This window comes from Papio anubis, chromosome Y (genome assembly GCF_008728515.1).
Source record: "Papio anubis isolate 15944 chromosome Y, Panubis1.0, whole genome shotgun sequence".
Lineage (NCBI taxonomy): Eukaryota > Metazoa > Chordata > Mammalia > Primates > Cercopithecidae > Papio > Papio anubis.
In genome coordinates this window covers 1,005,602-1,077,690 of record NC_044997.1, presented here as the reverse complement: position 1 = coordinate 1,077,690, position 72,089 = coordinate 1,005,602, and the positions used below count along the sequence as shown (strand labels likewise).

The 72,089-nt window shown below is 43.2% G+C and overlaps 1 protein-coding gene, 1 long non-coding RNA gene and 1 pseudogene across 3 annotated transcripts; 1 reads left to right on the top strand and 2 right to left on the bottom strand.

Moving 5' to 3' along the window:
- Positions 1-20,931: 20,931 nt before the first annotated feature.
- On the bottom strand, positions 20,932-25,533 carry LOC116272338 (annotated as a pseudogene).
- A 187-nt stretch (positions 25,534-25,720) lies between these two features.
- SRY (sex determining region Y) lies at positions 25,721-28,011 on the top strand. The gene has a single exon (XM_031661033.1). The coding sequence runs from the start codon at positions 26,345-26,347 to the stop codon at positions 26,954-26,956; it is 612 nt and encodes a 203-aa protein (XP_031516893.1). The 5' UTR covers positions 25,721-26,344; the 3' UTR covers positions 26,957-28,011.
- Positions 28,012-40,211: 12,200 nt separating this feature from the next.
- Positions 40,212-69,981, bottom strand: LOC116272336. Of its 2 annotated transcripts, XR_004181034.1 has the most exons (4): positions 69,389-69,981; positions 64,644-65,331; positions 44,211-44,252; positions 40,212-40,534 (listed from the first exon to the last, which is right to left on the bottom strand). It is a non-coding gene; the product is annotated as an uncharacterized LOC116272336 (long non-coding RNA). The 2 variants fall into 2 exon arrangements; XR_004181033.1 differs by lacking the exon at positions 69,389-69,981 and having other exon boundaries at positions 64,644-65,907.
- Between the last annotated feature and the right edge of the window lie 2,108 nt (positions 69,982-72,089).

Here is a 72,089-nt window from a genome sequence, read left to right as displayed (position 1 = left end):
TTAGGAGGCAGTCTGACCCTTAGCAGAGCTCAAACACTGCGCTGGGAGATCCACTGCTCTCTTAAGAGTGGATAGGCAGGGACGTTTAAGTCTGCTGAAACTGCCCCTTCCCCCAGGTGTTCTGTCCCAGGATGATGGGGGTTTTGTCTATAAGCCCATGACTGGGGCTGCTGCCTTTTTTTTCAGAGACGCCCTGCCTAGAGAGGAGGAATCTAGAGAGGCCGTCTGGCCACAGCAGCCTTGCTGCGAAAGCTTTTTTACGGTTTGGATCTTCTGAGAACATCAAAGAAAAACTGACCTTGCCATCCATACTACAGCAAAACTTAAGGACCTTGAACTTTAAGTTATCATCTCATGGCTGAGAAGGGTCCCTCCACACTCTTGGAACTGTACATCCATTGGAATCCTTAAGGTAAAACTAACCAGGGAGATTTCTCCCAGAAGAGCATGGTGTCCTTGATGTAAGCAACTTTTCTGAAGTTCACAGATTAAGACTTCTACTATCATGAAACTTACCTTTGAATATCTTCTCTTGCTTATGCCTCTGTGAACAATATAAATGGAAAGGAGGTCTCTTATGTGCACTTATGGGGTATACTTTTATTTGAGAATGTGCTTACAGCCAGCCTTATACATGGATAACTTTATATTTTGGTAGATATGCCCAATGTCAGTAAGAAACTTTAATGGTACATCAGTCAGAAACAAAATATCAGATCAATCCTCTTAACGCACATCATGGGTTAAAGAGAACATTACCAGGAGGTCTTCACTCTTCTAGAAGGGCATCATTTGTTAGATTTTCCTTCCATGGTTTAAAATAAAAGAAGCAATGATTAGAAATGTATGCTCATGGGGCTGGGCGCGGTGGCTCAAGCCTGTAATACCAGCACTTTGGGAGGCCGAAATGGGTGGATCACAAGGTCAGAAGATCGAGACCATCCTGGCGAACACGGTGAAACCCCGTCTCTACTAAAAAATACAAAAAACAAGCCGGGTGAGGTGGCGGCGCCTGTAGTCTCAGCTACTCTGGAGGCTGAGGCAGGAGAACGGTGTGAACCCGGGAGGTGGAGCTTGCAGTGAGCTGAGATCCGGCCACTGCACTCCAGCCTGGGCCACAGAGCAACACTTCATCTCAAAAAAAAAAGAAAAAAGAAATGTATGCTCATGATAGCCTCTATAGCAAATTCTACTGTAAAGGATACAACAAACTTTAAATTATCTTATGGAGTTCCCACAGAATTGGCTGAAGAGAGAAGTATCTCTCCAGCTGCTGGTACACTTGGCCTATTGGAGAAATTCACTGGTAGGGGAATTAATGAAGAGACTGCTTAGTTAAGTAAGTAGACTCTTTATCTAGCTTATCCTTCGATCTATTTAATCTTAAGAAGTCTGGTTTGTGGGGACCTTAGGTAAAGACCATACTCCAAATTATTGGTATTATCCCCCAAGTAGTCATGATAGTACTCTCCCTGATGTGCTGTGTTCTCTCAAAGGTTTTAAATGCTTGCCTGCAGCCATCTCTAGAATGTCACATGGTCTCTCTTCAACTGAAATGACAAGAGCTGAAAGAAATCTGCATCCAGGCCAGGCTCGGTGGCTCACATCTATAATCCTAGCACTTTGGGAGACCAAAGCGGGTGGATCATGAGGTCAGGAGTTCAAGACCAGCCTGACCAACATTGTGAAACCCTGTCTCTACTAAAAATACAAAAAATAATAATAAAAAAAAAGTGGCCGGGCATGGGGCACACACCTGTAATCCCAGGTACTCAGGAGGCTAAGGCAGGAGAATCCCTTGAACCTGGAAGGTGGATGTTGCAATGAGCCGAAATCAGGCCACTGCACTCTTGCCTGGGCAACAAGAGCAAGACTTCATCTCAAAAAAAAAAAAAAAAAGAAAAAGAAATCTGCGAATGATGTGCTGAGCTGGGAAACCCAAAATGATGGTATGTCAGAGTGGCACTAAAGCCCTTGTCTCACATGGCAACCCAAAAACAGCAGTCACAATCTAGGTCTTTCCAGAAAGTAAATGTAGAGCCCCTGACAGAACAAATTCGTCTTTACAATGCTGTAAAGCTGGAGAAGTATCTGCTGCTGCTGCCATTTTTGCTGTTGTTCCATTTGCAACTTCTGAGTCTCAAAGATGACAGCAAGAACCAGGATCATAAAGTAGGTGGTCCTAATTGACGAGGCTGCCATTGAAAACCTGTGCGTTGTCTTAGCCACAAAGAGTGAAAGATCAAAAGTGACTTCATCTGTGGAGACATTTTACGTTCTTTGATAACAGAAAATTAACATGAAATGAAAATGTGAAGAGATAGGTGGGCATGGTGGCTTATACCTATAATCCCAGTGCTTTGAAAGACTAAGGCAAGAGGATTGCTTGAGCCCAGGAGTTTCAAGTTGCAGTGAGCTATGGACCTGCTGTTGCACTCCAGCCTAGGTGACAGAGGAACATCCAGTTTTTTAAATAAAATAAATTTTAAAAACATAAATAAGATATAAAGAGATGACTTTTCAAGCAAAGGGTCTATTTGGGAAAATACAAGAATTTCAAGGCCAGGTGCAGTGGCTCATTCCTGTAATCCCAGCACTTTGGGAGGCTATGGTGGATCACATGAGACTAGGAGTTCAAGACCAGCCAGGCCAACATGGTGAAACCCCATCTCTACTAGAAGTACAAAAACTATCCAGGCATGATGGCATGTGCCTGTAATCCCAGCTACTCAGGTGGCTGAGTCAGGAGAATCGCTTGAACCCAGGAGGTGGATGTTGCAGTAAGCAGAGATTGTGCCACTGCACTCCAGCCTGGGCAACAGAGCAAGACTCCATCTCAAAAAAATTACAAATACAAAATTACACAGGAAAGTAAACAGCTGGAAAAAGAAATAGCAGTAAAATACCTTTCAAAAAACAGACATATGTTAATCTCAGTTTTTACATGATTATGACTGCGTAAACTGTAGTCACTGCTAGACAGCATTATGTGTGTGTATGTGTGTGTTTCCCTCCCCTGTGTTTTTGTTGGGTTTAGCTCCATGTACACATACATTACCAAGTTCTGAGGCTCTGAGGTTCATGCACATATATTCTTTAGTATATTGAAACATATCAGAATATGAGCGATGCATTTTTAATATCTACATTTATTCATATTATCCTGAAAGCAGACTCCTGGAGAAGAGAATGTATTAACTATCACCAACTTGCTGCAGTAACTGTTCCAGATCCCATTTACTCCAATTCTCTCATTTTCTGAGGAAAAGTGATGAGAGCTAGCTTCATGTCACTCTACACAAGCCATGGTCTCTGCTGTAGATGAGGAACCCAGAAGTTTTGAACTTGACTTATGTATACATACACTCTGTCCATTTAATCTCTTTTGAGAAGGAAAGAAAGCTTTATACTCTCCAAACTAAATAGTTTCTTTTTGGGAACTGTCTCCATGGAGAAAAGGGGCATCTGATGCTTAAAAATCCTGGAATGCCTCCACAGTCTTAGGTTCCATCTACCTTCTGAAATGTAAAAACAAACCTTTAAAGAGGTGAATTAGTCACAACTACTTATTCAGGAATCTTTTCAGATTGCTAGATTGTACCACTGCACTCCAGCCTGGGCAATAGAGTAAGATTCCATCTTAAAAAAAAATTACAAATACAAAATTATACAAGAAAGTAAACAGCTAGAAAAAGAAATAACAGTAAAAACCTTAAAAAAAAGATTATACATAAATCTCAGTTTTTACATGATTATGACTGTAAACTGTATTCACTGCTAGATAGCATTACATACGTGTGTGTGTGTGTCTGCATATGTGTGCTTCCTTTCCCTGTGTCAAGGCTTGTTCTTTGGCCCAGTTCTCTGTGAAATTTGTTCAGATAGCCCTAACTATTCAGACATGTAACTGTCTTTTTTTGTATAGCCTCACATAGGGACTTCAATGTAATCTTTTGAAAGGAAATCCTATTAACACCCTCTGCACATCCATCCTATGCATGTTAAAACTACTTCAACTGTTTTCCAAATTGAATCCAGAATCCTGCATTGTAATAGCTCTGTTATGGCTTACAATCTCATTTTGTGGAGCATTTCTACCCACATTTCTTGTCAGAGAAACCATTCTCAATATATAAACTCGTATTTAATTCTGGGTATCTTTCATAACTATTTATTTGATGATTCCTTACTTCTAACCCTCCTGTCTGCCTTCCATTTTTCTTTTTTCTCATATCAAAGTTAGTCTGCTGGTCTGAAACTCTATTTACTTATCTCTTTTCTCATTTTAAAGTGAAATGGTGACATCCCTGACTTGAAAAGACATCAATCTGCAAATGTATTTACAGATTACATGTAGGGTAGTATAACTGTCTCTTCATTAATGTTTGTGTAAATTTTATGTAAATTATATGGATTTAGATATAATAAAATTAACATCTCTACTTATAGATATTTAGGTTTACTTCCCCTGTTTCTATTAAGAACAACTCTACTTTGGGAGGCTGAGACGGGCGGATCACGAGGTCACAAGATCAAGATCATCCTAGCTAACATGGTGAAATCCCGTCTCTACTAAAAAAATACAAAAAACTAGCTGGGCGAGGTGGCAGGCGCCTGTAGTCCCAGTTACTCCGGAGGCTGAGGCAGGAGAATGGCGTGAACCCGGGAGGCGGAGCTTGCAGTGAGCTGAGATCTGGCCACTGCACTCCAGCCTGGGTGACAGAGCAAGACTCCGTCTCAAAAAAAAAAAAAAAAACCTCTATAAGCATGTTACATCTTTGTACACATTTACTTGTTTCCCCAGGAAAGATTCCATTGTGCATAATTTGCAGTTATCAAAAAAATGCATATGTTATTTAAGTTAAAAATTAACTGGAAAATAAACTCATTTGAAAACATAACGTATTCATAAAAATCAAAAGTTAATGTCCAATACCTGTCCAATCATCAAGAAATCCATTCCCATCAAACCCAGTCTAGTAATGCTAGCATATAAAATATTCTAGAAAATATAAAAGTCTTTTATAATACCTTTTGAAATTATATGATAAGTGATGCTTATTATTTACCATTTCCTAATATTTAGGCTATTTTTCTCCTGCAAAACATAATGAATGTTTTGAGAGAATCACATAGCAGGGTAACTTTTAACTAAAAAGAAGAAAATCAAGCTTTCAAATAATTAAAGTTAATGTTATTCATAGTTTTACTGAGAATTACAACCCAGGAAAGTCTTTTGGAAAGTTTTTGTTAGACTACTCCAACACAGTAATTCAACCAAGAGCCACCACCATACCCAGGTGGTGGAGCATCTGCATGTGCTCAGAAATTTTATCTAATTTTTTAATAAAAGTTGCCACTAGAGCAAAATATCATCAAAAGTTTGGGTGCAAAGGCACATCTGGTTATAGATTATAGACATACAATCATGAATTCCTGTATCTTATATACAGGAAGAGGCAAGGGTCAGGGTCATTAGACTTATCTTTTCTAAATATACAGTGATTCATGCAACAGACATAGAAACCTGTCCTGCTTATCATTTTCAGGGCATTCTTCCAGAGGGCTGCACTCTGTCACTATGTGAGGGGCTTCGTAAACTTCTGCAGGCAAGCAGAATAAGCAAGCCTGGCTACTTACATTTGCTACTTTGTCACAATTTAAAATGACATCTTTTATCTTCTAACTTTTATGGTGTGCCTAACAAATCCATAAAAAAAAAAGAAACAGTAGAGTGATATGCATAACACTGACCTCTGATATTAACAACATGTGACAAAACCGTAAGTAAATGTTGTCTATTCACCTTGTTAACACAAAGTGGTAGAATACAAACTTGGTTACTCTTAAAGGTTTTTGAACTCAAAGAGATAAGATTAAATTTGTTACTTTCTAAAATGCAACTGTGTATTGTAGGACTTGTTATCATAAGTGTGGATGGGGTTTTTGTTTGTCTAAGAGCCAGTTAAAATAACACAGAAGAACTTACTTCTGATAATTTGTTTTCTTGCTTAAGTTCCATCAATAAATACAGTGTGAAATGTTAATTGATATTTTATTTACAAAATGTGAAGCTTGCAGAACTTATATTATGTGGGTCCTCCAAATTTACACTGGGAAATAGAGTGATTCTCAATCACAGGGAACCATAAGCATGTGATTGTTATCACTCCTGGAATATAATATGGCTTCCTCCTCTGCTCAAATATTAGTGACTATCTTTTAGTGGCATTTCCCAAACTCCCTAAGGTTGACTTAAAAGCAAAAACTTGACCAGGCATGGTGGCTCATGCCTGCAATCCCATCACTTTGGGAGGCCAAGGCAGGAGGATCATCTGAATTCAGGAGTTTGAGACCAGCCTGACCAAGATGGTGAAACTCATCTCTACTAAAAATACAAAAATTAGCCAGGCATGGTGGTGCATGCCTGTAATCCCAGCTACTTGGGAGGCTGAGGCTGGAGAATTGCTTGAACCTGGGAGGCAGATGTTGCAGTGAGCCAAGATCACACTATTGTACTGCAGCCTAGACGACAGAGCAAGACTCTGTCTCAAAAACAAAAACAGAAACAAAACAAAACAAAAACCAAAAACTCTCCTCTCATTCCTTAGTACTTGGATCACTGTGGTACTATTCCATATGTTTGGAAACTAGGTGTTGGGCTCTTCTATAAAGGAGCAGGGAAACATGCAGGACCTATTTATTTATGTATGGATCATCAATGCCTGGTACTTCTGCGAAATAAACAAGGAGTTACATACAGGAAAATACTTATGAGGATATATAGATTCTTGTGTTTGCTGTAATAAGTGACCACAAACTTGGTGGCAGACAACAACATAAAATGTATTTTTTCACAGTTCCACATGATAAAAAAATTCACACATCAGTATCTCAGGATGGAAATAAAGGTGTTGGCAGGACTATGCTCCTTACAGAGGCTCTAGGAGAGAATCCATTACATTTCTCTTTAGCATCTTGTGCTTGCTGCTATTCCTTGGCTGTGGCTGCATACACCAGCCTTGGATTTTATCTTCACATCAGGTTCTCTATGTCAAGAGAAAAAAAAAAAAGCCAGCATATCTGAAAATATGCTTTAAGTCACTAATCCTGATAATCAGGGAAACACAAATTAAAACTACACTGAGATATTACCAACATATTGGTGATGATGTTGAGGAAAGAAAACCCTTGTATACTCTTGGTGGGAATATAAATTAGTATAGCCACTTTGGAAAGCTGTATAGACATATCTCAATGAATTAAAAATAGAACCACAATATAATCCAGCAAGCTCCTTCCTAGATATATCTCCAAAGAATGAAATCAGTATGTTGAAGATCTGCAGTCTCATGTTCATTGCAGCATTATTCACAACAGCCAAGATATAGAATCATCCTAAGTGCTCATCAACACATGAAGAAATGAAGAACATGTGGTATAAATGAACAGTGTAATACTATTCAGCCTTGAAACAGAAGGAAATCTTTCCATTTGTGACAATGTGTATGAACCCAAAGGGAGTTTATGTTACGTGAAATAAGCAAGGCACAGAAATAGAAATACCACATGTTATCACTTATATGTAGAATCTGAAAAGTTTGAACTTATGGAAGTGGAGAGTAAAGGGATGGTTACCAGGGACTGGGAGAGATGGGTGGAAAGAAGAAGGGGAAGGAGTTGGCCAAAGTTTTGATAAGTCAGTGGAGATGAGTTTTACAGATCAATTGTATGATATGGTGACTACCGTGAGTAATGTATATTTCAAAATTGCTAAAAATAATATACTTTAAATGTGCTTACCTAATTAGCTTGATTTATACATTCAACATATATACATACAGCAAAAATGTCACATTATACCTCATGCTTGCATACAATTATTTTGTGCATTAATATTTTCAGTGTTTGTTTGTTTGTTTTTAGATGGAGTCTTGCTCTGTCTCTCAAGCTGGAGTGCAATGGCATGATCTGGCTCACTGTAACCTTTGCCTCCTGGGTTCAAGCAATCCTTCCACCTCAGCCTCCCGAGTAGCTGGGACTACAGGCATGTGCCACCACACCTGGTTAATTTTTGTGTTTTTAGTAAGAGATGGGGTTTTACCCTGTTGGCTAGGCTGGTCTTGAACTCCTGACCTCAAGTGATCCCCAAATTTGGCCTCCTAAAGTGCTGGGATTACAGGCATGAGCCACCACACTAGGTCCTATGTATTTTATTTTATTTGTGACTGTCATAAATGGAATTACTGTCAGGCCTCTCAGCCCAAGCTAAAATGGCCTGTTCCTGTCTTAACTAATGACATTACCTTGTGAAATTCCTTCGCCTGGCCCATCCTGGCTCATCCTGCCTCAAAAGCTCCCCTACTGAGCACCTTGTGTCCTCTGCCTCTGCCCGCCAGAGAACAACCCCCTTTGACTGTAATTTTCCACTACCTACCCAATCCTATAAAACGCGTCACCCCAACTCCCACCCTGTGTCTCCCGTCACTGACTCTCTTTTCGGACTCAGCCTACCTGCACCTAGGTGAAATAAACAGCCTTGTTGCTCACACAAAGCCTGTTTGGTGGTCTCTTCACATGGACACAAGTGAAATTTGGTGTGAAAATCACTTTCTTGGTTTTTGTTTTCTCCAATTTCTTGCTGTTGGAATGTAGAAATGCTACTGATTATTGCTTGTTGATTTTGTACCCTGTAACTTTACTAAATTTGCTTATCAGTTGTAATAGTCTTTTGATGCAGGTGTTAGTTTTTTCCAACTATAAGATTATATCATCTGCAAAAAAAAAATTTGACTCCTTTCTTTTCAATTTGGATGGCCTTCATTATTTCTCTTGTCTGGTTGTGCTAGCTAGGGCCTCCAGTATGATGTTGAATAACAGTGATGAAAGTGGGCATGTTTGTCTTGTCTTTCATCTCATCTTGTTTCAGATCTTAGAGAAAAGATTTTAAGTTTTTCTCTGTCCAGTATGATACTAGTTGTGGGTCTGTCATATATGGCTTTTATTGTGTTGAGCTATGTTCCTTCCATAGCAAGTTTTTTGATGATTTTTGTCATAAAGAGAAGGCATATTTTATCAAATACTTTTCAGCATCAATTGAAACACATTTAAAAGATCAATGATGTATCAAAGATTGTTCATCATGTCCAAGTGTAATTTATCTAAGGGATGCAAGGATGGTTCAATTGACATGATGAACAATCTTTTAAATGTGTTGTTGAGTTAGGTTTTCTCTTCACAATTTTCAAGCATGAAATTAGTTATTAACTATAGTCACCAGGTTGTACAATAGATCTCTTAAACTTATTCCTCCTGCCTAACTTAAAAATTATGTGCTCTTTGATCGGCATTTCCCCAGTCCTCCCCACCAATAAGCCTCTGGTAACCAGTATTTTACTTTAAAAATTTTAAGACTAAAAATGTTGGCGGGGCACAGTGGCTCACACCTGTAATCCCAGTACTTTGGGAGGCCGAGATAGGTGGATAACCTGAGGTTGGGAGCTCAAGACCAGCCTGGCCAACATGGTGAAACCCCATCTCTACTAAAAATACAAATATTAGGCCGGGCGCGGTGGCTCAAGCCTGTAATCCCAGCACTTTGGGAGGCCGAGACGGGTGGATCACGAGGTCAGGAGATCGAGACCATCCTGGCTAACACGGTGAAACCCCATCTCTACTAAAAAATACAAAAAAAAAAACTAGCCGGGCGAGGTGGCGGGCGCCTGTAGTCCCAGCTACTCGGGAGGCTGAGGCAGGAGAATGGCATAAACCCGGGAGGTGGAGCTTGCAGTGAGCTGAGATCCAGCCACTGCACCCCAGCCTGGGTGACAGAGCAAGACTCCGTCTCAAAAAAAAAAAAAAAAAAAAAAAAAACAAATATTAGCTAGGTGTAGTGGCAGGTGCCTATATTCCCAGCTACTCAGGAGGCTGAGTCAGGAGAACCACTTGAACCCAGGAGGTGGAGGTTGTACTGAGCTAAGATTGTACCACTGCACTCACTCTGTCAGGGTGACAGAGTGAGACTCTGTCTCAAAAAAATAAAAAATAAAATAAAATACCTAGGAATAATCTTACTCAGAGAAGTAAAACACCTGTACAATGAGAATTATAAAATACTGATGCAGGAAATTAAAGAACACACACAGACAGACACAGATACACACATACACACGGGCACACACACACACACAAATGGAAAGGCATTCCATGTTCATGGATTACAAGAATCCATCTTGTTAAATTGTTGAAATATCCATACTACCCGAAGGAATCCACAGATTCAATGAAATCCCTATCAAAATACTGACACTCTTAACAACAATAAAACAAAAATATTTCTTAAATTTGTATGAAACCACAAAAGACCCAGAACAGCCGATGCCATTCGGAGCAAAAAGAACAAAACTGGAGGAATCACATTACTTGACTTGCAGTTATTCAGCAGAGCTATAATAACCAAACAGCATGGTACTGGCATAAAAACAGACACATAGATCAATGGAACAGAAGAGAGTACCAGAAACAAATCCATATGTCTGCAGTGAACTCATTTTTGACAAAGGTGTTAACAACATACATTGGGGAAAGGAAAGTCTCTTTGATAAAAGTGCAGGGAAAACTGAATATTCATATGCATAAAAATGAAAATAGGCTCCTGTTTCTCACCATAAACAAAAATCAAATCAAAATGTATTCAAGACTTAAATCTAAGATCTCAAGCCATGAAACTACTAGAAGAAAACATTGGGGAGATTCTTCAGGGCATTGGTCTAGGGAAATATTTCTTTTTCTTTTTTTTTTTTTTGAGATAGAGTCTCGCTCAGTCGCCCAGGCTGGAGTGCAGTGGCCTGACCTCGGCTCACTGCAAACTCCACCTCCCAGGTTCGCGCCATTCTTCTGCCTCAGCCTCTCAAGTAGGTGGGACTACAGGCACCCGCCACCTTGCCCGGCTAATTTTTTTGTATTTTTTAGTAGAGACAGTGTTTCACTGTGTTAGCCAGGCTGGTCTCGATCTCCTGACCTTGTGATCCGCCTGTCTCGGCCTCCCAAAGTGCTGGGATTACAGGCTTGAGCCACCGCGCCGGGCCAGTGATCCTTTACTCAAATGTTTTGTCTTTTTAAAGAAATTTCTATCTTAACCTATCCATAATTTTTATCATTTGGTAAAGTATGCTTTCATTAACAAAGATAAAAATATTTTCTTTTCCCTTTTCTGTTTCGATTCTCCAGAATTTCAAAACTATTTATGAATATTCTTATGGAAATATGGTTATTTGCATAAGTCTAATAAAAATGTGCTCTCTCTTTGTAGCGGAATACAATTGAAAACATGGGTTGTACATTTGAGTACAATTCCATATAAAAGTATACATAAAATGTGTGACTTTGAGAGTCTTGCAACACGTAAATAAAAACTGTCACTTCTTGTCAGGTTTATGATCTCTAAAGCTGTAAGCAAAATCTGAAGTCTGCCTTGGTTTGGGTTTTTAGCCTCAATAAGTTTTTAATCTTATAGTCCGATATGAAAATGTAAAAAGAAGAAAAAAAGCACCTGTTACTAGATTGTAGCTGTGTACATTGTCTAGGGCCCTCCAATCCACATTCATTCCATAAAACACTGAAACAGAAATTGCAGTGTTCCTGAAGTCTTATAAGCTGATTATATATATATATACATATATTTCTTTTTTTTTTTTTTTGAGATGGAGTTTTGCTGTTGTTGCCCAGTGTGGTGTGCAATGGTGCAATATTGGCTCATCACAACTTTGGCCTCTCAGTTTCAAGAGATTCTCCTGCCTCAGCCTCCCAAGTAACTGGGATTACAGGCATGAGCCTCTGCGTCCAGCTAATTTTGTATTTTTCGTAGAGGTGGGGTTTCTCCATGTTGGTCAGACTGGTCTCAAACTCTGGATCTCCAGTGATCTGCTGGTCTTGGCCTCCCAAAGTGCTGGGATCACAGGCGTGAACCACTGTGCCTGGCCCAGACACATATTTTTAAAAAAACAAGTCTTGTGCATGATATATGAGGCAGCAAATCACAAAAGGAATAATTTGCACGAGCTGCACCAAGAGTTTACCAAACCACCCAATACCGTCAGCAGAGACATTCGAGACAAGATAAGAAGTTGACATTTTCCCACACCTTACAGAGCATTTCCTAAGACATCAGAATAAGACTGCAAATCAGAATGAGACTATCACCCCCCTAATGTTACCACCTTCTTCATTTGGCAGGATAGTGCTGTAATTAAAATTTTCCAGTCAGTAACTGCTATAGGTAATTTGATAAAACCTGGCATAAGGAATCCTTTTAGTCCACCTAGTGGCCAACTGAAAATATCAGTATCACAACTTCTTGTTCAAATTATACTAGTGGTCCCTTTTTATAAAGCTGGTGTTCTTTGCTTTAAGTCAATCTAGCCGTAAGATCTACTAAACAACTACCACAGACCTCATCCAGTTTACTCCACAGGCTTTTGATTTGTCTGGTTTTTTGCTCTTAGGCTTAGGCTCTTAGTTTAAAACCATTAAACAAACTACATTTATAATATTACTATTAATTCTTTTTATATTATATTTTTTAAACTTTGTTTTTATTGCCTGTCTAATCCTTGTAAACCCAACTCTCCTACAAAGATAAAGTTCTTGGGTGCAGTGGCTCACGCTTGTAATCCTAGCACTTTGGGAGGCTAAGGAGGGTAGATCAGCTGAGGTCAGGAGTTCGAGACCAGCTTGACCACATGGTGAAACTGTTTCTAGTAAACACAAAAAATAAGCTGGGTATGGTGGCTTATGCCTGTAATCCCAACTACTTGGGAGGCTGAAGCAGGAGAATCACTTGAACCTGGGAGGTGCAGGCTACAGTGAGCCGAGATTGTGCTATTGCACTCCAGTCTAGGCAACAAGAGTGAAACGCTATCTCAAAAAAAGGAAAAAAAAAAAAGATAAAGTTAATGCAACACTTTGAGACAGTTGCTGATGCTTATGTACTAATAAGACAGACTTGATGCTGGACTCCAGACAAATTTACTTGAGAAAATGTTCCCTTCTGGCCTCAAATATGATCTCCATAATGTTCCCCTCAACATGACAGAGAAGCAACCAGGACAGGTCCATCCAGATACTAATGGATAATTAAGCCTAACTTCAAAATGATTGATAAGCAATGCTTTCAGAGAAAGGTCTTAATCAAAATGTAAAAATGTAAAAATGTAAAAGTTGATTATACAAGTTGGGTCACTCTTGTGATAGCCAACTGAAACAGAGTTGAAAGGCTGGGGTTTGTGGGGTCACAATGGCTGAGGAAACAGTCAGGTTATATAACATTGCTCCAGACTGGCTTTGATGGCTCACGTCTATAATCCCAGCACTTTGGGAAGACAAGGCTGGCAGATCACTTGAAGCCAGGAGTTTGAGACCAGCCTGGCTAACATGGTGAAACCCTGTCTCTACCAAAATTACAAAAATTAGCCAGGTGTGGTGGTGTTTGCCTGTAATCCCAGCTATTTGGGAGACTGAGTCATGAGAATCGTTTATACCTGGGAGGTGGAGGTTGCAGTGAGCCGAGATCATGCCACTGCACTCCAGCCTGGCTACAGAGCTACAGTCTCTCTCAAAACAACAACAGCAACAAAACATTGTTCCAAGAATGTACCTTTCAACTAGCCTGGCTCTGAAACAACTTGCTAAAAATCTAAGACTAGTTTTATGCACCACCATCAGCTCACTTGCCACCTCCCCAAAACCTGAATAGTGCCAGTGAACTTTCTCAAGGAACAATACACACGCTCTCTTTTCTTTTATAAAACCTTAAAGCTTGTGTTTGTTCATCAGACATACTGACGACAACATTGTCTGAGTGTAGGCACCAGACTGCAAGTGTTACTTCCCAAATAAAACATTTTTATTTCAGAGATTCCTGTCCACATTTTACTTACTTCAACAGAGCAAAACAAAATCACACAATGAATTTATAAGCATTTCAAATAAGAAACGGTGAACCCAAAATATAGACAGAGACAGTTTTTTGGTTTTTGTTTGTTTGTTTGTTTTTTGAGATGAGTCTGGCTCTGTCACCCAGACTGGAGTGCAGTGGTGCAATTTTGGCTCACTGCAACCTCTGCCTCCCAGGTTCAAGCAATTCTCCTACCTCAGCCTCCCAAGTAGCTGGGATTACAGGTGTGTGCACCCATGCCTAGCTAATTTTTGTATTTTTAGTAGAGACAGGGTTTCACCATGTTGGCCAAGCTGGTCTCGAACTTCTGCCCTCATGATTGCCTGCCTTGGTCCCCCAAAGTGCTGGGATTATAGGCGTGAACCACCACACTCAGCCAGCGAGAAGGCTTTTATCAAACAGGAGTGTATGTGTGTGTGCATGTGTGTGTGTTTTAACAAGAAAAAAAGACAATCCAGATATCAAACTGCTAATCATGCAGCCTACTTCAAATGAATTCACATTTAAGCTATAGTCCTGCATCAATCACTTAATGATGGGGATACCTTCTGACAAATACATCATTAGGTAATTTCCTCATTGTAAGCTCATGATGAAGTGTATTTACAGAAACTTAGAGGGTGTAGCCTATTACACACCTAGGCTATATGGTAGACCCTGTCACTTCTAGACTACAAACCTGTAGAGCAAGTTACTGCAAGAAATCCTGTTGGCAATTGTAAACCAATGGTGAGTATTTGTGTGTAAACATGGAAAATATACAGTAAAAAATATAGTATAAAACATTTAAAAAAGTAGTATACCTATAAAGGTAGGCTACTTGCTGTGATTAGTGCTTGCTGGGCTGGATGTTGCTCTGGGTGAGCCAGTGAGTGAGTAGTGAGTGCAGGTGAAGGCTCAGGACCCTACTGTATAACACTGTATGCTTCACAAACCCTTAGGCTACACTAGTTTTATGTTTATTTATTTATTTTGAGACAAGTCTTGCTCTGTCACCCAGGCTGGATTGCAGTGATGCCATCTCATCTAACTGCAACCTCTGCCTCCCAGGTTCAAGTGATTCTCCTGCCTCAGTCTCCCAAGTAGCTGGGATTACAGGTGTAAGCCAGCATGCCCAGCTAATTTTTGTGCTTTTAGTAGAGACAGGGTTTCACCATGTTGGCCAGGCTGGTCTTCAACTCTTGACCTCAAGTGATCTGCCTGCCTCGGCCTCCCAAAGTGCTGGGATTGATTATAGGCATTAGTCACTGGGCCCGGCCACTAAATGTAATTGTTAATCAATAACAAATTAATCTTAACTCACTGTAACTCTTTTTACTTTAGAAAGTTGGGAGTGGTGGCTCATATCTGTGTTCCCAGCACTTTGGGAAGCCAGGAGGATCATGTAAGCTCAGGAATTTAAGATTAGTCTGGGCAACATAGTGAAACGCTGTCTCTATAGAAAATACAAAAACTAGCCAGGCATCATGGCCACAGCCTGTGATCCCAGCTGCTTGGGAAGCTGAGATGAGAGGATTGCTTGAGTCTGGAGGTCAAGGTGCGGTGAGCCTGCACTCCGGCCTTTGTGACAGAGTGAGACACTGTCTTACTAGGAAAAAAAAAAAGAGAGAGAAGAAAAGAAAAGAATGCCATTTTGAAGATACAACTGCAAACAGTTATGCAATCCGATACCTTGCATGGGTAGGTGATGGTTTTGCCTCAGGTCATGAGAAATCATTTATGTGTTTCCTTTTTTTTTTTTTTCTTTTTTTTGAGACGGAGTCTCGCTCTGTCTCCCAGGCTAGAGTATAATGGCATGATCTTGGCTCACTGCAACCACTGCCCAGGTTCAAGCAATTCTTCTGCCTCAGCCTCCTGAGTGGCTGGGATTACAGGTGCATGCCACCACACCCGGCTTATTTGTGTATTTTTAGAGAGGGGGTTTCACCCTGTTGGCCAGGCTGGTCTTGAACTCCTGACCAGGTGATCCGCTCACCTCGGCCTCCCAAAGTGCTGGGATTACAGGTGTGAGCCATGGTGCCCAACTGAGAAATCTTAATTTAGTCAAAACAAACACAGAGCTGGCATCATACCAGTGACTTGGGACCACCCCAGAAAAAAGTTCATCAACCATACTTGTGAAAAAGATCTGAGGAGACATATTTCTACCAGAGCTGGTAAAAGGTCAATGGCAAATGTTATTTAGGATTCCCCAAGATCTTGAGCCAAGAGGTGGGACAATTGAATAAGGATTGGACTGGCAACTTCCCCCAGGTTAGATAGTGTATTTCTTGTCAGAAAGTAAGGAATCCCCCGGGCAGCTAAAGTGCTCTCCATTGATCCAGTTGGAGTCTGGGCCAAAATGTTCCACATGCCAATACACCAGTATACAGCACCTTTGGTGAGCTGTTTAACATGGTCTTTTGATGTTGCTTACAGACAACACCAGATACCTTAACTCCTCAGGCAAAATGCTCAGTATGTGCTCCCAGCCCATAATTCTCAGGCTGCCCATATTCTAATAATACCTGAGATAAAGATTCTACTGTCATTTTGTTTGATGGGAAAGAACTGCTGTGCCAAGTACCACAAAACACTTCTATTTCTGCCCATAATCTTCTGTTCTTCTTACTCCTCTGACCTATGAAAGGAGAAATGAACGTCTCCCCACAGAGGGCTCAACATTATACTGACAGCTTACAGAAGAGGCCAGCTGGGTTTGCATTTTGTTACCTTTCTCAACACTTCTGGTCTGCCTTGATGGGCACTGTCTATGGAGGGAAATGATAGACAACCCTTAAAAATTCATTAAAGCTGCTGAACATTAGAACAGCACATTAGCTGGTATGACAAGGGATGATGTGATTAATTGACCTACTGATAAGATGCAGCTCAATAAATGCCACGTAAGAATGTATAATAGGCTGGGCACTGTGGGTCACACCTGTAATCCCAGCACTTTGAGAGGCTGAGGCAAGTGGATCCACAATGTGAACAGATCGAGATCATCCTGGCCAACAAGGTGAAACTGTGTCTCCACTAAAAATACAAAAATTAGCTGGACATGGTGGTGTGTGCCTATAATCCCAGCTACTGAGGTGACTGAGGCAGGAGACTCATTTGAACTTGTGAGGCGGAGGTTGCAGTGAGCTGAGATCACGCCACTGCACCCCAGCCTGGTAACAGAGCAAGACTCCACCTCAAAAAAAAAAAAAAAAGTATAATAGCTAGCCTATCCTACCCTATATTCTAAAATTCTAAAGTAATAGTTTTTATTATGAAATCTCATAGGTCTTCCCATAAATAGAGTTTTCTTCAAATTTGGGTGACACCAACTGCAGGGCAGTTAAGTCAGTTGGTGCCCCTATGTTAATAACAAGGGAACCATATCCATGACTCATAAGCCATCTTACTCCGGGAGCAGTGTCAATATATTGTAATCCTGAAGGCCATGCACTCACTTGCTACAGACTGGTCCTCATGATCCGGCTTAAACTGGTGTGCTCCAAATGGTACTGAATAGTTATGTGAATGAATCTAATCTCTGTCTTTGGGTACTACAAGGATGGCTAGAATGCTACACTTTAGGTTCTCCATAGGTCCAAGGATGATGAACAAATTTAGTTGGCAGACCTGCTAATCTCCTACATGTGATTAATAGCTAGACAAGAGCTACTTTTCATTGGAATGATAATTTAGCACCATCTTTAGACATTAAAGATATGACCTATTAATGATATGTAGAAGCTCCCACTAAGAATATTCAGCAGGCTCTCAATGACAGCTTCCAAAGTATTTCTTGAAAGAACTCTAAAATATCCCTCATGTATACACCGTTTGGCGAAATTGCACAGCATTAGATATCTTAACTGCAGCAGATTATTAGAACTGAATGCTGCGTATATATTCCAGATAATTCTGACAACATAATGGTAACCCTGCAAGACATGCAAAGCCAGATAACTGCAATGCTTGACCCTACTCTCCCTTTCTCCCACTGGCTTTCTCCTTGGTTTAGTTCTGGGGGCTAACAATGGCAAAAGCTGTTAATAATTCTTGTTATTGTTTACATTGCCATTGTGGCCTTTTCTTGCAACTGGAAAATAAATTTATTAATACTATGTATGGCTCTGGATGCCTCCTTCTAAAGTTTCAGGGACCATCTCAGAAGAGGTCAGCACATGACATTGAATTAGAGGGACAGAGTGTGGGGACAAGAATGACTTTTTTTTTTTTTTTTTTTGAGATGGAGTCTGGCTCTGTCGCCCAGGCTGGAGTACAGTGGCCGGATCTCAGCTCACTGCAAGCTCCGCCTCCCGGGTTTACGCCATTCTCCTGCCTCAGCCTCCCGAGTAGCTGGGACTACAGGCGCCCACCACCTCGCCCGGCTAGTTTTTTTGTATTTTTTAGTAGAGACGGGGTTTCACCGTGTTAGCCAGGATGGTCTCGATCTCCTGACCTCGTGATCCACCCGCCTCGGCCTCCCAAAGTGCTGGGATTACAGGCTTGAGCCACCGCGCCCGGCCAAGAATGACTTTAGTTTAAAATGTGAATCTGTTTGGCTAACACTGAGTCTAGAAATACCTCCAAAATGTCTAGTTGTATTACTCTTTATGTAGAAATATCTATTCATTTTTAAGTTTCCTCCCACACAACCCTTGTTATTGTAGAAATTATAGGCTGTCATGCCTGCAGCCAACTACACATTCCTTCCTGAGCATGTATTCTTTTTTCCCCAAGATACAAGCCATGGGTATGGGAGATTGCGATGCAAATAAACACCTGTCTAGTGGGTACCCAAGGCCACATTTTTTTCTGTAAGTTTCCCCAGTAAGTCATCCCACACTGACAAACTGGATTTGTCTGCCCCCTTCTTTGGTTTCTAGGTTCCTTCTGCATTTAGGAGTTGCTTTGCATATATATGATCTTTTTGAAGAAGAGCAGGTCCTAAGACCCGCATTCCAGAGGGGCCCTCCCTATACCCAAAAGAAAGGAGCTGATGGTACAGAGAGGCCCAGAATCTGAACACACAGGCCTTGCTAAGTTCCCCATTGATTACCATTAGATTGGGCTTCTTTTGTCCAGTTGTACTTCTGCACATCTGTCCACTTCATCAAACTTAAGTAAAAACACATAGCTTTCTGTTTTTTGGGGTCTTCATTTTTGAAGGTTCTCATGTGACGTAAAACATTTACTAAATAAATGTGAGTGCTATTCTCTTGTTTATCTGTCTTTCATCATAGTGTGTCACCTATGGGCTTTGTTGACAGGTGAGAAAAATATATTACTTTTTCTTTCTCCTAGGTTGGGGACAACTCCCTACTGATGTAAGATTTTGAAAGATGCAAAATATTCATCTCGCATCACAATTGTAACAATGTACGTGCAGCCAAAAATAACAAAGAGTTTCATGAATCAAATTTGCACTGGGACATGTATATTAATCCCATTGCTTTAGACTTCTCCTACATCATTACTTTAGGGTAAAAACATTTAAGTGGAGCATGAAAAGAAATTACTAACCGTAAACAAGCGTAGTTATAATTTTATTTTAACCAACAACTTTTCATGTTCTTCATCTGTAGCTTCATTGTGACCTGAACAAGATTTGAGTAGAAATAACTTTCCCCAAAAAGCAAAAAGGAATTTCAAAGAGAGGATTAGCAAAAGAACCAGCAGCCCTATTTCTTTTAAAAGCTTGCAATATTAAGTACCTTCTTGCTGGTTTAGATTAAATAAAAATATAATAAAGCAAATGTAAGTGACATTAGAAATGAGAAATTAGGGTTGGGTGCGGTGGCACACGCCTGTAATCCCAGCACTTTGGGAGGCCGAGGTGGGGAGATCACAAGGCCAGGTTATCGAGACCATCCTGGCTAACACAGTGAAACCCCGTCTCTACTAAAAATACAAAAAATCAACCGGGTGTGGGGGTGGGCGCCTGTAGTCCCAGCTACTGAGAACACTGAGGCAGGAGAATGGCATGAACCCGGGAGGTGGAGCTTGCAGTGAGCCGAGATTATGCCACTGTACTCCAGCCTGGGCAACAGAGCAAGACTCTAACTCAAAAAACAAAACAAAAAAAGAAAAAACGAATGAGAAATTAGATACAACCAAAGCTATGAGAGTGGCAGTAAAAACTAATTACAATATACTTATAATAATTTGTAACAATTAAAATTATTTGAAAATGGAAAGTTTTGTTTTTACCACAAAATACAAACTACTAACCATCATAGATCAAAGACTTACCACTTTTTAATCACCAGACTCAAACAATTGTTTTAGCCTCTTTCTAATCAAATTTCAAATAACACATAATTGCTAGGTAATACAAAAATTTGAGGCCGGGCGCGGTGGCTCACGCCTGTAATCCCAGCACTTTGGGAGGCCGAGGCGGGCGGATCACGAGGTCAGGAGATCGAGACCATCCTGGCTAACACGGTGAAACCCCGTCTGTACTAAAAATGCAAAAAATTAGCCGGGCGAGGCAGCGGGCGCCTGTAGTCCCAGCTACTCGGGAGGCTGAGGCAGGAGAATGGCGTGAACCGGGGAGGCGGAGCTTGCAGTGAGCCGAGATCGCGCCACTGCACTCCAGCCTGGGCGACTAAGCGAGACTCTGTCTCAAAAAAAAAAAAAAAAAAAAAAAAAAAAAAAATTTGAAAAGCCCAGAATTCCCCAGGTTTTTCCTGTTGTTGTTATTGGATTCTTGCTGCAGGTTTCTGCAAAAAGGCTATTTTACAAACTAGCAACATTTTTTAGCAGAAGATACTAAAGCCATCATCATTCAAATAAGGCAAAAATAGAAGCACAAATTATAACAATCATTGATATATTATTGTTTTGAAGATTAAAAAATAAAGAGGATAAATGCCATTTTAAGTCCAAAATTAGGAAAGTATTTGTGAAAGTATTTGTGACAGTTAAATAATAATATATCTTAAGTATAAATCACTAAAGGAACATTATTTTTCAGAAAAAAAAATAGAACTATTCATAATTTGACCAAGGCTTTGGTCACTAAACAAAATATTTCAAAGCATTAACAAAAAGAAAGCAATCTCTAATCTTAATACAACAGACTGAGAAAAAAATAATATATGGAAGGGTACAACAGAATGCTTTCATGAGGTATCTTTAAAAACTGTTTCCTAAAGTGGTTCTTGGTCAAACAGCTGCTGGCTCACTAGACAAAGAGGAGTGTAGTTAGCCTTGGACAAAAAGCAACTGAAGGAAGACCCTGGAAAAGATTAAAAGTGACCTTCATTTTATAGAGAGAAACAAGCTATAACATGTAGTATCTAAGCTGATTAGAAGAACTCAAAAGAGAAGCTCATACTTGTGCATCAGAAGGTAAATGAAAAGAGTGAAGTTACCTCTTTGTTTCAAGGAAGAAAGGAAAACTGTGGATGCCATCTGTTTCTGTTTACCTATTTCAGGCCTGGCTAGCCACAATGTGATTTTAAGACCATTAGGTACAACTGATTTGAAAAAAAAAAATGCTTCAGTCTATGAGAAATTTCTTCCCAAGATTGAAACCTTGTTTTTAGAGGCAATTTCCTATATTTTGAAAAAATCAAAATAATAAATTAAAAGAAAAATCATTCAGGTGAGGTTAGAGAAAAAAACAGCAGCATTATTTTAAAGTTGTAAACTATTTTGTTTACTTATAGTTTAATTTGCGTGTAGTAGATATGCATTTGTAAGGTTCTTTGGCTCAGGTAGGAGATCCTTCTGTTTCCCACTGCACCTTACTTAATCTTCCCACCTGCAAATAATTAGATTATCCCTGGGAAAAAAAGATGTCAATAAAATTGATCATGTTTAAATGCATCAGTTTCTAGATGATTTATCTAAGTCTTAAAAGAGTAGAACCCAGCAATTAAAGTGAGCATTAATTTCCATCTACCAAATCAGAAGACTATTCTAACTCTTTGAGAATTAGATGTTGAAAATATGGCCCATGAATTTAGCATGATTAAAATAAAAAAACAAGCAAACAAAACAAACCCAACATCTTGAAAGGACATTTGACTCTAAAGTCCCAAAACTAATTACCAGTTTACAAATTCTAAGTTTAGCATTATTCTATTACACCTTTTTATTTGTAAGTGTCATCTCACAAAAGTTTTAAATTTTGCTGTTGTGCATTTAATTTACCTTTTCTTTTATTGTTGGTGTCTTTGGTGACCTGCCAACCATTAGGCATCAAAAAACAGTCTATAGCCAAGCTGCAGGATAAATGAACACATAATTGGACTTAAAAATAGTCAACTATGTCTAGCATACAATTTGTGGGGGATGGTTTATGACCACATATATTTGTACTTTGATGGGAATATCTTGAGATAAAATTAGAGAGAAGGAGTGGAGTAATATTCACATTTTTGTTGCAGTCATCCCTGAATTTGAAGAAATACCGAAGCACATCTTATGAGGAGAAAAATAAATTCATAGAAAATTTTGTATATTTATTCTGTATGCAGTGTTAATCTGTGTTTGCATACACCATAGAAATTAAATTAGGGCTACAAAGGGTATTTAATGAGTATAAGATACCTTAATGTACCTCAAATGCAATTAATTGCATTGGACCAATCTAAGTTACTATTCTTCAGTTTTCATCTATTTTTATTCTGATGTAAAAATGAACCAGGATCTGTGTGAAATTATTTGAATCTAATGTCTTTTGAACATTTTTCTTACCATGCCTTAAGATTTAAAAAAAAAAAAAAAAATCCCTTAGTTTGGCAACTTTTGCTCTTGGTTAAGCCAGTTTGGATTTAACATTGACAGGACCAGCTAACTTCCTACCACTTAAGATAATAGCTTGTGGGCCTGACTGATGTAAAAATATTTAACAACTGTTGAAAAATAGTCATCAATGAATCTTAAAGATTATACTCATATAAAACAATATAGCGCTTTACCTTTTTATTTACTGAATTTGGGAGAAAGGAATAGTGTTCCAGAAACTGGGATCACTCAGGCACTCAGGAAGCATATGATTATCCGCTGATATAAAGGCCCAATATTGGAAGAACTGTTAATGCAGTTCCCTAGAGACAGTGAGTGAATTATTAGCCTGGTTGAGAGATTAAAATGTGTTGATATTATATTATACATGTAAATTAAATGCTCTCAATCTCCCTCTGCACCCTTATTTTTGCATGGAAGGATTGTTACTTTACGGGAGAACCAATGTTTTTTTTTTTTTTTTTTTTTTCCATTTTTTTAAGTGATTGAGTTTCTTTTTCTGAACCCTGAGGTATTTTCACACATTTCATTAATTAAAGTATCAGAGAAGTATATTGAGAACCTACTACATGTCACACACTATCCTAGGATCTGTAGACAGAAAAATAATAAAACTTTGTGTCTTTATTTAAATTTCGTTGACTGCCCGCCACCAAGTGAGTCTCCTCACACACCCCGTCATGTAATATAAGCATCTGGGAGATCTTTTTTGCCTTTTAAAAATATATAGATAGTCTGACATATGTATATAAGAATACAAAATTCACCACTTTATGTTTTGTGTGTAAGTGTGTGCTGTGAAGAGCTCCTTTATTGGGGTGACGGATCCAGTGGCTCCAAAGTGAAGAGCTGATTTACTGCTGTGAAGGGTTTGAGGCTTTGAATTTCAAACTCTGGTTGTGTCCTTGGGCACCTGCGCGTGAATCGTTGCAGCGAGGCTTGACCAAGTTAAGGCCCCAGGCACTTTGGCATCCGGGCCAGGGATGGTCTCCATGCCCCACAGCGTGAAGCGGCTGAAGCTGGTAATGGTTCAGCTGAAGCGGTCGAGGTCGCGCTCTAGGGGCTCCTTTTCTTGGTCGTCATTCCCGGAACCCCGCCAGGGGTCTGGCTTCCCCATCGACACCTCCTCCTCTTCAGTCACCATCACGGATCCTACAAGGCTAGGCGGCACCGCCACCTCCTCGCCCCTTAGTCTGCAGCCCCGAAATGATATTTAGAGTCCCTCGGGGCCCTGGCGTATGACTGGCGACAAGAAGCGCCGCACAGTGGAGGGCAGTCCCCCGCGACCTCGCAGGGTATCAGGTGCAATGGGGCCGGGGCGGCGTCCTGCAGTGTGGCTGGACGCAAGTGGACGCGGTACCTCTTGATAGCCGCCTCGTCGCCGCTCTCCATCCTCGCTCCTATGCGACGCGACTTTATCCCTCTTAAAGTGGACGATTTAGTAGTACCGGTGAACGAAGGAAACAAGAGCTAACCATAGCAGTAACATTTTGTTTTTGAAACCCATCTTGCAACTGCCTGACTGCAAAATGTACTTACAGATTCTGCAGGCAAAAATTGCTGCCACTTCTTAAAAGATTTTATGGTGAAAACTGACTTTTTCCCCAAACCCCTGATTCAAGGACTGTTGCGTAGAAACCCATGAACTGCTAAGATAACCCTTCACTACCAATTAAGATAAGAGGTTGTTTAAGTAACCTAATGAGTACCAACTTTCTCTTGTTCCCTTTAAAAACTGTCTCTCAAAATAGCTGGTCAGGACACAATGTCAGATGCTTCTGGAATCTGTTTCTCGATTTCCAATCCTAAGACTGCTAACAAACTCCTTATTTGGACTTCAGTTTCTGTGACTCTTTGGTTCACCATGTTGTGCAGGGATCACCTCTCTCTAGTTCCAGAGCACATTTTATCAGTCCTCAAAAGAAGCCATGCATCCACCAGCAGTAACTCTCCACAACCTCTTTCATCCAGTCCTTAGCAACCATTAATCTGGTTTTGGTCTCTATTTATTTGCCTTTCCTGAACATTTCATACACGTGGGATCATTCTGTATCTGGCCTCTTGCATCTGACTTTTTCACACAGTATAACGTTTTCAAGGTTCACCCATGTGGTGCCTTGTGTCACTTTTTGCTATTTTCACGTCAGATTTTGAATGGGTATGTTTTTCCTCATTTTTAAGTGATTTCCAATTGTAGAAAATCTGTTTGTGTGTGTGACTGCAATTTAACCATTTTATTTGCTATTAAGATACACGTTTAAGAACCTGTAGTTGTTACTCCCATTTTGCAAATATGGCATTAAAATATATTGATGAGTGGGGAGACTTGCCTCCCATTTTATTTCATCAAAGAAATCTTGTCATTTCTCATCAGACTTTAAGATTTATTGAGGAGAGTTATTCACTTCTTTAGTTTGGTAAACTGTGACCTTTAAATTTTGAAGGAGGTTGAACTAAAATGTAAAATATGATAAACTGATGACTGTAATTTATTAGTTGTGAATAGAAATTTAATTTAGACTTGTAAAAGATTGTTTTTTAAATTGCTAATTGTGTGATAGTGAAGAAAATGCCTTCAAAAGTATTCCACTGTACAATCTGCAAAGAAAAGAATTGTGTCCTCTATTTAGTGTATCTTAAAACTGTTTTGAGTTCTTAGCATTTTGGGATTCTCTAGAGCCATCTTGTGCCTCTGGAGAATCTCAAAACGAAACAATTTCTTTTTTAAAAGTCAAATGTTAGCCATTCTAGAAGTTGGGCATAAAATACTTGTGGCCAGGCACAGTGGCTCACAACTGTAATCCCAGCACTTTGGGGGTGCCAAGGTGGGCAGATCATGAGGTCAGGAGATCGAGATCATCCTGGCCAACATGGTGAAACCCTGTTGCCACTAAAAATACAAAACATTAGCTTGGCGTGGTGGCGGTTGCCTGTGATCCCAGCTACTCTGGAGGCTGAGGCAGCAGAAGGGTGTGAAGCTGGGAGGCGGAGCTTGCAGTGAGCCAAGATCGCTGCCACTGCCCTCCAGCCTAGGCGACAGAGCGAAACTCCATCTAAAAACAAAACAAAACAAAACAAAAACTTGTAAGTATATGTTAATGTTCTGATACTTAATGCCTGTGAAAAATGTGTATAGAATTTTCATATACTCTTTAAATAGAAGTGAAGAAAAAGCGATAATGATTACTATAAATTCAATATGCAGTTATGTATGTATGTATGTGGTTAACACAATTAGGTTCTCATTAAGCTTTGTTTTTTAAAGGTAACAAGCACATAAATTGATAATGATAAACAATTCATATAGCTTTTTCTGTCCTCTCAACTGGCGTAAAAGGTCAGTGAAAAAATTGGGGATTAAGTCAAATTTGCACTTTTCAGCAGAGTAGTAGAGCCTTCAAGGCGGCCGATCAGCAGGGCAAGTAGTCAATGTTACTGAATTATCATGTTTTGCTTGAGAATGAATACATTGTCAGGGCACTAGGGGGTAGCCTGGTTGGGCGGAGTTGAGAGGGGTGTTGGGGGCGGAGAAATGAAAGTTTCATTACAAAAGTTAAGGTAACAAAGAATCTGGTAGAAGTAAGTTTTGGATAGTAAATTGAGTTTCAAAATCTAGCACCTTTCAGTTTTGTCGCAGCCTCCTTGTTTTTGACAATGCAATCATATGCTTCTACCATGTTAAGCGTATTTAACACTGATGGTTACAGTCCAGCTGCGCAACAGAATATTCCTGCTCCTCGGAGAAGCTCTTCCTTCATTTGCACTGAAAGCTGTAGCTCTAAGTATCAGTGTGAAGCAGGAGAAAACAGTAAAGGCAGCGTCCAGGATAGAGTGAAGCGACCCATGAACGCATTCATTGTGTGGTCTCGCGATCAGAGGCGCAAGATGGCTCTAGAGAATCCCAAAATGCGAAACTCAGAGATCAGCAAGCAGCTGGGATACCAGTGGAAAATGCTTACCGAAGCCGATAAATGGCCATTCTTCCAGGAGGCACAGAAACTACAGGCCATGCATAGAGAGAAATACCCGAATTATAAGTATCGACCTCGTCGGAAGGCGAAGATGCTGCAAAACAGTTGCAGTTTGCTTCCGGCAGATCCCTCTTCGGTACCCTGCAGAGAAGTGTACAACAACAGGTTGTACAGGGATGACTGTACCAAAGCCACGCACTCAAGAATGCAGCACCAGTTAGGCCACTTACCGCTCATCAACACAGCCAGCTCACCGCAGCAACGGGACCGCTACAGCCACTCGACAAAGCTGTAGGACAACCGGGTAACATTGACTACAAAGACCTATGTAGATGCTCGTTTTTACGGTAACTTACAGCTTTCTTATGTTTAGTTTCAATATTGTTTTCTTTTCTCTGACTAATAAAGGTCTTATTCATTTCGGTTTTACTGGTATTTCATTTTAAACTTAATTTCAAGACAAGTTGTGTCAACACGATTAACTTGCAAAGAAATAAAACATCCAGAAGTGATCCCGCCTATGTTTGTGGCTATTTAACAGAGTACTAACTTGATACAAAGAGACACTGCGGTTTATTTTAAATACTCTAATGAGAAACACATTTCAAACTTGTACAAAAAGAAATCACACTTCTATATGCATTGTGTTAGGCAGTCCTTTCTAGACTGTGTCTGCATTGGTCTTTCAGTTACTTTGCATGTTTCTGTAAATTGCAGGTAACTAAGGAATGGATATGTAAGCAGGATCAAACTTGTTTCTTTCTCTCCCCTTCACGCTGTGGAAACACCAGTTTTGCCTCCACTTGCAATTCAGTTCCTTTATTCCATATAAATCCAAACGGTTGACATTTCCTTTCAACTAGTTATAAAATGTTTCTGGTAAAACAAAATCTTTAACTCATTGTCATTTTTATATCTCTATGAAACTCATTGTTTTACCTTTCTTCTGAAAACCCTTAAAATGGCAATCTACTTGTTTTCATGGCCCGTTAGCTTCTAAGCCTGTGGAATGAAAAATACAGATGGAATGTTGAGAATACCGACTACCTAGATTATGAAGATGGAAGGACAGGGGCTGGTGACCCAACTGGTTTAATTTGATAGGATTTAAATAAAAATTTAATGCTAAGACTTCATAAAATTTGCATATAAGCTAAAACAGAAAACTAGAAGTTTGGCAATAACTGTAAACTACATTTTGAAGTATAAATTACAAAGAAATTTTTCTACAATAAAAATAAATCAAAAGTTAAAATTAATGGTATGTATCAAAGTCAACTTTCCAATATTCCAAAACTTTTCAGACACACTACCTTAAATAATAAAACTCAAACACTGAAAGAGTGTATATTAGAGATGGATATCATGTTTCTCAAAGTTCAGGTTCCAAAAAGAAGCTGTAGGCAGGCGTGGCTCAAACCTGTAATCCCAGCACTTTGGGAGGCGAGGCAGGCGGATCACGAGGGTCAGGAGTCAGGCCATCCTGGCTAACATGGTGAAACCCCGTCTCTACTAAAATACAAAAACTAGCGGGCAAGTGGTGCTGTAGTCCCAGCTTTCGGAGGGGCTGAGGCAGGAGGAATGGCGTGAACCCGAGGAGGGAGGAGCTTGCAGTGCGGAGGCTGAGATCCGGCCACTGCACTCAGCCTGGTGACAGAGCAGACTCCGTCTCAAAAGCTGTTACCTTCATAAATTACTTTATTCCAGAGACAATACTACTTAATCTGAGCTTTATGCCAAATGAGAACTGTATATTGCCTGTTACCTTTTAAACACTGACTCAAAACTACTTTGTAATATTTAAAACCACTCTTTTCACTTTCCCAAAAATCACACCCATTCTGACCTTCATTACCATACATTAATTTTCCTTTTCTTGAACTTCTGACACAGATTATCTGCTTGACCAAACTTTAGTCAGGTTTCTGAACCTTCTCCTAGGCTTGCCTGTGCACTTCCTTGCCAAACACAGTTTTGGGAAAGAAATCTGCTAAGCCAGGTTAGCAAGTCTGTACCCCCACCCCATATCTGATCACCCTCAACACTTGATCACCCTCAATATCTGATCAGGTTCCTCATCCTCCACTACCCTCTAGATGACATCTGATCAGCCTAGCCTGTCTTCAGCAAGAATCAGCCTTATCTGTGATGTCTTCTCTTAGTGATTCTCCATCCTTTGACCCTACTGCCTGTTCCTTGGCTATAAATCTCCACCTGCCCAGATGTATTTGGAGCTAAGGCCAATCTCTCCCGGAGTGCAAGACCTCATTGCTGTGCTGAAGGTCCTGAATAGTCTTCCTTACCAAGTTGGAACAAGTATCACTGAATGCTCTTTTTCTTTAACAATGTGCATAAATATAAGTACAAAATATTATGTGGAGATTCTTTTGCTTAATAAATTTTGGCAGTTTTCAGATTATTAAAAATTATGTCTTCATGCATGTATACATTGTGGAATGACTAAATCAAGCAATGTATCTACTACCCCATATACTTCCCTTTCTTTTTGCACTAGGAACATTTAAATTGTACTCTGTTAGCAATTTTCAAGCATTCAGTACATTCTTATTACCTATATTCACCATGCTCTACAATAGATCTCAACTAATTGCTTCTATCTAGATGAAATACTATAATTTTTGAATAACAATACTAATCTCTCCACCTGACCCTACTAGAGGGTAGCCACCATTCTACTCCCAAAAATATGAAATACTTTATATTTGAATACCCTCCTGGCACAGGAGGAGCAGTGCTGATCTCTATATCATTCTAATTTTAGTATATGTGCTACCCAAACAAGAATTTTTAAGAAAAAATTGCTGTGCATAATTATTCTATTTTTGTTGGACAAATGAATGGACACTTTCTGGTTTCAGCTGTTACAAATATTGCTTTTTTACATACGTTCTTATACATGTACAATGGAGAACATTTATAAGAATTTATGTGAAGCACACTCCCAGGAGAGGAATTGATACTTTATGCATGGTTTATTTAGGAATTACTGAAATGAAGCATTTTTGTATTTTTGTGATGATTAAACAAACATCAATAAACAAATTCTAACTGTAAGCATCAAGTGTGCTTTGGCTGCCAAAGGATGTTTGCTATATTTTAAAATGTTGGCACTTAAAATACATTAAGAGGGAACTTGGTACTGAACAAAGAACATGGGCTCTAGAAGGTAAACCCTTCAGCTTTGGCTACCTGGAGTGCCACTTACAGGCTTGAGCTTCAATAATTTACTTTCCCTGTCTGAGTCTCAGTTTTCTCAATTCTATAACAATTTTGTTAGTTGAGATGCTATTTATTAATAAAATCAACTCATGAAGAGACATGAATTAAGGTACACAAGCATTAAATAAGTGAGTCTATATAAGAAATACTTAGAACAGGCTGGGTGCAGTGGCTCACACCAGTAATCTCAGCTCTTTGGGAGGCCAAAGCAGGAGGATCACAAGGTCAGGACATCTAGACCATCCTGGCTAACATGGTGAAACCCCATCTCTACTATTAGCGGGCCTAGCGGTGGGCGCCTGTAGTCCCAGCTACTCAGGAGGCTGAGGCAGGAAAATGGCATGAACCCAGGAGGTGGAGCTTGCAGTGAGCCAAGATCGTTCCAGTGCACTCCAGCCTGGGCAATAGAGAGAGACTCAGTTTCAAAAAAAAAAAGTAAATAAATACTTAGAACAGACATCAGCATTAGTGAAGGATTACTAAATATTTGCTATTATTAACCTGAAAGTAATTGCTCCATCTAAAAAATATCTTAGTAAAAGAGTAATGTAGATATTCATAATTGATTAGATATTATTTCATTAGGCATTGAATTAGGTAATGTTTTCCCCAATACTGTGAAATGTCACAATTTTACTGATGCGAAATACATTAATTTTCCATATTTGTTCCAAATCTGTTCCACACAGATTTGTTTCTACAAATTAGAAACAAAGGGTAGTTATCAGAGTTCTAGAATTTCAAGAAATTTAATTAATATTTTATTTCATATTGGACTATGTAATAATGTCAAGAATAAAAAATCTTCATGAGATATTGTGCACAGATCTTTTATTTATAGATGCATGAACTTTGGCAAATGCATATGCCTGAGTAACTCTCACCCCAAATAGGTTACAAGCTATTTACATAATTCCTTCAACCGTTAATATTGCCTGTGCCCTTTTGCAATTCCTCTGTCAATTGTATGATTTCTATCATGCAATTGAGAGGTCAATTTTTTTTTTTTTTTTTTTTTGAGATGGAGTCTTGCTTTGTCACTCAGGCTGGAGTGCAGTGGTGCAATCTCTGCTCACTGCAAGCTCCGCCTCCCAGGTTCATGCCATTCTCCTGCCTCAGCCTCCCAAATAGCTGAGACTACAGGTGCCTGCCACCACACCCAGCTAATTTTTTTGTATTTTTAGTAGAGACAGGGATTCACTATGTTAGCCAGGATGGTCTCAATATCCTGACCTCATGATCCACCCGCCTCAGCCTCCCAAAGTGCTGGGATTACAGGCGTGAGCCACTGCTCCCGGCCGAGATCAAGGCTTCATATGAACAGAACTGTATTCTGAAGAGTGTCTGGCTTCTTTCTTTCAGGTTGAAATTTGCATGAAATTACCTCAGTTTATGTACACTGTTGTTGGTGAACTCTGGGCTGTTTTGAGCTTGAGGCTTTTATTAATAAAGCTGCTGTCAATAGTTGAGCTGAAGTCTCTAAGTGGACATCTGTTTTCAGTGTACCTGGGCCAACACCAACGAGTGAAATTTTCAGCTCATGGGGTAGCTGTACAGTTAATTTTGTGTGTACCTTTCCAGGAATTTTCCATGGTTTTTGTGCTGTTTCACACTGCCACAGCAATGTCTGAGCTTTCCATCGCTATGCATGCTCACCAAAATTTGGAATTGTTAGTGACTTAAATTTTAACCACAGAATGAAAGTATGTAGTTAAAATAATTAAAGTTGTTTTAAAAATATACTGATTTTCTGCTGGAACAAGTTATCCTTCATTACTTTTTTTCCTCAGAATTTCTAAGTTATAATCAGTTTTCTTACATTTGAATATTGCTGATGTTTCTTAAAATCTCTATGCTGTTTTCAAATGACCAGAAAATTCTGCTGATTTTTAAACTGAGATCACATAAAGTTGGTAGATTATGGTAGGGAAATTAACAGAATTACAAATACATTTAGCAAAAACAACAACAAAAAAAGAGTTCTGGATTGCTGTTTGTTAGAGTTTAATAGTGTTCTTCATATTTGTCCAGAAAATTTTTGAAGTCTAAAATCTATGTAATTTGAGTTTTCCTTGTTGCCAAGGAAGAAAGTAACCCTTCCTCCTATTTTCATTAGAGCACTACCTTTAGACAACTAATGTTTTCCCCTCTGTTTTTTGAGGTGTATATAAATCTTCTTAACAACTAACTAAGCTTAATGGAAGGATGGCACCCCAACAGGTCTTTCTTAATGGCCTTGAGCCTTGTCTTTGAAGTATAAGGGGTGTTCCCAAGTCTCCTTGTCTTTCCTGAGCAAATTGAGGGTCAGGCTGCATTTTTTGTGGCCCAATAATAGGAAGCAGATGAACTGAGGAGGAAGAGGGTTTTTATTTCTGTAAGTGGTTATAGGGAGAAGTCATGTAGACAATATCACCAGACCCGCTCAAAATGACACTTTTCCGGAGCTTATATACCTTCTAAGCTATATGTCTATGTGTAAGTGCACATTTATCTAATAACATAAGTGATTAACTTCTTTTAATCTATAACTAAGGTGTGAGTCCTGAGGACCTTCCTCTGGGCCTCAGTAAATTGACTTCATCAGTGGGTCCAGGTACTCGGTGATTATCCTTATCTTGTCTCCTGCTAAGTCCACACTTGGAGGGTTTGGGAAGTTCCTTCAAAGGCCCCAATAAACTAATTTGTGGAGGTCTAGAGTTTCACAGACCCCAGTAAAAACTTATTTAATCTAAATGGGTACAGTAAAATTTCTTCATTATTTTGTCATCCTTTAAGGCCCAGGGAAGGCCTGGGAAAAACTCTTGAGTGGGCTTTTGTTACCTTCAGCCTTTGTATAAAGGCTGGCTTTAATATTTGCTCCCGTCAGTCAATGCTGAAACCCAGGTGTTGTAGGGGCCCTGTATTTGAGTGAGACCCTCAGCCCCACCACACTTCCACTTCTCCAGTTTCCAAGTGCTCTCACTCACACACTGTGAAAGACATAAATCTTAGGGCCCCCAAGTCACTAAGCTAAAAGGGGAAAAGTCTAGCTGGGAACTGCTTGGGCCCGACCTGCCTCCCATTCTGTTCAAAGTCACCCCTCTGCTCACTGTAGGGGCCACTGCGTATCTCATAGCCTCCTTTGGAAGGCTCATCAGAAACTCAGAAGGCAGCTGTTTGTCCTCTCACCTGTTAGAAGTGACCTGGAAACCGGCTCCTAGTTCAGTCTTCCACCTTTGCTTCAGGATTGTTCCATCTTTCCAGACTGAACCAATATACTTCTTTTTTTTTTTTTTTTTTTTTTTTGGGGTAGTCTGGCTCCACAGCCAAAGCCCAGGCTGGAGTGCAGTGGCGTTATCTCGGCTCACTGCAATCTCTGTCACCAGGTTCCATGCTTTCTCCTGCCTCCAGCCTCCCTGGGTGCCTGGGATTCTGGTGCCTGCCACGCCCGGCTAATTTTTTTTGTATTTTTTAGTGGCCGGGGTTTCACCGTGTTAGCCAGGATGGTCTCGATCTCCCACGACCTCATTGATCCTCCCGCCTCAGCTGCCTCCCAAAGTGCTGGGATTACAGGCACGAGCCACCCGTGCCCTGCCTCTAGGTGATTTTAAACCACTTTTTACTACAGGCTGGAGCATAATGGCTCATGCCTATAATCCCAGCACTGGGAAGACTAGTATCAGTCACTTGAGGCCAGAGTTTGAGACCAGCCACCACCTAGCTACTCGAGAACCATCTCTACAAAATATAAATAAAATATAAACAATAACTTCTAGGTATGTGATGCATGCCCATGTCAAGCTACTTGGGAGGCTGAGGTGGGAGGATCAGCTGCCCAGGCCAAAGGAGTTCGAAGGGCTGCAGTGAGTCTTGATCATCACTGCACTCCAGCCCTGCTTGCCAACAGAGCAAGATCCCACCTCTAAAAGAAAAAACTTTATTACAAGTCGCGTGTGTGTGTGTGGATTTCATAATCAAAATATAGTTTTCTTTGGTGCCATTAAAATGGACATGGTGGCATTCCTTTGGATTTACCTTTCCCTCTGCCTGTCTTTTTAAACTGCTTGTGATATTTTGAGAAGTATTCCCTACTGGTGCTTTAGAGACCCACTTCATTATCAGCAGCACCATAAGCCCTGTCCACGGTGAGTGTCACTGGTTAGACATTTCATATTTCTTTCTTCTCTTACTTATGAACAATGGGGCCACCAGCTTTCCCAACTTTCCCCATGCCCGTGGTTGTGCTGTCTTGCTGTGTGTGCACATGGCTTGGAATCAGAAGGGAGATATGCTCATGATAGGATGTCTAGAAGGAGTCTCTTCAGGACTGACAGGGGTTATAATCCCACTGTGATTGGTCAGCTCTTGGGTACCTCAAATGCATGTTACCCTGCTACAATTGACCTTTTTTTTTTTTTTTTTTTTTTTGGAAATGGGTTTTGCTCTGTTGCTCCGGAGAAACAGGTGCAATGACATGATCACCGACTCCTGCAACCTGCCTCCGCCTCCTGGGTCCAAGCGATTCTCCTGCTCGCCTCCTGGGCAGCTGGGACTACAAGCCCCTGCCACCACACCCAGCTAACTTTTGTATTTTTTTGGTAGAGCCAGCGGTTTCACCATATTGGCCAGTCTAGTCTCAAACTCCTGACCTTGTGATCCACCCACCGGCTGGCTGGCCTCCCCAGGTGCTGGGAATTACATCGTGAGCCACCTTGCCTAGCCTAATTGGCTTTTTTAAGAAAATAAAAGCCAGGCGAATGCTTGATTGGCTCAGCCTAATCAGCACTTTAAAAGAACCAGTAGCCAGTTACAAAGTCAGAAAGACTCCAGACCATCTGTTTCTGATGAAACCCGTCTCTACTAAAAATACAAAAATCGCCAGAAGAGGCCCAGTGGCGAGCGAATCCCCGGCTATACGGAAGGCGAGCAAATAGTGAACCGGAGGGCGAGCTTGTCGAGCTGAAATACCTCTCCAGCCTGGGAATTTCAGCTGAAGGCGGACCGTCTCAAAAAAATGAAATAAATAAAATAAAAAGCCAATTGTTTAAATTGATTTAAATTTATACAGTGGCTAATTGACTCAATGACTATGTGTGACCCTGAGCATTTCTTACACACATCAGCTGGTCAGCTGTGTAATTCCCTCTTCTTTGAATTTTTCTTTTTTAATAAATGCAATGATCATATCCTCTTCTTTTGAGTAAGCCTTATAGTCTCTCTCCTCCATTTTCTTTTCTTTTCTTTCTTTCCTTTTTTTTGCTATCCGTCTGTTTTGGTAGGGCCTCTATACAGTTTGTGCTCTGTAGCCAGGAATTTCACCATCTCTAGATCCAGCTAGTCTTGTATTGAAAATATTTGACCCGAGTAGCGGTGGCTCCGCCTGTAATCCCAGCACTTTGGGAGGCGGTAGTGAGGATCAGGAGATCCAGGAGATCCAGACCATCCTGGCTAACACGGTGAAACCCTGTCTCACTAAAAATACAAAAAAAAAATTAGCCGGAAGGCGTGAGTGTGAGCGCCTGTAGTCAGTGCCAAGTCTGAGCCAGGGAATGGCATGAACCCAGGAGAAGCGGAGGTTGCAGTGAGCAGATTGCGCCACTGCACCAACCTGGGCGACAGAGCAAGACTCCGTCTCAAAAAAAAGAAAAAGAAAAAAGAAAAAAAAGAAGCAAATATTTCAAAAAATAAAATATAGCAATCCAATAAAAAGTAATACAAATAAAAAATAATAGCCAGGTGCCGTGGCTCAAGCCTGTAATCCCAGCACTTTGGGAGGCCGAGGCGGGCAGATCATGAGGTCAGGAGATAGAGACCATCCTGGTTAACACGGTGAAACCCCGTCTCTACTAAAAAATACAAAAAATTAGCCGGGCGTGGTGGTGGGCGCCTGTAGTCCCAGCTACTCTGGAGGCTGAGGCAGGAGAATGGCGTGAACCCGAGAGGAGGAGCTTGCAGTGAGCTGAGATCCGGCCACTGCACTCCAGCCTGGGCGACAGAGCGAGACTCCGTCTCAAAAAAAAAAAAAATAATAATAATAATAATATAGTATAACAACTATTTGCATAGCATTTACACCGTATCAGGAGTTATGAGTAACCTAGAGATAATTTAAAGTATACCAGAGGCTGGACCCTGTGGCTCATCCCTGTAATCTCAGCACTTTGGGAGGCCAAGGTAGACAGATTACGTGAGGGCAGGAGTTCGAAACCAGCCTGGACAACGTGGTTAAAACCCGTCTCTACTAAAAATACAAAAATTCGCTGGGAATGGTGGCACATACCTGTAATCCCAGCTACTTGGGAGGCTGAGTCAGGAGAATCTCTTGAACCCGGGAGGTGGAGGTTACAGTGAGCCAAGATCACGCCACTGCACTCCAGCCTGGGCAACAGAGTGAGATTCTGTCTCCAAATAAATAAATAAATAAATAAAAATATACAGGAACATATACTTGCATTATATGCAAATACTGCACCATTTTATATCAGGAACTTCAGCAGCTGTGGATTTTGGTGTCTGCGGGGAAGAAGGGGTCTTAAAACTAATACTCCATGAATTCTGAAGGATGACTGCATTTTGCATATTAAACTTTCCCTGGTGATATGGGCAGGAAGGAGCCTCTTCCAGTTGACAGCTCATCTTTTGACATTTTTAGAGCCTGAAGTCAGAACATTATTATTATTATGGTTATTATTTTTTAAATGTAGGCATAGTCTAACCCATTTTTAAAGGTTATGCTTTTTTTTTTTTTTTTTTTTTGAGACGGAGTCTCACTCTGTAGCCTGAGCTGGAGTGCAATGGCAGGATCTCGGCTCACTGCAACCTCCGCCTCTCAAGCTCAAGTGATTCTTATGCCTCAGCCTCCTGAGTAGCTGGGACTACAGGCATGGTTATGCTTTTTGTATTTTATCTAAGAAAAACTCCTAACCCTGAGGTTATATTTCCCTCTATTTCTCAAAAAAAAAAAAAAAAATTTTTTTTCTTTTACATTCAGGTTTGTAATCCACCTGTAGTTCATTTTTAAGTATTACATGAGGCCGGGCGCTGTGGTTCACACTTGTAATCCCAGCACTTTGGGAGACCGAGATGGGCAGATCACCTGAGGTCAGGAGTTCGAGACCAGCCTGGCCAACTTGGTGAAACCGCATCTCTACTAAAAATGCAAAAATTAGCCAGGCGTGGTGGCACATGCCTGTAGTCCCAGTTGAGGCACAAGAATTACTTGAACCCTGGAGGAGAAGTTTGCAGGGAGGTGAGATCACACCACTGCACTGTAGCCTGGGTGACAGAGTGAGACTCCGTCTCAAAAAAAAAAAAAAAAAAAAAAAAAAGTTTTGCATGAAGTTGAGATTTGATCACATATCATCCACAAGAACAGCCAATTGTCTCAGTCCTGCCTATGTGGAATTTGGTTTCTTCTCTCATTGTTTTATAACTGCGACCTGTCTCATATGCCAAGACACAATTTAGTCAGTCTGTTTCAAACTCTTCTGAACCTATGCATTGCTCAGTTTCTCTGTCTCTGAGCTATGGTTTTCATTTCTTTTTTTTTTCTTTTGAGACAGGGTCTCGCTCTGTCACCCAGGCTGCAGTGCAGTGGTGTGATCATGGCTCACTGCAGCCTCAACCTCTCTTGGGCACAGGTGATCCTCCCACCTCAGCCTCCGGAGTAACTGGGACCACAGGTGCATGCCACCATGTCCAGCTAATGTTTTTTTAAATTTTTTTTTTTTTTTTTTTTTTTTTTTTTTTTTTGAGACGGAGTCTTGCTCTGTCGCCCAGGCTGGAGTGCAGTGGCTGGATCTCAGCTCACTGCAAGCTCCGCCTCCCGGGTTCATGCCATTTCTCCTGCCTCAGCCTCCCGAGTAGCTGGGACTGCAGGCCCGCCTGCAGCCGACTAGTTGTAGTTTTAGTAGAGCCGGGGTTTTCACTGTAATTCACCAGGATGGTCTCGATCTCGACCGCCTGTGATCCCACCCGTCTCGGCCTCCTATGATGCCCCTGGGATGGAAACTTGAGCCAGCGCTCCCGACCACAAATATTTTTAAAGATGGGGTCTCACTATGTTGCCCAGGCTAGTCTCAAACTCCTGGGCTCAAGAATTCCGCCATGCCAGTCTCGGCCTCCCAAAGCGCTGGGATTACAGGTGTGAGCCACCACGCCCAGCTCCACATCTTATTTCTTAATAACATTTCCATCTACAGATCCTGGTATTTCTGGGGAAATACTTTTTAATATCTCACACTTAGATCTTTAAATTTCCACTTTTGACTTAACCTGAGGTGCAGGCTGGGTCAAGATTCCATTATCATTCAGAGAATCATTCTTTTAGTGTGAAGAACCTCTATTTGGGCCTCAAAGTTGTTTGCACCTCGAGGGTTATTTTGTCTGATTTTGCTAGCCCAACTTGGCTTTCTTTCTATTGGTATTTGCTTGCATTTTGTTGCAAACACTTCTCTTGTAAATAGCATGAAACATTTTAAATTGCATAATCTAATCTCTTTTTACAGATTTATCAAATCATTGAACATCAAACAAAACTAAGGATACACTATTCCTACTATTTTATTTTACTTTTCTTCTTTTTTAACTCCTTCCTTCCTAACTTCCATTTAGTATTCAGTTTTTAATTTTATTATTTTTTTTTTTTTATTTTTGAGACAAAGCCTGGCTCTGCCACCCAGGCTGAAGGGCAGTGGCGCAATCTCAGCTCACTGCAACCTCAAGTGACCCCCCCACCTCAGCTTCCTGAGTAGCTGGGACTACAGGCGCTCACCACGACACTTGGCTAATTTTGGTATTTAATTTTATTCTTCATTTTTTTGTATTTAATTTTATTCTTCATTCTTCATTTTCCTCCACTAGTTCAGGAGTTATATGTTCAATTTCTATTTTTAACAGGAACACTTAACCTTAAAATGTCAAAATCCAGCAACATCTAACTACTTTTACTCACTTCTTCCCTTTCTTATCCTCTCTGTGAAGGTAGCCTAATCTATAGAAATTAAGTTTCACTTTGTTGTTAACACCAGTTATTATTTTGTTAAACAGCTAACAATCACTTAGTTTTACCGGCTTGTTTCCAATGTCTTTGGCTGGCATTGCTGTTCGCATCCTGCTGTGCTATTCAGGGTGTGAATTTCTTCTTAAGGCAGAGCATCATTTGGAAGATTTTTCAGCAAGAATTGCAGAGCTCCTTGTTGGAAATATTTACGCTATCATCACTCTCCAACAGCAATTTAGCTGCATTTTCAATTCTTGCTTGATAGTGAACATTTCCTGAACAACCTATAAATGCCTGTCCATTGACTTGCTGACATCTCTCATGTCAGGAAGGCCGTCAAGGAGTCTGCTAGAAGTCTGGGAGTTATTTCTTTTTCTTTTTTCTTTTCTTTTTTTTTTTTTTTTTTTTTTGAGACGGAATCTTGCTCTGTCACCCAGGTTGGACTGCAGTGGTGTGATCTCGGCTCACTGCAACCTCCGCCTCCCAGGTTCAAGTGATTCTCCTGCCTCAGCCTCCCAAGTAGCTGGGATTACAGGCATGTGCCATCATGCCCAGCTAATTTTTTTATATTTAGTAGAGACCGGGTTTCACCATGTTGGCCAGGTTGGTCTCAAACCCCTGACCTCAGGTGATCTGCCCACGTCAGCCTTTCAAAGCACTGGGATTACAAGTGTGAGCCACCACCCCTGGCCAAAGGTTACCTTTTTAATTGAAAATAAATAAATAAATAAATTGAAGCAAAATTTACATATAATTCGCCATTTAAAAGTGAACAATTCAGGGGCATTTAGAACATTCACAGTGTTGTGCAGCCATCACCTCTGTGTACTTCCAGAACACTTTTGTCCCCCCAAAAAGAAACCTGGATTTTATCAAGCAGTCACTGTCCCTTTCCCCTCCAGCCCCTGGCAGTCACGACACTGCTTCTGGTTCTAGGGATTCGCCTATTCTTGAAATTTCATTTTCATAAAAATATACACTATGTGATTATTTGTGTCTGGCGTCTTTCTCTTTGTAAAATGTTTTTGAGGCTCAACCACTTTGTATCAATTTTCAGTGCTTCATTCCTCTTCAAGGCTAAATAGTATTGCATTGTGTGGATGGACCACATTTTGTGTATCCATTCCTTCCACTGATGAACATATGAGTTATTTCTGCCTTTTAGCTATAATGAATAGTGCTGCTGTGAACATTTGTGTACATATTTTTCTTGGAACCCTTGTTTTCAATTATTTTGAGTACATACCTAGGAGTGGAATTGCTGGTTCACAGAGTAATTCTATATTTAACTTTTTGAGAATCCACCAAAGAATTTGTTCACAGTGGCTGTACCATTTTAGACTCCCACCAGCAATGTACAAACATTGCAGTTTTGTCACATCCTTGCCAACACTTGTTATTTTCCATTTTAGATTTTAGCCATCTCAGTGAGTATGAAGTGGTGCTTCACTGTGGTTGTGATCTGCATTTCCCTAATCACCACATTTTGCTTTCAATATCTACTATCTGGTATAGTTTTTGCATCTTCTTCATACACCCCACAGTTCTGTAAAACATCCTCAACCATCCCTCCATAAGCATCAGTTCAAGGACATTGCCTCAGTTTTTCCCAGCCAAAGAGTCACTCACCTGAGTTTGGCTTCTTGGTGGGTTCTGTGAACAAAGAGAGAAAATAAATTCAATATGCATTGAAGATTCATCAGAAGCACAAAGAAAGGCCATGAACGCCCTGATGAAAGATGAAAAGGGAGTGACAAAGCAATACAAAGTAAATGATATGGACACAAATTCCATGTTGTATTCAGAAGAAAAGCAAGAAAACACCCTTAAAATCCATTCAAAAACAATCCACCCTTGAGGCTGTGAGGATGCCCACAGGATGGCCAAAGTAGCTGAGAACATCCAAGACAAGTAAGTGAGCTACCTGCCCGTAGAGCCACCATAGAGCTGGACGGTGGAGAGCGGGGCAGGGGGAGGCAAAAGAAAAGATGGAGAAAGACTTTCAGCTTCTAGAATGATGGCTTTTCTCACTTTCTTTCATTCACTCATTTATTCATTCAGCAAACATGTATTGCATGGATGTGGCTATCAGGTCAGGAGTGCTCAGGGTGCAGCCTGTGACCACCCTGCTCAGTGAACCTGGGTGTGCAGTGAGGGTGGGCAGACAGGGGCAGGAGGGGGTTTGAGGAAGATAAGTCAAAGGAGGTGGAGTCGGCCATGGCTGGGAAAATTGGAGCTTCAGGGCTGTGCAATGGCCAGACTTCTTCCAAACAGAGGAAACAGTGTATTTGAAAGCATGGTTCACATAACAGCCTCGCATTGCCTTGGTAGGAGGAAGCTGGAACACAGGGGTATACGTGTGGTGGGGGCATTCACTGGGGGTGCAGAGACTGCAAAAAGGAGAGTCTGAAGCTCCAAAGGGGACATACGATTTTGCATGTCCTGTATTTTAATTGAAGGTTTCCCATCGCCTTTTCTCCTTCCTGCCACTTCCCTCTCCCTTCCTGCCCTCACTTCTTCCTTCTTCCTCTGCTTCCCTCCTTCTCTCCTTTCTTCCTTCCCTCTCTCCTTTTCCCCCTTCTTCTTTTCTTCTTCCCTACCCTCCTTTCTTCCTTCCTCCCCTCCATCCTTTCTTCTCTCCCTCTCTCCTTCCTTCCCTCCATCCTTCCTTCTTTCTTTTCCTTCTTCTTCCTTTCTTCCCCCGTCTGTCTTTCTTTCCTTCCCCCGCTCCTTTCTTCCTTTCTTCCCTTCCTCCTTCCTTCCTTCCCTCAGTCTTTTCCTATCTCATCTCCTTTCTTCTTCCTTCCTTCCCTCCATCGTTCCCTTTCTCCTCCCTTTTCTTCCCTCCTTCTTTCCATCCTTTTTTCCTCCCTCCCTCCCTCTTTTCCTCCCTCCTTTCATTGTTTCCTTCTCTTTTCTTGCTTCTCTTCCTTTTCCCTTCCTTTCTCCTCCCACCCTCCCTCCCTCTCTCCCATCCTTCCTTTCTCCATCTTCTTTTTAAAATGTAAAATTATAAAGATTTTTTAAAATAGTGATACACTCACAGAGTTTCTTAAAGCCCAAGCAGTATAGACAGTGAAAAGCGAATACCCCACAGTCGCCATACAGGTGACTGTGGTTCCTGTGCACTGGGGCTTCCTTCCCATATGGAAGGGCTGTGGATGAGCAGGCACATGCCTGCCCATTCATGGGGGGCTCTTGGCAGCAAAATGATGCATTCAAAGATGTGTTTGCAGGCACTGGCAGTCTTCTAGGTGAGCAATGAAAAGGTAGTAACAGGTGAGTGGCAAGGAAGTTTATTTCTGTGATTTTTAAAAAATCAACATGAAACTCACATATCATAAAATTTGACATTTTAAGGTGTACAATTCAATGGTGTTTCATATTTTCACAATACTATACAATCACCACCTCTATCTGTTCCAGAACAGTTTCATCCCCCCAAAAGGAGACCCCATAACCACGAGCAGTCCCTCCCTTTTCTCCCCTCTTCCGGCCCAACCATCGCTAAGCCACTTTCTGTCTCTCTGAATTTGCCTGTTCTGGATATTTCATATTAATGGGATCCTACACCCTGTGGCCTTTTGTGCCTGGCTTCTTTCACGGAGCACATTTTCAAGGCTCATGTAGCATGTATCCGAACCCCTCTTCCTTTTTACAGCCAAATAATATTCTGTTGCATGGAGGGACCACATTGCGTTCATTCATTCATCTCCTGATGGACAGTTGTGTTGTTTCCACCTTTGGCTTATTGTGAAGATTGCTGCTGTAAACATGGGTACACAAATATCTGTTTGAGTCCCTGCTCCCAATTCTCTTGGGTACCTGTCTAGGAGTGGAACTCCGGGGTCACATGTCAGTGATCTTCCATATCAGTAACATGTCTTGTTCTGTATCTGAGCCTACCAGCCAGCCCGTCCTTTACTATTGCACAGGGTTCTCTTGCAGCTATGCCTCATTCTTTGTCCAAACCAAATGCTGGTGCTACACACTCGGTCTGAATTTTGGAGAAAATCCCCCAATGCTTCCAAAGTGGTTGCAACCACACACCTGCCTCCAACTCCCACCCCTCAGTCTGCCTTGACAGGGTAAGATTCAATCTTCATCTTTTCTAACTTGATGGGAGAAATGGCAACTTCATGTTGGGGTGGGTCATTATATTTTCCTGTTGCACAGACAACAATTTTGTATCTGCTTTGTAGGATCATTATTAGCAAAAACATCACTGTGCGCAGAAAACTGGGAGAGAGATGAGTTCCTATTATCTTGTTGTCGGCTTTTTAGGATCAGATCTGGTTATCATTCTGTCTTCCTCCAGCAAACACCATTATGTAACTGCCCTGGTCGACCAGTTGTTCCCAATGCTAAAGCCCAATGGAGTCTTCCTCTGTGTACATAAAAGATTATTTTTCTTTCACTATAAATGTTTGAATCTCAATTAGACTGTCTGCCTCGAGCAGGACTTTCTGCAGGGTCCAGGATGCATATTTTCAGCATTCTGGTCAGTCAGAAACGTTCCAGCTGACCTTGAACTGATAAAACACAGAATGGGAAGATTCCAGGTCCTCAGTACCCTGGAGAAGAAAAACTCACAGCCCCATGAGTGAAAGTAATCAGACAAGCTGATGGGAGAACAGAATGAAGTGTGCTCTGGGAGGAGAGATTGGAGGCCATGGATTGGGACCAGGGTGTAGGACAATGAGGGACATGAAATGAAGTGTAAGAAAAGCAGAAACTGGGCCGGTCATGCTGGTGCACGTCTGTAATCCCAGCATTTTGAGAGGATTGCTTGAGCCCAGGGGTTCAAGACCAACCTCGGCAACGTAGTGAGAATCCGTCTCTACAAAAAGAAAAGAAAAGAAAAGAAAAGAAAAGAAAAGAAAAAGCTTGGCATGGGGGCACACACCTGTTGTTCCAGCTACTTGGGAGGCTGAGGTGGGAGGATCACTTGAGCCGGGAAGTTGAGGCTATGTGGCAAGCTATGATTGCAACACTGCACTCCAGCCTGGGCAACAGAACAAGACTCCCATCTCAGTAAAATAAAGTAAAATAAAATAAAATAAAATAAAATAAAATAAAATAATAAAATACTAGCATATTCCTAAACCACAGGTTTAGAAGCACAGACCTACCAAGAAATGAGTCTGAGACATTTAGAGAGTGTGTAAATGTCTGTCTCGAGGCGTTTGTAATCTCCCACGAAGAACAGAGCTCTCAACACCAAGAAATTCCCAACACTGGCCCAATCCAACCCCAAAGTAACTATACAGCTGATGCTGTTAGATCCAAGCTGAAAAGAGAAGGCTCCCCTTGAAATATCGGCACTTACCGGGGTCATCAAGGGCGTCCGCCAAGTCAAAGTCTCTTTGACCTATTGGGAGCAAACAGGGCATAAGTCACCCCATGATAGAAAAGCCAGAATCCCCCTTGTTCCTCACCTCATGCTGCTCCCCTCCTCCTGCAAGCCTAGGGTCACCCAGAGCACTAAAACTAACCTGACTATGAGCTACGTGGGAGATGCAACCACCACCTCCACCTAGTCCCAGAACATACTCATTACCCAAAAGAAGACCTGTGTCCCCATTCAGCAGTCACTTCCCCTTCCGCCTCCCCAGCCCCTGACAACCACTAATCCACTTTCTGTCTCCATGAATTGTCTGTTCTGCGAATTTCGTATAAATAGAATCCTACAATATGTGCTATTTTGTGCCTTGCTTCTTTCACTGAGCATGATGCTCTTGAGTTGCATTCACGTTGCAACTTGTGTCAGAGCTTCATTCCTGCTCATGGCCAGGAAACTTTGAAGGAAGCCTCTCTCCAAAGTGAGACTGGACTCTGGACTGTACCACTCACAGCTTAGAACTGGCATTTCCTGCCCCCCGCCCCCCACCCCACACAGAGTCTACGTTGAGAGGGGCTGCCCTAGAAGAAGGTGAAGCATAACAATGTGAGGATCCTGGATCCCTGAGAGACTATATGGAGCATAGGACACCTTTGCCACCTCACCTGGCTGCAACACAAAAAAGAAACAAACTTTTCATTCTTTGGGGGATGTTTGTTACAGCAGCTAGCCTACGCTGACAAATACAGGGTCAGGAAGCAACCTCTGTGGACAAGCTGAGGTTCCTACCTGATCCAAAAGCAGTTAACCTAATGAATGTGTCTGCAGCAGAGAGAAGAGAACATTCACATCTTCGTGACTCATCATTAAAAACACACTGCAGAATTTGTGAGGATGAAGAGTCCCTCTTGCTGACACATATGCACACCTTGCTCTTGTTCCTCCCTTGCCCCCTGCCAGTACTAACCTTATAGAGAAAACACCACCAGAGAATTTATCAGGAAGTAGAGGATGCAGCCAGGAGCACATTGAATCAGCAGTTACTATGCATTGAGTTCTGTTGCAATAATACCAGGCACCCAAGCATCTCATCCGCCCACCCGAGGATGTTGGTATGACCAGCATGCATATTTCCCAAAGGAAGAACCTGAGGTTCCGGGACGTTCAGGGCAAGGCAGGAGCAGAGTCAGAATCTGCAGAATTGTCCAGGGGGGACAACCTCTCACTCAAACACTAAGCCATGGAGGAGACTAAGCCTGGGGGAACCAGGTGAGCCCTCGGTGCTGGCTCTCCCCTGCTCTGATGTCTGTCTCCCTCCCAAAAATCTGTCTGCCTGGGTGATGCTTGCTCTGTGGGAAGGTTCAAGGGCTCCAACATAGATTCGTACAGCCTGTGGCATGGCTCCAGCCAGATGCCACCCAGGCAGGTTTGCAGCTCCTCGTGGAGGTAATCAGGGCCTCTCCAGAGCCGAACGTGCATCCCCAGACAGGAGCCCCCAATCAGGACAGAGTCACAAACCTTGGAGGGAAGGGGGACTCTGAGCCCAGGGCGCACACAGCAGCTGCCCCTGGGCCCAGACTGGAGGCTGGGAGCTGGTGGTGCCATCGCAGGTCAAATCCCACACAGTCACTTCTCTCAAACTCTGGGTGCCCCACGTCCCTCTCAGATGATGTTCTCTGCTGCCAGAGATCACTGCAGGCTCGCCTTGAAGAACAACCCAGCCCTTCTTTGCTCCCTCCAGCATTCTCCCTATTTGTTGTTGTTTTCTTTTTGTTTGTTTTGTTTTTAGATGGAGTCTCGCTCTGTCGCCTAGGCTGGAGTGCAGTGGCACAATCTCAGCCCACTGCAACCCCCACCTCCTGGGTTCAAACGATTCTCTTGCCTCAGCCCCCTAAGTATGTGGGATTACAGGTGCATGCCATCACACCCAGCTAACTTTTGTATTTTTAGTAGAGACAGGGTTTCACCATGTTGGGCCAGACTGGTCTCGAACTCCTGACCTCAAGTGATCCGCCTGCCTTGGTCTCCCAAAATGCTGGGATTACAGGCGTGAGCCACTGCACCTGGCCTCCTCCAGCTCTCTTGGTCATCATGGTCCAAGCTGCTCAGACTGGGCTCGGGGACAGGAACCGCCTCAGCCTCTTGGATCCGTGCGACATCTCCCCTCCAAGGCTGCCAGCAGTTCCAGTCAAGACACCTGTCCAGGACCCCAGAGTTAAGCGTCTTGGCTATGCACACACCCTGAGAATTTACATTCCAATCTGTGTTCACCGTTGACCAATATCTTTCACTGCGTTGTATCTCGGCCCATCCCAGCAATTCCAGGCATCCCCTCAGCAACTACTTAACAATCTCCTCCCAATCCGTGTACCCGGCCACTCCCTGCTGTTGCCCTAAATAACCAAAGGCCTCAGTGTTATCTCTCCCCTCCCAGTCCCTCCTCTCTGAAATGCTGTTGCATAAAACAGGCAGGCGGCATGGGAGGGCTGCAGACAGCTCGTCTCATCCTGCAGCAGGAGGCCAGGTTGCAGTGGAGGTTCCTTCAGCTTTGAGATGCTCTGGATGACTCTGGGGGATGACGGGAATTGAGGGTGGGGAGTGTCACAGAGGAAGTGGAGCCTGGGGGTTTTAGGCTTTGCTTGGTTTCAGGGGTTGCACTGCAGCCAGAAGCTGCTGCATTCGTGACTCATACACACGAGGCTGTTGTCGGTCACACCCAGACCTCGTTACATAAACAAGGCGGACTCTGGCCAGCATCAGGCGGCCTGGGCACTGAGACAGTCTCCAGTCCTGCACACCAGGCAGGAAATCTATCTCCCAGGCAGGGCCCCCTGTCCTCTCTCCTCTCCAGGGAAGTTACAGCAAAGCCACGGCTGGGGTCCTCATGGGTCTGGAGTAAGAACCCTGGGCTGGGAGATGTCCCAGGTAGACGATGCTAACTCTGGGGTCTCTGTCTCCAAGGTCGGGGTTGCACATGATGCTATTGCTTTCACGGGGTTTATTTTCCACCGGGAACATAAGACGGGGCAGGAACAGGAGATCTGTTTCCGATTTGCTTTGCTTATACTTAGTGAACTCAGCAGCTTTTAATCAAATCCTTGTGTTCTGGGATCCCTAAACCCCCAAGAAGAAAGCAGCCTCATTTTGTGCTGGGACTGTGACAATGGTCCTCGGTTGCTGGCATCCTGGAGATGTCGATTAAGTGGCTCCTGTTGGTGGATGGGAGGGCCGAGCGTTACACATGAGCCCCCGGTAAAGCTGTGCTCAGGACCCCAGCCATGTGACACAGCGCTTTGAGGCATTCTTCTGTAGCCCGCAGTCACCAAACCCCTCTTGGGCCCAAACTCCACCTCTGCCAGAGTCAAAGATGCTTCTTATTGGAGTTGCCCTGCCCCCCCACCCAAATTCCTTACGTTGATTCAGACCTACGTGGTTCAGGCTTACGAAACAATACCGCCAAGGGCAGGCCTCAGCAGCAGCCTCAGAAGCAGACGTTTCTCTGGGAACTTCTCCAGCCCCTCGGTCTCTGAGTCCCATTCTCCCCTGAGGCACCAAAGGAACTAGAATCCCTCTTCCCAAGACGGGTCCCAGAAACAAGAACACCTCTCCCCCAAAGCCAGCCATAAAACCTAAAAACAGGACTCTAACTGTCCCTCTATCCTATCTGTATAAAGAGTGGCACAGGCCGGGCGCGGTGGCTCACGCCTGTAATCCCAGCACTTGGGAGACCGAGACGGGCGGATCACAAGGTCAGGAGATCCAGACCATCCTGGCTAACACAGTGAAACCCCGTCTCTACTAAAACTACAAAAAATTTAGCCGGGCGTGGTGGCGGGCGCCTGTAGTCCCAGCTACTCGGGAGGCTGAGGCAGGAGAATGGCGGGAACCCGGGAGGCAGAGCTTGCAGTGAGCCGATTTCACGCCACTGCACTCCAGCCTGGGTGACAGAGCGAGAATATGTCTCGAAAAAAAAAAAACGAACAAAGAGTGGCCATAAGGAAATTCCCTGACCTGCCTTGTTTGGGCGTCCTAAGACCCCATCCCAGAGAAGCCGCCAGCCCGGTACCCGGAAGGAAGGAGTGCTGCTCAGAGAGGCCAAGAGGCCGGGCACAGTGGCTCACGCCTGTCATCCCAGCACTTTGGGAGGCCCAGGAGGGCGGATCATGAGGTCAAGAGATCGAGACCATCCTGGCCAACATGGTGAAACCCCGTCTCTACTAAAAATACAAAAATTAGCTGGGCGTGGTGGTGCACGCCTGTAATCCCAGCTACTCAGGAGGCTGAGGCAGGAGAATGGCTTGAACCTGGGAAGCGGAGATTGCAGTGAGCTGAGACTGCACCACTGAACTCCAGCCTGGCAACAGAGTGAGACTCTGTCTAAAAAAAAAGAGAGAGAGAGAGAGAGGCCCAGAAGAATTTAGATACACAGGCCTGGCTGGGTTTCCCCGCTCAGACCTTCAGCATTGGATCAGGCCCTTTTTGTCCAACCCTATTTCTACACAGCTATCCAGACTTGGTTGAACCAAAGCATAAAAATAGACAATCTCCTCTTGTAACTTGGGGTCTTCATTCTGAATGCTCCCCTGTATACACGTTAAATACATTTGTATGTCTTTTCTCCAATTAATCCATCTGCTTCCTGTCCATGATTTTCAGTAACACATCAGGGGCCACGACCCCAGAAAGTCAATATAACAAACAGCAATTTTGCCAAGCAAAGAACGTACCGTTGCTCAAATAATAATAATGCAATGTCAAGGCCAATGCCCACTGAACATTAGCTGCCACCAGCACAGCTGCCACGCAGCACAGGAGAGCAATCGACCCACAGCAAAACCTCTGCTTCCCACTGAATTATTTACCTCAATCTAAAGAAGAAAATCAGCTCCCGGCAGGCTCTGAGCAGAAAATAAAAAGGAACACACAGAGACTGTCTAAATCCCTGACCCCAATTACCACTATTGCCAGCAGAATTTGTACACCACGGAATTGAATTAGAGTCATCACAGGACGTGCAACCACATTAGCAAATTCAGACAGGCTCTTCTGTTTCACTGTTCAATCCAATATCCTTTGATCTGCGTGCCCTGGAGAAACAAAGCCCTTTAAAGCAATTGTTCTCTTTTTCTTTCCTTTCTTCCTTCCTTCCTTCCTTCCTCCCTCCCTCCCTCCCTCCCTCCCTTCCTCCCTCCCTTCCTTCCTTCCCTCCCTCCCTCCTTCCCTCCCTCTCTCTTTCTCTCTTTCTCCTTCTTTCTTTTTCTTCTTTTATATAGAACCTCACTATGTTGCCCAGGCTGGAGTACAATAGCGCAGTCTCAGCTCACTGCAACCTCCGCCTCACAGGCTCAAGCGATTCTCCTGCCTCAGCCTCCAGAGTAACTGGGATTACAGGCGCCTCCCACTATGCTCAGCTATTTTTTTTTTGTTTTTAGTAGAGATGGGGTTTCACCATGTTGACCAGGCTGGTCTCGAACTCCTGACCTCGTGATTCGCCCACCTTGGCCTCCCAAAGTGCTGGGATTACAGGCATAAGCCACCACGCCTATCCTTTTTTTTCTTTCTTTTTTTTTTTGATATCGAATCTCACTATGTTGCCCAGGCTGCAGTGCAATGGCGCAATCTTGGGTCACTACAACCCCTACCTCCCTGGTTCGAGCGATTCTCCTGCCTCAGTCTCGCGAGTAGCTGGGATTACAGGTGCGTGCCACTACGCCCAGGTAATTTTTGTATTTTTAGTAGAGACGGGGTTCACCATATTGGCCAGGATGGTCTTGAACTCCTGGCCTCAAGTGGTCCACCTGCCTCGGCCTCCCAAAGTGCTGTAATTACAGGCATGAGCCACTGCCCCCCGCCTGTTTTTTCTTTCTTTACATAGGATTGTACTGGTTTTCTCTGAAGTGTGAGTTCATTTAAACCAATCTTTCTGGGGTCAGCTGCTGCGGTTGAAGCCACTTAGTGGGTCTTAAACCCATAGAACCCTTCTCAGCTTGAGGAAGCCCACAGACAGGGGAAAGTTCTGAGGTTCTACAAACCTGGCACAGGGACCCCGAGGAGAACAAATCTTAACTTCCTTCAGGCAGATCCTAAGGTTTCTCTTTGACTCCAGCTCAGCAATTACAAACTATATATGTGAATATACAGAAAGCATACGCTAATGGTTCTTGTGACTGAACTTGTCACTGGAAAGGGTCTGAAATCAGACCCCAGGAGACGGTTCTTGGATCTTGCACAAGAAAGAATGTGTGGTGAGTCCATAAAGTGAAAGCAAGTTTATTAGGAAAGTAGGGGAATAAAGAATGGCTACTCCATAGAGCAGCCCCAGGGCCGCTGGCGGCCCATTTATATGGTTATTTCTTGATGCTATGCTAAACAAGGAGTAGAGTATTCATGGCTCCTCTTTTTAGACCGTAGAGGGTAACTTCCTGACACTGCCATGGCATTTGTAAACCGTCATGGCGCCGGTGGGAAGGTAGTAGTGAGGACCACCAGAGGTCACTGTCGTCGCCATCTTGGATTTGGTAAAATGTGGCCAACTTCTCTACAGCAAGCTGTTTCATCAGCAAGGTCTTTATGACCTGAATCTTGTGCCAACTTCTCATCTCATCCTGTACCTTTAGAATGCCTTGACCATCAGGGAATGTAGCCCAGCAGCTCTCGGCCTCATTTTACCCAGCCCCTACTCAAGCTGGGGTTGCCCTGGTTCGAACACCTCCAACAAACTCAACTCAGGTCCACCAGCCCAGTGCAGTAAAGCCGAACACTGCCATTGGGATTGCAGTGTAAGGAAGTGAGGCATTTATTCCAAGCTATTTAGAGGGCATCAGGCAACTTCCTTGATGCCTTAAGACTCAACCCCCTGGGTGGCCAGTAGGTGAGGGTTTTCAATGGCAAGGAGGCAGAGGTTACAGGCAAAGCCATAAAACATGCAGGCTATACATTGCTTTGACCTAAAAAGGTGGGGTACCTGGAAGCAGGGGCCTAATGAGGATTCAAAGCTTCTCTGATTTGTCATCGGTTAAGGAGGTAAAGCTTTGTGTGAACATTTGGGGTCAGCAAAAATGAATGCTAGTTTTGGCCCATGGGTGTGACTTCCTCCAGCACCTCCCTGCACCCCCCTCCACACCCCTCCCGCCACCACACGCTCCAGGGAAGGAATTTAGAACAAACATTGGCAATAAGAATTCAGGCCTCAGTTTCTCTTACTCGACTACGAGCCAGCAGATGGCATTTTTTATTTGGCGGGGGTCTGGGTTCCTGAAGATCAACTCAGGGCCATATAGTAAGATGTTACCTTGGCTGGGCATGGTGGCTCACACTGGGAATCCCAGCACTTTGGGAGGCCGGGGCAGGCAGATTACCTGAGGTCAGGAGTTCGAGACCAGACTGGCCAATATGCCGAAACCCTGTCTCTACTAAAAATACAAAAATTAGGGCGTAGTGGCGCGTACCTGTAGTCCCAGCTATTTGGGAGGCTGATGCATGAGAATCGCTTGAACCCAGGAGGTGCCAGAGGTTGCAATGAGCCGACTGAACCACTGCACTGCAATCTGGGTGACAGAGCAAGACTCCTCTCAAAAAAGGATGTTATCTTTAGTCTTTACAGGAAACTAAACATCTTGAGGTCCTTTCTTCCTTGGCTATTGTTCTACACTACAATCACCTTCTTGCTTATTAAGCTGCTCCATGTACTTCTCAAGGCCAGTGAGGTGCCTGGAATTTCCCTTGACATTTCCCTTGAAGGAACTCAAGGTTTTCCTTTATTTCCATGCTAGGGAGAGTGCCTGGCAGGCCCCGAAGAGGCGTGTCTTTGCTCCATCTCACTGTCTCCCAGGACGGCATGATTCACAGAATAGAAAACATTAAATAATATGATTAGGTTAGGACTGTAGGTTACAACAGAAAGTGACAAGGAAGGCTGCTGCCCCCATGGGGAATCTTATTCCCAGTGGGCTTTGTTTGCCAAGGGATGAGTTCCACTTTATCCCCATGGATAAGATGAAATCCATTCTGTTTTCTAATTGGTTATGAAGTTTTTGTTTGCAGCAGGGCAGGAAATCAAACACAGCTGGAGTCTCCTCCTGCACACCTCAACATGAATATCCAGGGACTCCCTAACACTCAAGCTCACCGCGGCTGTAGACGCCGGAGCTGAGCAGGCCACCCTGGTGCATGATCTGCTCCTCAGAACCCATGAATCCTCCACGGTCTCAGCATCCGAGCAGCCCAGCCTCTCCCCAGAAGGTCAACCAATTGGCCCCGCTCTTGACTTCCCAGTGACCGTATTATGCAGTTGCAGATTGAAGCTCTATTGGAGCAACCATTGGCAATGAGAATTCAGGCCTCAGTGTATGTCTGTAGCACAACAGACAGTGTCTCCAGAGGTTGAAGTATTTTGTTTCAAAGAGGAAGGAATCATCATTCATCACAAAAGGCAAGACATCTTTGGAGCAAGGAAAACTTGAGGAAAATACCACAGACCATGCCATGGGGCACTGGTCAACGGTGTGTGGTAACCAGTCTTCCCAGAGTGGCATGCACGCGGATCCCTCATGACATGGGTGACACACAGACTATGCTTCAGCAGGTCTGGCTGGGCCCAAGGCGCAGTGTTTCTCGTCAGCTCCCGGGGGATGTCAAGGCTACAGATCCATGGATCTCACTTTGCAGGACAGAGACTTGGTAATGGCTTCCCAGAGTTGCTACAATAAAATCCCAAAGACCGGGCAGCTTAAATAACAACCTCGATTCCCCCACAGTCCTGGAAGCTGGAAGTCTGAGATCAAGGTGTGGGCAGGGCCAGTTCCTCCTGAGGACTCTCTCCTGGGCTTGTAGATGCTATCTTCTCCATGAGTCCCCATGTGGTCGTCCCTCTGTGTATGTCCGTGTCCTCATCTCCTTTTCTTATGAGGTATCCTAGTCCATTTCAGGCTGCTGTCACAGCATACCATAGACTGGGTGGCTTATAAGCAACAGACATTGATTCTCCCACAGTCCTGGAGGCTGGAAGCCAGAGGTCTGAGATCAAGGTGTGGGCAGGGCTGGTTCCTCCTGAGGCCTCTCTCCTTGGGCTGTAGATTCTGTCTTCTCCCTGTGTCCTCACAGGGTTGTCCGTCTGTGTGTGTGTGTGTCCTCATCTCCTCTTCTTATGAGGTGTCTTAGTCCATTTCAGGCTGCTGTCACAGAATACCAGACTGGGTGGCTTATAAACAACAGACATTGATTCTCCCACAGTCCTGGAGGCTGGACGTCTGAGATCAGGGTATGGGCAGGGCTGGTTCCTCCTGAGGCCTCTCTCCTGGGCTTGTAGACGCCGTCTTCTCCCTGTGTCCTCACAGGGTCAACCCTCTGTGTGTGTCTGTGTCCTCATCTGCTCTTCTTATGAGATGTCTTAGTCCATTGCAGGCTGCTATCATGGACTACCATAGACTGGGTGGATTGTAAACCACAGACATTGATTCTTCCACAGTCCTGGAGGCTGGACGTCTGAGACCCAGGCATGGGCAGAGGGTCATCCCTCTGTGCATGTCTGTGTCCTCATCTCTTCTTTTTATAAGGTCTGCAGTCCTGTTGGATCAGGGCCCAACCTAGTGACCTCATTTTGCCTGAATCACTTTTTTTTTTTTTTTTTTGAGACAGAGTCTAGCTCTGTCACCCAGGCTGGCGTGCAGTAGCATGATATCGGCTCACTGCAACCTCTGCCCCCCAGGTTCAAGCAATTCTCCTGCCTCATGCTTCCAAGTAACTGGGACTACAGGCACGCCCAGCTAATTTTGTGTGTGTGTGTGCTTTTTGTATTTTTAGTAGAGATGGGGTTTCACCGTGTTAGCCAGGATGGTCTCCACCTCCTGACCTCATGATCTGCCTGCCTCAGCCTCCCAAAGTGCTGGGATTACAGGCCTGAGCCACCGCACCCCACCTGAACCACCTCTTTAACGACCCCTCTCCAAACACATCTCCAAACCCCATCTCAGACCCCATCTCCAAACACAGTCACAATTGGAGGTCCTACATGTTAGAACTTCCATTTGTAAAATTGAGGAGGGTACAATTTGGCTCACAACAGAGTTAAACCATGGGACATGGTCAACAACAATGGGGATGCCATTGGACAGCCTGGTTCAGTGGAGACAACCAGGCTTTGGCAATCTGGAGAGACAGTTTCATCTCAGCAACATCACGTGCCTGGCCCATGCCCTGAATAATACTCTTCCTTAATTTTTTTTTTTTTTTTTTTTTTGAGACAGTCTTGCTCTTTACCCAGGCTGGAGTGCATCGGTGCAATCTTGGCTCACTGCAGTGCAATGGCGCAATCTCAGCTCACCTCTGCCTCCCGGGTTCAAGCAATTCTCTCACCTCAGCCTCCTGAGTAGCTGGGATTACAGACACATACCTCCATGCCCAGATCAGCCCAGAATCCAGCCACATGAAGATTCCAGATCAGCCCAGAATCCAGCCACATGCAGATTCTGGATCAGCAGGTCTGTGTGGGGCTATAATTGCATTTTATTGTGATTATAATACAATAAGAAAATATTTTTTAGAAAAACCTCAGGAGGCATTCATTCGGGTTGAAGGAAATGTTCTTAGGTTGAAATGCACTTCTTTCTTTTTCTTTGTTTTGTTTTGTTTTGTTTTCTTTCTTTCTTCTTTCTTTCTCTTTCTTTGTTCTGCTTCCTGCTTCTTCCTCCTCCCCTTCCCCTTCCTCCTTTCCTCTTCCTCTTCTTCCTCCTCCCCTTCCCCTTCCTCCTTTCCTCTTCCTCTTCTTCCTCTTCTTCTTCTTCTTCTTTCTTCTTCTTCCTCTTCCTCTTCCTCTTCCCCTTCCTCTCCTTCTCCTCCTCCTCCTCCTCTTCCTTCTTCTGACAAGGTCTAGCTTTGTTGCCCTGGCCGCAGTGCAGTGGTGCAATCATAGTTCACTGCAGCCCTGAACTCCTGAGCTCAAGGGATCTGTCTGCCTCAGCCTCCCAAGTAAGGAAAACAAATGTATTTTAGATAGATAGGTCAATAGATAGGTAGATGGGATATATGATAGATAGATAGATAGATAGATAGATAGATAGATAGATAGATAGATAGATAGATAGATAGATAGATAGATAGATAGATAGATATTGAAGATAGATATTGGAGATAGAGGAACAGATAGATAATAGAGAGATAAAGAGATGATAAATAGATAGGTAGACTTTTGAGACAGATGAAAGGCAGATAGAGATATAGGTATATATAGAGTTAGATATAAACATATCTTATTGGTTCTATTTCTTTGGAGAAACTTGACTCATATACATATTAACAAAGATCAAGAAGAAGAAAATTTTAAAAATCACCCCAATCCCAGCATGTGCTGTTTTTTGGGAGACAGATAGATTTGCAAACGTTTTTAAAGCTTTTATAAAATCTAATTTTGCCACATAAAAATGTGAAGATTTTTGTGGATGTGATGACTCCTCTTGGGTTTTTAAACATCTGAAGCCTCCCAGAGGCTGGGATTCACAGGCCACAGCAGAGTTTCCCAGCCTCAGCACTGTGGCTGGACACATCGCTGACAGGTTTAAGTGCCTCTGGCCCCTGATCCATCGGGGGAATTCCCAGAAGCTTAGCAGTGTCTGGGAGAGCTCCATCTGGAGGCAGAACCCCACTTTTCTATCCCCTATATGCCAATAAGAGTGAAGAAAATGACTGGAATGGGGGGGCCTCAAAGGAAGAGTCAGTTGTTATCCAAGGAAGGGGAGACTTTCTTGGACTATGTGCTCCAATATTTTCCAGATGTCTTGACACTCAGGTGCCAAATAGCCATAGACTGTTTCTGCACAGCCCCTTCCTACTCCAACAAGGAAACTATGGAATGCTTAGCTTCTGGGTTATATGTGCAACGGCTCTATGCCGTATGAGGGAAAGATCCTACAAGTGCATTCTGACAGTCAGATCCATTTAAAAATGCCCCAGACAACTATACCGTTCCTCCTATACTGTACGGTACAACTATACCTCCAGACAACTATACCTCCTGTAGTGTACAGGAGCATGACATTTCCAACCTGTCCCCTTTCCCAGGGTTAGAAGTTATGACTAACAGCAGGTTCTCCACTATAGCACTAATGACGCTTGGAGCTGCATAACTCTCTGTCATGGGTGCTGTCCTGTGCACTGTAAGGTGTTGAACAACATGCCTTGTCTCCACCCACCAGACGCCAGAACACCCATCCCCGTGCAACTACCAAAACTGTTTCCAGACATTGCCAAGTGTTACTTGAGGAACACAATTATCCCTGGGGAGCAGAAGAATGTCATAGATAGATAGATAGATAGATAGATAGATAGATAGATAGATAGATAATCAGATAGATAGATAGATAGATATGAGAGTTGAATAGTTGGAGAAGTAGGTAGAAAGATAGATAGATACATAGATACATAGATAGATAGAGATGAGAGTTGGATAGTTGGAGAAGTAGGTAGAAAGATAGATAGATACATAGATACATAGATAATAGAGATGAGAGTTGGATAGTTGGAGAAGTAGGTAGAAAGATAGATAGGTAGATAGATGATAGACAGAGAGATGATAGATGATAGACATGAGAGTTGGTTAGGGAAGTAGATAGACAGACAGATAGATAATAGAGATGAGAGTTGGATAGTTAGATAAGTAGGCAGAATGATAGATGATAGAGAATCAATAAATGAGAAAATTTTTGACAGATAGATCAACACATAGATTAGATAGATAATAAGTGGATATAATAGAGACAGATAGATCAATGGATAATGATAGATAGATAGATAGATAGATAGATAGATAGATAGATAGATGACAGAAAAATCATTGACAGAGATAGATAATAAACGACAGGTAGAAAAATCATTGACATAGATAATCAATAAATGACAGATAGATAATAGGTGGATATAGTAGAGACAGATAGGTCGATGGATAATGGTAGACGATAGATAGATCTATAGATAGGCAGACAGACAGACAGTATCTCTCATGCTAAGGCAAGGTTCCTCAACCTCAGTCCTACTGACATATGAGGTTGGATCATTATTTTCTGTGGGGCGTCCTGTGCACTGCAGGGTGTTGAGCAGCATCCCTGGGCTCCACCCACTAGTTGCCAGGAGCATCCCTGCCTCAAGATATTGACAAGTGTCCCTGTGGATAAACATGATCCCTGGTTGAGAATGGCTGGATGGCAGCATCTGTACCTGGGGGTGTCACCTTGGGCCTGCATAGATTGAATGACACATGACTGAATTGGAGACCACAGAGCTGCCTCCCCACTGTGGCAGGGATTCATGAGACTCCACCCAAAGGTAACCAGATGGTTGCACACAGAGTCATCATCTCTTTTTTTTTATTTTTATTTTTTTTGAGACGGAGTCTCGCTCTGTCGCCCAGGCTGGAGTGCAGTGGCCGGATCTCAGCTCACTGCAAGCTCCGCCTCCCGGGTTCACGCCATTCTCCGGCCTCAGCCTCCCGAGTAGCTGGGACTACAGGCGCCCGCCACCTCGCCCGGCTAGTTTTTTGTATTTCTTAATAGAGACGGGGTTTCACCGTGTTAGCCAGGATGGTCTCGATCTCCTGACCTCGTGATCCGCCCGTCTCGGCCTCCCAAAGTGCTGGGATTACAGGCTTGAGCCACCGCGCCCGGCCCATCATCTCTTAAAAGAAGCACATAGCTCCGCTTGGGCATCACCTGGGGTGCTTCTTAAGATGCAGGTCTCCCAGCTCCCAATGCCCGACCCACGCCTACTGAATAAAGATCTCAGTGGGTGGGGACCGGGGTGGTGCTTTTAATACCTCCTCCCTTCAAGGTGATGACTTGCACATCAAAGACAGAGAATCACCGCACTAAATGGCTGCAATGCCCAAGGTAACAATGGCAGGGAAATGACCCATTTGTGGTTCCCTTTCCAAGCTACAAATTTGCTAGATCAAAGGATGCTTGCAGAGAAGGAGGGGGCAGGGAGAGAGGGGGCACCAGAATGGAAGCAAGTCAAGAAAAGCATAACTGAGACATAGGATGAGGCTGGCGTGGTTTGGGGTTCTGTACCCTGGCATGGTATGGCTTCTTACCATAGGCGATCATCATAACTTTTTTTTTTTTTTTTTTTTTTTTTTTTTGAGATGGAGTCTTACTCTGTCACCCAAGCTGGAGTGCAGTGGTACAATCTCAGCTTATTGCAACGTCTTCCTCCCAGGTTCAAGCGATTCTCCTGCCTGAGCCTCCTGAATAGCTGGGATTACAGACACCCCCCCACCATGCCTGGCTAATTTTTGTGTTTTTAGTAGAAACAGCATTCTGCCATGTTGGCCAGGCTGTTCTCAAACTCCTGACCTCAAGTGATCCACCCAGCTCGGCCTCCTAAACTGCTGGGATTACAAACATGGGCCACTGTGCCCGGCCCACAACCTCCCCATATCCCAGTTTTTAGAAGTCAACTAAACAGCCTGTGACAACCTAATGCAGCAAGTAATGAAAAGTACTTGTCACAACACCTGACTTATCTTTACTCAACAGGAAGTACTCAGAAATATGATGTGCTACTGTTCAGAGCTCTGAGTGGTCTTTTTCATAAGTTTTTTTAGTCTCTACATAGAAACACAGCTCTGTACAAATGCACACACATTTTAAGTCATGTTGATACGGACAGGAGGCAGGAAGATACTAGATAGAAGAGGGCAGTTCCCCAGCAAAGGCCCCACCCTCAAGCCTGGAAACCTGTCGTCCTAAATGGAAACAGGCATTCCTATTTTTGTGCCCAAATGTTGCCTTTTGACCCACCATGCACCCCTGTCCTGTACCCATATAAACACCAAACCCCAAACCCCAGACCCCACGTGCAGACTGATAAGCAGAAAAGCAGAGGAACTGAAGAGCAGCACAGCAGAGAAGGAGAGAAGAGAAGGACACTGAGAGGTGTTCAGCTGGGGATGGCTGGAGAAGAGATCAGCCGCAGGACAACCAAACTCCAGGGGAAGATCATCTTCCCACTCCATCCCCTTTCCAGCTCCCCAATCATCCCACTGAGAGTCATCTCCATCTGGCAATAAACATTTCTGCATTTACCATCCTTCAGTTTGTTCGTGTGACCTGATTCTTCCTGGACGCTGGACAAGAACCCGGGTACTGGCCGGGCGCAGTGGCTCAAGCCTGTAATCTCAGCGCTTTGGGAGGCCGAGATGGGCGGACCACAAGGTCAGGAGATTGAGACCATCCTGGCTAACACGGTGAAACCCCGTCTCTACTAAAAAAATACAAAAAACTAGCCAGGCGTGGTGGCAGGCACCTGTAGTCCCAGCTACTTGGGAGGCTGAGGCAGGAGAATGGCGTGAACCCGGGAGGTGGAGCTTGCAGTGAGTCGAGATCGCGCCACTGCACTCCAGCCTGGGTGACAGAGAGAGATTCCGTCTCAAAAAAAAAAAAAAAAAAAAAAAAAAATGAACCCGGGCACCAAGAGGGCACTGAGCTAGTTAACACTTAATAGTTAACACTTAAGCCACCTGCAGATGGCAGAGCTAAAAGAGCACCGTAACACACCCACTGGGGCTTCAGGGGTCACAGGCACCCACCCCTAGATGCTACCATGGAGCCCAGAGCTCAAAAACACTCATGCTAGCTGCTGTATCTGCCTATCTGCAAGCTCTGCCTCCCATAAGAGGTTTCAGTGTGTGGCGGTCAAACAGATGAACCACATCCCTGTCGCACGTCCTGTGAGGGGGGTCAGGGAACTCTCAGGTTTCAAATCTGATAAGGGAACAATATACAATAGACTTGGAAGAGACTGTCTTAGCTGGTGTATATCCTGGACATGTATCCTTTTCTTTTCTTTTAATTTAGTTTTAATTGATTCATAACAGATGTACATAGCTTCAGGGTACATATAATAATTTAATACATTTATATAATTTGTAAAGATCAAATCAGTGTACTTGGGATATCCATCCACCTTAAATATTTGTCTTTTCTTCATGTTAGAACCATTCCAACTCTTCTATTTTGAAATCTACAATAGATTATTGTAAACTAAAGTCACCCTACTGATTATCTAACACTAGTGCTTATTTCTTCTATCAAACCCTATAATTTTCTTTTTTTCCCTTAATAAATGACATTTCATACACTGCCCTTTGATGTTTCCACTTCTGGTTCTCAGCTGTTAGAAGACCTGATTGTGTCTCATGTTCCTTCATGTCCCTCTGGATTGGATGGCAAATACTAATTAAATACAGTGGAAATGTGGGGCTGCTAAAATGTGAACCTCTGTTAGGAATATGACCATATTCTTTTTTTTTTTTTTTTTTTTTTTTTTTGAGACGGAGTCTCGCTCTGTCGCCCAGGCTGGAGTGCAGTGGCCGGGTCTCAGCTCACTGCAAGCTCCGCCTCCTGGGTTCCCGCCATTCTCCTGCCTCAGCCTCCCGAGTAGCTGGGACTACAGGCGCCCGCCACCTCGCCCGGCTAGTTTTTTGTATTTTTTTTTTAGTAGAGACGGGGTTTCACCGTGTTAGCCAGGATGGTCTCGATCTCCTGACCTCGTGATCCGCCCGTCTCGGCCTCCCAAAGTGCTGGGATTACAGGCTTGAGCCACCGTGCCCGGCCGACCATATTCTTATTATTATCTTGTTTTGTGTTGATAATTTAGTAATAATAATAATGATTTATAGTATATTAACCATTAACAATACTCTGTTTTCTTTATTTAATTTTAAGTTCCGTGATACAGATGCAGGATGTGCAGGTTTGTTACATAGGTAACCATGTGCCATGGTGGTTTGCTGCACCTATCAACCCGTCACGTAAGCATTAAGCCCCACATGCATTAGCTATTTATTCTGATCAATAATCTGTTTTCTTAAGTACTTCATAGCAATCATCCCACCAGCCTTGCAGAATGTTTCTGGGATCTTGGGAATGTGCTCCGTTTCCAGCTGGTGATGGCTGAGGATGTAACAGGGTCATCTGTGCATTTAATGAATTACCCAGGACATACCCAGCTGTTGAGTTCACATTATCGTATTTACACAGAAGGGCCCTGATCCAGACCTCACTTTCTTTCCAGTCCCTCCTGTAACATCCCTATGGGGTGCTACTTGTGTCAGAGGCACTGGAACCAGAGCGACTCCATCTTGAAAAGGGGCTGGGCAATAGAAGGCTGAGACCTACTGGGCTGCATTCCCTGATGATTAAGGCATTCTGAGTCACAGGACGAGATTGAAGGTCTGCACAAGATACAGGTCATAAAGACCTTGCTGATAAAACAGGTTGTAGTAAAGAAGCCGGCCAAAACCTACCAAAACCCAGATGGTGACGAGAGTGACCTCTGGTTGTCCTCACTGTTACACTTCCACCAGCGCCATGACAGTTACAAATGCCATGGCAATGTCAGGAACTCTGCGTGGTCTGAAGAGGGGAGGCAGGAATAATCCACCCCTTCTTTAGCATATCAAGAAATAACCATAAAAATGGGCCACCAGCAGCTCTCAGGGCTGCTCTGTCTGTGGAGTAGCCATTCCTTTCCTCCTTTACTTTCCTAATAAACTTGTTTTCACTTTACAGACTTGCCCTGAATTCTTTATTGAGTGAGATCCAAGAACCCTGTCTTGGGCTCTGGATCCGGACCTTTTTCCTGTAACACTCCGAGAAGGGAAGATTCTGATTTTCAGAAGACAAGGCTTGGGATAGAGCAGGATGCTCATTGGAGTCTTCCCAGAGAGAGCTGCAAGACAGCTCAAATTCTGCTGCCAGCTGTCCCCGTCCAAATCCTCAGTGCCTCAGTTTACCCATATCTGTGAGGGTTAATACTGAATGTCAACTTGCTCGGATTGAAGGATACAAAGTATCGATCCTGGGTGGGTCTGTGAGGGTGTTGCCAAAGGAGATTAACATTTGAGTCAGTGGACTGGAAGGGGCGGACCCACCCTCAATCTGGGCAGGCACCATCTAATCAGCTGCCACTGTGGCTAGAACATAAGCAGGCAGAAAAATGTAAAAAGAGACACTGGCCTAGTGTTCCGGCCTACATCTTTCTCCCGTGCTGGATGCTAGAACATCAGACTCCAAGTTCTTCGGTTTTAGAATCTGGACTGGCTCTCCTTGCTCCTCAGCCTGCAGACGGCCTGTTGTGGGACCTTGTGATCATGTGAGTTCATACTTAATAAACTCCTCTCTCTATATCTATTTCTATTGCATCAGCTCTGTCCCTCTAGAGAACCCTGACTAATACACCATCTGTAAAATGACATCAGGCACGACACTCCCGTCATAGGGCTGAGGGACAATCAACTAAGTTAATCCATGCCTAGTGCATAGGAAGTGCTGGTGTCATTCAAAGAATTTAGCACAGGACACGGTGTGGTGGCTGATGCCTGTAATCTCATGATTTGGGGAGGCCAAGGCAGGAGGATCATTTGAGCTTAGAAGTTCAAGTCCAGCCTGGACAACATAGTGAGATCCCATCTCTACAAAAAGTTTTAAAAACTAGTCAGGCATGGCGGCAAATGCCTGTAGTCCCAGCTACTGTGGAGGCTGAGGTGGGAGGTTTGTTTGAACCCCTGGGGTGAAGGCTGCAGTGAGCTATGATGGAACCACTGCACTCCAGTCTAGGTGACACAGTGGGCCCCTCCCTCAAAAAAAGTTAAAACACATTAAAAAAAGAAAACATTTTATGTCATAAGTGCGTTTAATACAACTACCCTACCAAACGCCATAGCTTAGCCTTACCTGCCTTGAAAGTGCTCAGAACACTTCCATCAGCCAATGGATGGACAAATCATCTAGCACAAAGTCGACTTTGTAATGAGGTTTCGCACACCTCACATAATTTATTGAATATTGCACTGAAAGTGAAAAACAGAATGGCTGTATGGGGCCGGGCACGGTGGCGCACACTTTTAATTCCAGCGCTTTGGGAGGCCGAGGCAGGTGGATCACCTGAGGTCAGGAGTTCGAGACCAGCCTGGCCAACATGGTGAAACCTAGTCTCTACTACAAATACAAAAATTAGCTGGGTGTGGTGGGCAGGCTTCTATAATCCCAGCTACTTGAGATGCTGAGGCAGGAGAATTGCTTGAATCCAGGAGGTGGAGGTTGCAATGAGCTGAGATTGTGCCATTGCACTCCAGCCTGGACAACAGAACAACACTACATCTCAAAAAAAAAAAAAAAGAACACTTTTATGGGTACTCAAAGTACAGTTTTAGTTTGCACTGAATGCATACCAATTTTGCACCATTGTAAAGTTGAAAAATCTTAAATTGAACCATCGTGTCAAACCATCGTAAGTTGGGAACTGTCTGTATACTGCACTTTGTAGAAGTTGATTCGCCCAGGGGGATATGTTTAACCTTTGGCTCTTACTGTGAATGATAGAAACTCCTGGCAGTACTTTTCTGAGGAGGTGGGTTTACTGTCGAACATCTCCCTGTAAACAGAAACTAATGAATGCATTGCCGCATCATCCACTCACTAGGTGAGACCTGAAGACAGCACAGAATAATACAAAATCCTCACTGCAGATCCCAGACTATGTCCACCAGGATCTATCCATCGCAGCATTGCCTCTGCCCGCAAACAGCCAACTCCAATCTTAATTACATCCAAGTCTTTAAACAGGATAAACAGGAAGTGCTGCCACGGGAACATCTGAATGATGTGTTTTCATTCCTAACAGAAATACTTCTCCCTGTTAAGATTCGCCTGGGTATTCCCTTCTCTGGAATCGCCACATTAAAATGACCAAAGAAACTTACTCAATTGTTGTTCAAATCCTATTCTTTATGAATTCATTGGAGTTTCTCAAAGAGGTCCTCACACGGAACTAAAAACTCTAATCTTGGAGTCTGGGACAGCCAGCCTGCAAGTTCATGTTGAAGTTTTTGATGTAAAACTATTCAGGTGGTTTTAATTTGCAAGAATGAATGACAGTGTTTAGGAAAAGGCTTAAAAATCTGAACAAATGCAACCCTTCTGGCAAACGAATCTCTAATAATCTGCCCCATGGGATGAAGTAGTTTCAGCTCTATTTTTACCATATGGAAATGGTCAGAACTAATTTTTAAAATCAGAAAGAAATGATTGACATTCCCCACATGCCCAGTCATGCTTGAATCATGGAGTTAAATAGGTCATTTTTTAAACGCTTGGGACACACGGATCAAAACAGGAAAATAGGGTGAATATCTAAATTCTATCAGCTAACATCCTGCCCTTCTGGATCGAATTCCCAGTTTCCAAATTGGAGCAGCCCGTCCTCTCCCTCCCCTCCCAGCCACCCATCCCTCTTAGTCTCCTTTCTAATCCCATTGGGCAAATTATCCCCATTCACTTCATAGCAACTGCTTTGGAAGGAGTTTGTTTCTTAAAGCAAGAAGAGAAAAATCCACGCCCAGGCAGATCTCCCTCAAAGCAAAATGCGTCTTACCTCGGGCGTGCATTAGAAAACACAGGAACGCAAGACAAGGAAGTCCCCACCAGCTCTCCATAGTTTGCTTCAGGATGCAAGAACCTCAGCGGACTCCCCAGCCAAGCGGATTGTGAGATCTGGCCTCTCCACCCTCCTGTTGTTGACTTCTGGTCTCCCAGCTTGGAAGGAAGGGAAGTGATGTCTTCAAGTGGAAAATATGAACCGAACTGCCAGAAACAAATGGGCTCCAAGCTCAGATCCCAAACTCCACAGCTGAAAACCTGTGGGACCAGTGTAGGCACGCTCAGTCACGTCTGGGAGCCAGCCTCCCCGGGCTGCCCCACCAATCTGCAGCAGCGCAGAGGATGGGGACACCGGGGTGGTTCCCCAGCGCCAACGGGCAGCTCAGGCTTCTGGAAGCCGGCACACTTGCTTGGCAACTCTGCTCGCTGCGGGCGTGGGAGCTGTAGCAAGTTCAAAGTCACCAACCCAGAAAGCAGAGAAGACACTGGCCGCCTGTATCTTCCTCCTGCAGTACGTGATCGTCCAGCGATACCCAGTGTGGGGCTAACGCACATGTCAGTGCAAAGACCTCAGTTGAAGTCTTAGCTTTTATACCTAACAAACTCAGCGACTTCCGAGACGGATTTATCATCCTCAGCCTTCAGTTGTCTTGTAGGTGGCAGAACTAATATTTCAGCAGAGACTGTTGTTCAGGAAAAGCAGATGACACGTGACTTTTGTGGCTTTCACTTAAATCTGAGACATTTTATCTAACTACCAAAATTTACATCTTCTATTTGAAATCTCCCTGGAGAAGAAATATGACTGGATAGCTCAGTTTGATGATTAATCCTGCTTTCACAATGGTTATTATTATATTTTTCCCTGCAGATCTGTGACTGTGTCTAATTTATCCATATACAACTCGTAGGTTAACCCTTACACTCTACCTACCCCGAAGCAGTAGGCAAGAACTTACAAAGTTAGCATTTGCAAACAGCTTTGAAGTCCTCTGGTAACTAGATTAGTTGCAGGAGAAAGGGGAAAGTCAGTCTTAGTTATGAGGGCAGCTTCTGAATTCCTGGAGAAGCAGGATTCATGGCAAACAGACCCAAAAGGAGAAATAAACCTTGGACTTTTCTCTCTGCAGATGTGAGCACTTGGAAGTGCTACATCTGTTCATGTTGTTGATCTGGTGTTTGGGATTTGTCTTCTAGGTAATCTTCTTTCTTTCCTTCCTTCCTTCCTTTCTTTTCTTTTCTTTTTTCTTTTTTTTTTTTTTTTTCTTTTTCTCACTCTGTTGCCCAGGCTGGAGTGCAGTGATGTGATCTCGGCTCACTACAAACTCCGCCTCTCAGGTTCAAGCAATTCTCCTGCCTCAGCCGCCCAAGTAGCTGGGATTACGGGCACCTGCCACCACGCCCGGCTAAGTTCTGTATTTTTAGTACAGACAGGGTTTCACCTGCATTGCCCAGGCTGGTCTTGAACTCCTGACCTCAAGTGATCCACCTGCCTCGGCTTCCCAAAGTGCTGGGATTACAGCCACCGTGCCTGGACTGCAACGTCTTTATAAAGGTAAGCCGCTTGGATGGATGAAGTTCCTGTGCAAACAGGGGTATGTGTGTATGTGCATTTGTGTGTGCGTGTGTGTGCACGTGCGTGTGCATGTGTGTGGGTATGCATATTTGTGTATGTGCGTGCGTGTGCATGTGTGCATGTGAGTGTGTGCATGCGTGTGCACGTGCGTGCAGGTGCACGTGTGCATGTATGTGTGAGTGTGTCTGTGAGCGTGTGCATGTGTGTGCACATGTGCGTGTGTGTGCGTATGTGTGTGCATGTGTGCGCATGTGTGTGCATGTGTGTGTATGCATATGGGGGAAATGCTCTAAGGCAGTTAGCTTGTGGAATCTCTAAACTCTGAATGGTAGAGTCCAGGAAGCAGTTGATGCATTTAGAAAGATACTTCCTTCGAAGTCCCCTGACCCTAAAGAGGACTGACACTGTGACACCTGCTACAAAGTGGATGGAAGTCAAAAACCGGATGCTGAGTTACAGAAAACAGACACAGAAGAACGCATTGCGTAGGATTCCATTTCTCTGAAATGTCCAGAACAGGCAAATCTGCAGAGAGTGAAAGCGCATTGCCGGTTGCCAGGGGCTGGAAAGACATGGGAATGGGTATATTATGAGTTGCATTTTGTCCCCCACAAACTTCATATATTGAAACCCTACCCTTCAGTACTTCAGAATGTGACTTTCTTTGGAAATAAGATCTTTGCAGATGTATTACTTTGGTGCAAAAGCAATTGCAATTTTCACCATGACTTTTGTTTGTTTGTTTTTTTGAGACAGAGGCTCACTCTGTCACCCAGGCTGGAGTGCAGTGGCTCGATCTCTGCTCACTGCAACTTCTGCCTCCTGAATTCAAGTGATTCTCCTGCCTCAGCCTCCTGACTAGCTGGAATTACAGGCATGCACCACCACAGCCTGTTAATTTTTGCATTTTTAGTAAAGATGAGGTTTCACCATGTTGGCCAGGCTGGTCTCAAACTTCTGACCTCATAATCCACCCACCTTGGCCTCTCAAAGTGCTGAGATTACAGGCAGGAGCTAGCATGCCCAGCCCCTCGCCATTACTTTTAAAGGCGAAAACCGCAATTACTTTTGCACTAACCTAATCATTAGTTAAGATGAGGTCATACTGGAACAGGATGGGCCCCAATGCAATATGATTGGTATTTTAAAAGAAGAGAGAAATCTGGACACCGACATGCACACAGGGAGAAGGCCTTGAGAACATGAAGTGGGAGATTGGGGTGATGCACCTATAAGCCAAGGGATATTGGCAGCAAACCACTGGACGCAATGGGAGGGGCATGGAATCCATTCTACCTCACAGCGTCAGAAGAAATCAGCCCTGCTGGCTGGGCTCAGTGGCTCACGTCTGTAATGCCAGCACTTTGGGAGGCTGAGGTGGGTGGATCAGTAGAGACTAGAAGTTCGAGACCAGCCTGGCCAACATGGTGAAACACCATTTCTACTAAAAATACAAAAATTAGCTAGGCATGGTGGCGTGAGCCTGTAATCCCAGCTACTTGGGAAGCTGAGGCAGGAGAATCGCTTGAACCCGGGAGGCAGAGGTTGCAGTGAGCTGAGATTGTGCCACTGTACTCCAGACTAGGCAACAGAAACAGAGTGAGACTCTGTTAGAAAGAAAGAGAGAGCAAGAGAGAGAGAGAAGAAAGAAGGAAAGAAGGAAGGAAGGAAGGAAGGAGGGAAGGAAGGAAGGAAGGAAGGAAGGAAGGAAGGAAGGAAGGAAGGAAGGAAGGAAGGAAGGAAGGAAGGAAGGAAGGAGAAAAAGAGAGAAAAAGAAAAAGAAAGAAAGAGAGAGAGAGAAAGAAAGAAAGAAAGAAAGAAAGAAAGGAAAGAAGGAAAGAAAGAGAAAGAGGAAGGGGAAAGGGAAGGAAAGGAAAGGAAGAAAGAGAAAGGAAGGAAGGGAGGGAGGGAGGGACCCAACCTGTTTGCACCTTGATTTCAGACCTCTATGCTCCAGAACTGTGACAGCTTAACTATCTGTTTTTCAAGCCCCCTCCCCAGTTTGAAGCATGTTTTTATGACAGTCCCCAGGAAGCCAATATAAAAAACAGCTGCTAATGGGATTTCTTTTGGGGGCAGTGAAATTATCTTGGAACTAGGTAGAAGTGGTGGCCACACAACACTGTGAAAGCAGCAAGCGCCCTGAATTGTTCACTTTAAAATGGTGAATTCTCCTGTCATCCCAGCACTTTCGGAGGCTGAGGCTGGTAGACCACCTGAGGTCAGGAGTTAGAGACCAGCCTGGCCAACATGATGAAACCCATCTCTACTAAAAATACAAAAATTAGCCAGATGTGGTGGTGACTGCCTGTAATCCCAACTACTTGGCAGGTTGAGGCACGAGAATCGCCTGAACCTGGGAAGTAGAGGTTGCAATGAGACAAGATTACGCCAGCCTGGGCAACAGAGACTCCGTGTCAAAAAAACAAAAACAAAAACAAAAACCAGTTAATTCTATGTTTTGTGAATTTCACCTTAATTAAAAAAAAAAAAAAAAATGTTTCCGAAAAGGTAGTGAGGAATTAGGTTAAATGGTTAAATTCAGGAAATCCTCTCAGATTGCAAAATAATTGCTATGATTTCCACCATGCCTACCATGTGCCAGACAGTGTTGTATTTTACATGCTTCTTAAGGCAAGAGTAGATAAGCTTTTCTGTAGGTCAGATAGTAAAGGCATTTATCTTTGCAAACCATATCGATTCTGCCGCAATATGTAACCAATGTCTGTGTGCCAAGTGGACTTTATGGACATAAAAATTTGAGTGTCACATAAGTTTCACGCATTACAAAATATTATTGTTCTTTGGAATTTTAAAAATTATTCAGACATGTAAAAACCATTCTTGGCTGGGCACCGTGACTCATGTCTGTAATTCCAGGACTTTGAGAGCCAGAGGCAGGCGGATCGTTGAGGCCAGGAGTTCGAAACCAGCCTGGCCAACATGGTGAACCCTGTCTCTACTAAAAATACAAAAAGTAGCCGGGCGTGGTGGCACATGCCTATAGTTCCAGCTGCTCGTGACTGAGGCAGGAGAATCACTTGAACCCAGGGGGTGGAGGTTGCAGTGAGCCAAGATCACACCACTGGACTCCAGCCTGGGTGACAGAGTGGGACTCCATCTCAAAACAACAATAACGACAATAATAATAATAAAATTCTTACCTTGAAAGCTGTACAAAAACTCACTGTGGGCAGATTTGGCGCCGGGGTTCTAGTTTGCCGACATCAAAGCTGTGTGTCGTGCGAGTCCTGTGAAACACAGTTTTATCGCCTCTGCTTCACTAAAGTAACCACAAGGACCACGTGACCACATAGCTCATCTGCAGCCAGATGGCTGGTCGGGGCAGGCTGTGTGCCCAGCGGTAACACACGCAGGCTCCAGATCAGAGCACATTAGGGGAAAAGCACTCTACTTCCCCGCTCGAAGCCTCAACTGATCAAATGCCGGGAGCTCACAGACACGGCAGAATTTACAAAGCTGATTTTAATTTTCACATCCTCGATACGTTAAAAAGTGCAAATGCGCCTCCTTTTCAATGTTCATGGGATGCTCCTGAAAATTCACAATTGCACTACAAAGAAAGCTTTAGCAAACTGTTGTTTTTAAGTAGAAACAAGACAGAAGAGATGCTGTTGCTGTAAAATTGGAAATAAGACTAAGAATATTCTAGGCCATGCGTGATGGCTCACACCTGCAATCCCAGCACTTTAGGAGGCCGAGGCAGACGGATCACCTGAGGTCAGGAGTTTGAGACCAGCCTGGCCAACATGGTGAAACCACATTTCTACTAAAAATACAAAAATTAGCCGGGTGTGGTGGCGTGTGCCTGTAATCCCAGCTACTTGGGAGGCTGAGGCAGGAGAATCACTTGAACCGGAAAGGTGAAGGTTGTAGTGAGCTGAGATCAGGCCACTGCACTCCAGCCTGCGGGACAGAGTGAGACTCTGTCTCAAAAACAAAAAGTAATAAAAAATAAAAGAATAAACATATTCTTATTCTGTGTCACACTAACTTCCTGACTTTGTGAGTCACCCTGGCACACATACAGACATGGATACAACAGGTCTAATATAAAATCAAGAAAAAATCAATCTATTCCTTTCTTAGGAATGTTTGTCAGGAATGGGCAGGAATTAGGTAGAAAGGTGTGTAAATGTTTCATTGTTTGTAGACACTGCCTGTGATGGTTCACACTGACTGTCAACCTGATTGGATTGATTGACACAAAGTATTGCTCTTGGGTGTGTCTGTGAGGGCGTTGTAAAGGAGATGAATGTTTGAGTCCGCGGGCTGGGAAAGGCAGGCCCCCCCGACCCTAATCTGGGTGGACATAATCTAGTCAGCTGCCATCGAGGCTAGAATATAAAGCAGGCAAAACAACGTGAAAAGAGACACTGGCCCAACCTCCCAGCCCACATCTCTGTCCCGTGCTGGATGCTTCCTGCCCTCAAACATCCGACTGCAAGCTTTTCAGTTTTGGGACTGGGACTGGCTCTCCTTGCTCCTCAGCCTGCCGATGGCCTATTGTGGGACCTTGTGATCATCTGAGTTAATACTTAATAAACTCCCCTTTGTGTATATATATATATTTCATTAGTTCTGTACCTCTAGAGAACGCTGACTAATATACAGCCAAATCACTCCCCAAGGAGACTGTGCAAATTCACAGCAGTAACACTGAAAATGGATAATGAAACCAGGAAAGCAAACAAAGCAACAAGATCACCCAGATATTTTAAAAAACTTTTAATGTTGGGTTGACAGGAAACAAAAGCCAAAAATGCTAAATACTAGAAAATGACCGTGATACAAGCTCTCCAGGAAAGAACCTGAGAGCTTGCAGCACGCAGATGAAAAGTTAGAATCTCACGTGCTTACAACATTAAGCAAGAAAGAATGAAAATACATGGAATGAACATTCAACTCAAGAAGTCATCCTGTGGGGAGAGTGGATATCACATTAAACCCCAGAAAGGCAGGTGGAGGAAATTAATGCATTAAAACTTGAGAAATGGTTTGTCACATAATTTAAACATTATTTGAGAAAACTAAAACTGACGAAGATAACCAACTAAAATAATGACAGCACAAAACAAGAAGAATGCGAGCTTCTCCATACACTTGGAGGATGTGGAAGGATTATAAACAATTACTTTGCTCTAATCTGCACTGTGATATTTGAAAACTTAAGTAAGTATGAATGACTTTCCAATGAAGAAGTAGAAATACAGACAGTTTTTTGTTTTTTTTTTTTAATTCATTTCCTGGCCAGGTACAGAGACTTATGCCTGTAATCCCAGCACTTTGGGAGGCCAAGGCAGGCAGATCACTTGAAGTCAGGAGTTCAAGACCTGCCTGATCAACATGGTGAAACCCCACCTCTACTAAATATACAAAAATTAGCCAGGCATGGTGGTGTATGCCTGTAATTCCAGCTACTTGGGAGGCTGAGGCAGGAGAATCGCTTGAACTTGGGAGGTGGAAGTTGCAGTGAGCCAAGATCGTGCCACTGCACTCCAGCCTGGGCGACACAGTGAGACTCCATCTCTAAATAAATAAATACAAATGTCTCTCCATTAGACAGAAACAAAAACCCTTTGCCCCCTCTAAAACACAAACAGACACACACACACACACACACACACACACCCCATGCCCAGAAAACTTTAGCCAATCAGATTTTCCACAACAGAAAGAAGAAAATCCACCAAAATCTATGTATGAAGAAAGCACAATATTGAAATATATTACGTGCAAACATATAACACACATGAATTTGACTTTTGAATGTTGACACAATAATCCTAAAGAAAATAACAAAACTAAAGTGTAACACCAAATAAGATTGGATTGAAGGATGAT

Bases quoted from the DNA above. Each gene is read 5' to 3' on its own strand.
- SRY (XM_031661033.1), top strand. From the start codon at position 26,345: ATGCAATCATATGCTTCTACCATGTTAAGCGTATTTAACACTGATGGT.